The sequence below is a fragment of the Tyto alba genome, unplaced genomic scaffold (assembly GCF_018691265.1).
Source record: "Tyto alba isolate M040663 unplaced genomic scaffold, T.alba_DEE_v4.0 Super-Scaffold_38, whole genome shotgun sequence".
Taxonomy (NCBI): domain Eukaryota; kingdom Metazoa; phylum Chordata; class Aves; order Strigiformes; family Tytonidae; genus Tyto; species Tyto alba.
The window spans coordinates 5,270,529-5,342,617 of record NW_024881313.1 but is presented as its reverse complement, the minus strand read 5'-3'; the positions used below and the strand labels follow the sequence as shown (position 1 = coordinate 5,342,617).

The 72,089-nt window shown below is 42.9% G+C and overlaps 1 protein-coding gene across 1 annotated transcript; it reads left to right on the top strand.

The window, feature by feature from the left end:
* Window positions 1–13,663: 13,663 nt before the first annotated feature.
* SNX10 (sorting nexin 10) lies at window positions 13,664–51,698 on the top strand. The gene is given in 9 exon segments (XM_042802207.1): window positions 13,664–13,681; window positions 30,298–30,398; window positions 31,087–31,142; window positions 36,851–36,937; window positions 39,043–39,143; window positions 39,734–39,832; window positions 47,906–48,092; window positions 48,094–48,122; window positions 48,575–51,698. Coding segments are annotated over 7 exon segments (606 nt in total). The 5' UTR covers window positions 13,664–13,681; window positions 30,298–30,398; window positions 31,087–31,118; the 3' UTR covers window positions 48,654–51,698.
* Window positions 51,699–72,089: the final 20,391 nt, after the last annotated feature.

Here is a 72,089-nt window from a genome sequence, read left to right as displayed (position 1 = left end):
TGATTCAGGAGATGGCACTCGGGCCTGGGAGTCATGTAGTGTCCCGCACGCAGCCCTGTGAGCCCCAGCACGTGGGGTGGCTGTACCCACACTGGCTGAGCAAGCACCCACGAGGAGGAAACAACGGGGAGCCACGGGAGTTCTCTGAGCACACCTGGTTGTGCAAGGTGTGAGCAGAGTCTTGGTCTTGCGGGGAGCTGGCCTCCCTCGTGCCATCCAGCTGTTGGCTCTTCCGAGGGTTTCATGGCTAAAGGGGCTCCAGGCTGGTGTGTTTTAGCAGCAGATTGCTGCAGTCTGTTCCTCCCCTTTCAGAAAGGCACTGAAGCCTGGGAGGGTGATACTTTTTTTTTTTTTTTTTCCCCACATAACTGCAAAGAATTCCCAGCCAGTGTGATGTGCTGCTACGATAAACCTTTTGGCTGTCCCAGAGGATGCAGTGTAAACCTACCAGAATACCAAGGATTGGGGTCAAATTAACAATGTACTGGTTTTCGTTTTCAGTGTTCCACAGTGAACTTGCTGCTAACACTCTAGGTGCCCTTTTCAGAGCACTGTGCACAATCTTTCCAAAAACCACTAATACTGAAGGGTTCTTCAGGTGTATTGGCCCTCATCTTGGGTGACTTTGAAGAGTTGGAAGATGCCACCAGCCTGGCCACTGTGACATAACATGGACAGCACTGGAGAAGAGGGATCGTGAAAGCAGCTGTTTCTGTATGACTGTCTCCTTGTGATGCTTCATGTGGGGTGAGCTAGTCCCAAGAATGGAATGGCAAGCAGTAGCCAAAGAATTTCAGAGGTGAATGGCGGCTTCCCTTGAGATGGTTCCAGGCCCTGGCATCTCTTTCAGAAATCTAATTGTGCTCATTGCTTTCTAGTGACTAATCTATTTGCTACCAGTAGATCAGCAGTCAGAGCTGCCGTCATGAAGATTAGAGCCACCGTTAAGAGGATGCTGTGTTAATTTAGAGAGAAGCGAGTGGGCCTGGAGAATAAAGGTAGTAATGCAAGTCTTCAATATTAACTGCTTAAATATGGTTCAAGGTTTGAATAAAGAGACTGGTTTTCCCATGGCAGACATGCAAGATCCATGCAGAAGTTTGCAAATGTATTTTTAGGATGAACAACAACTAAATGATGACGTTTAAAAAGTTTAAACTTAAATTGAATAGATATGTAAGATAACATTAATTAGAATATTAAGATCCCTTAACAAATACTTTGAAAATGACCCTCTTAACCTGACAATAGTTCTGATGAAAAAGAAGGAGCTTCTCAAGCTGATTTTGGGACAGTCATGGTTACCTTCCTGTTCGTGATTTCATGGCTGCTTGCCACATTGGTGGTGGTGTGATGTCCTAAAGATCCAACTTACTATTTGCTTCCTTGGCTTCCAAACGGTTTTACTGAACATTTGGACAGGAGGCAGAAGCTGTTTAACTTCATCCAGGACAGCTGTGGAGTAGCAAGGAGGGAGCAGATGTGGACGACTGCAGACTAGCTCAGCGTAGCCATGTGCACAGTTTGCTTGCTCTGCAAATGTTCGAGAGCGATAGAAAAACTGCAGCAAATGCTGGTAAACATAGATTTGGGAAACTTTCTCACAAGTTGGAACTGTTGCCTCTGCAAAATGCAAATATTTCAAGTTGGTTAAAAGATTACAGATTGATAAATCACTATCTTTCCAAGAAAGTTGTTGTGCTAAAACAGGCCTTGAAGCAGCACCTGCTGAAACATTCCTGTTCCTTTTGCAATAGCACCAGTAAATGATGGACTAGACTCACAGAGCTGACCTGCTGATGGAAGGCTGAGAATGCAGCAGAGCAGCTGAAGAAGAACAATGCAAATAAATGAGAGCACTTCATCCGTATGGATAGAATGATTTGAGTGTATACTGGGGATGTTATGTGGAAAGAACAGACACGGAGCATTTTGCTTTTCTTTACACAATTGCAAGAAACCTACAACACTAACACCAACACAGGCTTGACTCTTACTCCCTCACTCTTTCCCATTATAAATATTAACTGTTTTCAAAATAAGAGATGCTGTATTTTGAAAAAGAGGCAATTTGATTTGACAGGCAGTGCTTTGCAACAGCAAAACTGAAGTTCAAAGCAATACTAACGCTTGAATTAGTAGAGGACCAAGTATGTACATAAAGCCATCAACGCTGGAGTAGACTTCAAAGACAGAGTTACAAACTTAAGAGACACTCTCTGTGAGTGGAGAACTGAAGTTCAAACAATTGAAGGCCTCCTGCTCTGCCTTATCATCCTCTGTATTACTTGCCATCTGAAGCTGCTCAATTACAGCTGCTACAAACCGCTCACTGCCTGTTTTGAATAAGCTCAAAAACAGAATCAGCTTTGTCTTTTTGTGTCTGACCCAGTCATAATCTCACTCTTAAGACAATTTAGCAGGCTCTCGCTTTAAAATTTGCATGCCTCTTTTCTGTACTTAGTGAGAAATTAATTCTGTTATTGCTGAGACTAGTCTGAGGGGAAGTCAGTATATCAAGGCCTGGATTCTTGCAGATATGAAAGACCACATGCTCTGAAAAGGCAGGTGAGAGCTACAGGTAAGGGAGAGTTGCTTATGTACTCCCTTGAAGTTTCAGTTCTGTTCCCCAGATATTTCACAACGTATCTGTAATCAGAGTATAATCAGTATAACTGCATCAGGAAGCCCAACGACCACACTCAATGCACAGGGGTAAAATGCTTCTTTTTTATTATTTTATTTTATTTAACTAATGCAAAAACTTCCTGAGAAAATAAATAAATTATTGCAAAACGACTTTTGGTTTCTTGCTTAACTGTGTTAGTGAAGTGAGGGAGTGCAGCACAGAAATACCTGAAATCACAGCAAGGTCCTGGTTGAGTCCCATGTCACTAACTGAGCTGAGAAAGGAGGCATTACAAACCTCCTAGGAAGACTGATATACCAACAGATCCTAAGGTTAGACCAATGAGTTCTGTAAAAATTTAACTAAGAAATTCTTACCACTCTTTCCACCACAGAAGTCACATTAGTATCCAACACTGGTGATTACAAGGTAATTAAAAAATTAACCCAGATGTTTTAGAATTTGGACTGAGAAAGAGGCAATCAAGACACAGGTGGAAACTAAAGAGACATTCAAGTGCCCAAAGGCGTGTCTAATTAAGTAATTAAGTAACATACACTTCAGATAGTCCTCAGCCTTAGCTTTTTTTTTTTTTTTTTTTTTTTTAATAAACCCCACATGAAGTCATTAAGGGCAGGCAAAGCGATGATCTGCACCATAGGACTTGTCTACACAGGAATGAGGTGTTCTGCAGTAGCTGTTCTACAACAGCTCACCAGGGGGACACTTCTTTGCATTTGTGTGGTTTAGCTTAATACACATGAGAAGTGAACTATTATAAAAGCAAACAGATGCATCCATCACAGAAAATAAGAGCATCTACTCGAGGAACTGGTACACTATTGGTGCTGGGGTTTGAAATGCACACTTCAGATTGTTTCATATTAACCACCTTATATAGCTCAATCCAAAGTGCACTGGATCAGTGTAATTAGTGTAAATGTACAAAAAGAAGGAAATGGAACAATAGACAGCATGGCTTCATGGTGAGGTAATAGTTAGCCAGAAGCTGCTTGTGGTGCTGAGCTATTGCTGCAAATCACACATGTAGGCTCACAAAGTCCAGGCTGCCAACTGCAAAGAAGCAACAATAGTCCCGCACCGCTCACGCTCTACAACATGGTTCTGTGGCCATAAATGGCCTTGCAGATGTTTATGAAACAGTCAAGAAGCTGTTTCAAATATACTAGTGCATATGATGTGATTTATATTGTAAGTTCAAATCTCACACAGATGTGACTGGTTATTCCATATAGATTTTCAAATGAGTCAGAAAAAAACAGCACCATTTCTTCACTGTAATGCCTTTAAGGCAATGGATACACTCTTCTAAAATGGACAGAACATGTGGGCAACAGGGAGGGAAAATCCTGTCTGATGCAGCTGTGTCAGGCAGTAGGAGGTATCTGATCCACTTACTATTGAAAGAACTAAGCAAGACCCCCTAAAATACGGTGTCAAGAGGGGATTCTGAACAATAGATGGTTTTGCCTGTCCATCTCCTGTTTAACAACAGTAGATTTCATCCATGTGTACTTGTAAAATTTATTTGCAGCAACGAGGTATTGATTTCATTAAAAGCGACAGCCATTGACTTGTTAAATGCTGTACTGGAGGTTGTCTAAGTATGGGAGTCACACCATCACATGAGAGTAGTACCATTCCAACTACACAGGGGTGTCTAAAATAATAAAGCCTTGTCAAAGTGTTCATTAAATCGGCATTAGGAAGGTATATAGATCAGTTTCTGCCTGTGCTAAGGAAGACGGTAAGTTATACTAATGTATGATAGCTTTAAAACAGCATAATATATTAATACTAGGAACCGTACTAGTATAGTTATTCTGGTAAAAGATTACCTCCCCTAAACGGCACCTACACCAGCACAACCTTCATGCAGCCAGGCCACAGGGCCAGAGGAGGAGGAGGAGGGGGTAAGGGCAGGAGAATCCCTGCAAGGGAGCAAGCTCCCGTTGTTCCCTGGCCTGGGAGGCCACCCACAGATGTGCTGGGAAAGCAAGGTGATAGCACTTGGCTTAAATCTTTCTTGTTTCCTGCCAAATGAGGTTGCATGATACGGTGTCCTGGTTTTGGCTGGGATAGAGATTATTTTCCTTCTTAGTAGCTAGAACAGTGCTGTGTTTTGGGTTCAGTATGGGATTCGGTATGAGAAGAATGTTGATAATACACTGATGTTTTGACTTGTTGCTAAGAAATCAAGGATTTTTCAACTTCTCATGTCCTGCCGGCGCACAGGTGCACAAGAAGCTGTGAGGGAGCCAGAGCAATGGACCCAAATTGGCCAATGGAAAATTCCATATCATGTAACGTCAGGCTCAGTATATAAATGAGGGCTGGCCAGGAAGCTGTGGCTCTCTCTCTCGTCTGGGATTATGGTTTCAGGATTCTGGCTTCTCTGGGATCGCTGGCCCGGAACGGTCTCGGCATTGGTCGGTGGGTGGCAAGCAATCGCATTCTGCATCACTCATTTGTATTATAACATTATTATTATTATTATTATTATTATTATTATTATTATTATTATTATTATTGTTGTTGTTATTGTTATTGTTATTGTTATTGTTATTGTTATTGTTATTGTTATTGTCATTGTTAATAATAATATAATAATAATAATAATAATTGATATTAATAATTGTTTTCATCTCAACCTATGAATCTGCTCACCTTTACCCCTCCAATTCTCTCCCCTATCCCCTGGGCCAGGGAGGGTGAGTGAGCGGCTGTGAGGTGTTTGGCTGCCAGATGGATTTAAACCACAACTTACAGCACACGACATGAACCAGAAGCAGAGTCAGTGAAACTCAGATGATGCATGGCAGCTTGTCCAGCTGCCACATCTTTGGCACAGACATGAGCCCTGGCCCTTTGGTGTTAAAGTACGAATGGGAAATATTAACTCAATGTGTAATTAGAACACATGCATGCTCTCCAGCTGTTAGGAAAAGGGGTCCCTTCCCCAGTAACGCAACCACTGTCAGCAATGCCAGACCCCTTAAATCTTGGTCTTTCCAAACCTGCTTCTCTTAATTATGTCTCTGCTGTTCTTGATCTTCTAATCATTGGTAGCCACCTTGCTGCAGCTTCTCTTAAAATATTGACCAGCAACACAACTCCTCCCATCCTTGCTCATCTCAGGTCAAAAGTGTCAATCCAAATGCCTTTCAAAACCACTAACTCCCCCCAGCCTCTTTATTGTCCCCACTGGTTTCCATCGCTGGCACTCTAGCTTCCTTCTGCTTGAGGGCAACAAAAAGTTCCGTTAGCAAGTCGTCCAGACACTGTCTAAAGTCAGCGGCAGAAGTCACCTCACTGGGTTAGACCCACCTGCCCCTTGGGATCGGGGTTCTGTCAGCAGAAGAGGCGAGTTCCCAAGGCTTCAAGAGTATGGTGAGAACTGTGGGGTAGTCTGTCAAAGGAAACAGATGATCATTTGGAAATACACATGTACAACCTGCTTAAAGCAGGGCTCCCTCTAAAGTTTATAAAGAATGGCTAATATTTTCATGGCACATGAGAATTTATCACAGGTTTCTTTGCATCAAAAGGAGAAGCAGAAGAGAAATACAGGAAAGGTATTTACTAACCAAGAGCATTTGGACTGAGAATATCACAAGCCTCTCGTGATTTCACTTCTTTTTATGAATGTATCAGGACAATGGTGGGGAGCAGGCTGTAGTCTACATAGACACTGCCTTTGTATGACAAGCACATTTTCTACACTAACCAAACGCCAGCTCACGGCCAAGCCACTGCAAGCCAAAAGGAAAAACTACCATTTTACAGACAGTCTGACAGAGACGGTCCCACTTAAGGTATAGAATTGCCCTTGGCTGCCTTTCCAGACACTGGAGGCATACATGTTTTCAGAGGACAAATTAAATCCTAGGTAATCTGAATTTTCAGAAGGAGATATTTGTATCTGCCTCAACTACAGAGAGCTGAAGGACAAGTAGGCAGAGAAAATAGGGCAGCCAGCTCCTTGGCCTTTGTGCCTTGCATCTCAGTACAAAGGGTCAGAAATAGGAAGGGGAACTGGGAGATATGCAGACAAACACTCATCTGGAATTCCCTTCCAGGACAACATAGTTCTGGTCTAATATTTTGCAAGAAACCAGCACACCTTCAGTAAGAAACTGTGGGTGGAAAAACAGTGTCTGAGGCTCTCCCAGTCAACTGCTGCTTTACATTATTATCATCTTCTCTGAAACAGTCATAAATATCAAGCCAAATGTGAGGCCTGTATATTTGTTACTGTAGCATTTGCGGTGGATGCTGATTTTAATTTGTCAGTCTGGTAGATCCATGCAAATAAACGTGGCAGCTCTATGTTACTTTATTAAACTTGACTTAGAGAAACAAAACTAAACAGAACAAAAACTGCCCAGGAATAAAAGGAGGAAACAACAAAGCCCATGTAAAAAGAAAAGTTAGAGGGGAGAAGGGAGAAGAAAGCCTGTATTCTTTTGCTTCTATCGAATGTGTAAAGGAGTCATCCCTTTAAAAGCATTTCTGTTTGTTTCATACTTTACTGCAGAATATCATGCAAGTCTTGCAGGTCAGCCAGACAACTCTCTGCAACACCAAGTGTGTGGCGATGGATCACTGCTCTTTCTGATGGTTTTTAGTTTTTAATAAGGCATTTGGCTTCTGCTTGAGTTGAAAAGGTGGCATAGGGACTCCGTTAATAGTTCTTTTCTTCTCAATTGATCATTTTCTTCTTCATGCTAGAAACATCAAGGCCTTCCTTTTTAGCTTGTTTTCAGATCAGATATAGTACAGAAAACTGGAATCGCTTATGGTGGAAAAAGAAAAAAAGATTCACAGTCCTTTTTCATACCACATGCAAATACAAATAATCCTCTCCCTCCCATGGTTTGACCCAATTTTCCCTGGGCAGACTTTGTTTTTCTAAGCCAGGCACCTTTGAGACTGCAAACTTAGCAGATACTACTGAATATGAGAGCATAGCACTTGCAAAATCAAGTTTAAAGCTACAACATTCACAGCACTAAAATGTCCAGTGTACTGACAACTTGCCTGTTCTAACCAAAACTCCTCCCTTAGCCATGCTCACATAGACAGACAAACCAAAGCCAAGAATTTAATTCCTCCAGCAATTTTATATATCAGAACATCTGTCCAAGCTGCTTGAGGGAACTCTCGCTCACAGGTAGGAGTATTTAAGTATGTTCAACTGCTTATTGTTATACATACTTGGAAAAGGCATAAAAACTGTTAGCAGGACACTGGCAAATATGTCGATTTCATGCTTTATTGGAAACAAGCTACAAAGAAATCACTACTTGCCAAACACAATGTAACAACATGGTTGAGGGACAATTGTTTTCCACCACAGAACACAAACAAGTAAGGGAAAATATTTGCAGTTCCTTCCTTTCTTCTTCTCCTCACTCTTTTCTTAATCCTTACATGAAAGCACAAAACATCTTTTAGAACTGTAACCAGTGACACAACTACTGTCATTATTTATTGGTGATTCCTAAGAGTAATGCATACGAATCCCACGGCAGCCTAATGCTGCATGATCTCCTCCCCTCTTTAGCTACCAAAAGGAAACTAGGAGAGTCTTAAAAACATATTTTTTTTTTTATTTTCTGTCCATAATACGCCATGTGTGTTTGTTCTTTAACTCTAGTTCTCTAGTTCAAAGAAGTGTACCTTGCAAGTTTAAGGATTTTCATTTGTATCTGAAATTTTTCATTTTTCTGGATGCAGAGCTTTATTCCAGTCTAATGAAACAGTAGAGAGGTTATAAACATGTGGTAACAGAACCAGCATTTTAATCACTCTGAGACTTGGGCTATGCCTATGTTAGCAAGCAGCAGGGTGCAACAGGAAAAGCTCTGCAGTGCAATCCAGCTTGTGCAGAGGACCTGACCTTCACCCTCTGGGTGCTCTGGAGGGTTTGTTCCAGGCTGGCTCCATCAGTGGTTGGAGCGTAGCTCTTGATTACACTACAGGTGAAACGTTTCTTCTGTGTCTTCTGGGGCTGCTCCACAAAATAACCAAAGGACAGGAAGGGAAGGCAACCAGGGATTTTCTTAAAAAAAATACATACATCATCTGAAACAAAATGATAACATAGATGAATACACAGTTAAGTTTGCCCTTCTGAGTAAATGGTCAGCCACAGCTATGGCAGATTTAATCTGAAATAAGTCAGACTGATGTCAAGATAGCAGAATAATTATTTATTTCAGTGGAAATTTTAAGAGAGTGCTTAAATAAGTGTCCTTTTTTTTTTTTTTTCTTTTTTGGCTGAAACATGGAGAAAACACCTTATACACACTCAGTAACCCCCTGAAGCACAATTAGCTTATCACACCATTGAGAGGCAAGTTCTTGACAGAGAGAAAGAAAGAAGTCCTTTCAGACCAGTAGGTCAGGCAATGCGAGTAGCAGGCCCCATCATCCATACCAGCACTACGGCTGCACCCTGAGAAAGGCTCACAAAAAAGTACGTTCTTGGACATCATGTTAGGACGCCATGCAGCTGGTGTGAAAAAAGATGGACAAAATTAGCATAGAATCATAGAAAGGTTTGGGTTGGAAGGGACCTTAAAGACCATCTAGTCCCACCCCCCTGCCCCGGGCAGGGCCCCCTTCCCCCAGCCCAGGGTGCTCCCAGCCCCGTCCAACCTGGCCTTGAACCCTTCCAGGGAGGGGGCACCCACAGCTGCTCTGGGCACCCTGGGCCAGCGCCTCACCCCCCGCACAGGGAAGAATTTCTTCCTAATACCTAGTCTAAATCTACTCTCCTTCAGTTTAAAACTGTTACCCCATATCCTATCATTACACCCCCTGATCCAGAGTCCCTCCCCACCTTCCCTGTCCCCCCTTTAAGCCCTGGGAGGCTGCTCGAAGGTCTCCCCAGAGCCTTCTCTTCTCCAGGCTGAACCCCCCAACTCTCTCAGCCTGGCCTCATTAAGGGAGGTACTCCAGCCCCCTGATCATCTTCGTGGCCCTGCTCTGGACTGTAAAGGACTGTGTCTAAAAGATGTTTATACCAATGAACGTCCCTCTCAACATTGCTGGACTGTATGGAAACCACCAATGGATGTCTACCTCAGCGCTGTTGGAGCACCCCACCTCCTACTAAGTTTCTAATGCTTTAGCAAACATAGTCACAGAAACTGCTACACCCCCATAAGCCCAGACATCCATGTAACACTACAAAGAACAATACATCCTTAAAGACAAAGGAAGCAGGACAAGCTTGGAGATAAGATAGAGAGACCCTGAGCTTGCATCAATCCTGTTAGACCAGTTTGAACCACTTAAGGATGCAAATCCAATTAAAGTCAAACATTCAGTCAGGAGGAAGACACTGAGCCTTCATCAGTTGACCACCGAAGGACACCCTATGACCACCACCACGTTTGATAGAGCATGTAAATGATTTCTTGGAAATCCCCAAACCTTTCTCGGAAAACCTATGCATATGGATAACCTTACCCTTGCACACGCTCCCAGACCCAGGGACAGAGAAAAGACCCTGAAATCCAAACACCCCCCCCCCCACACACACACAGACGGTATTGGGCATGTGCACCACCACTGAGTGATGGGTGAGGGCGAGCAAGACAGTTTTTAGAATATGCCAATCAATCCTCGGGAGGAGCGAGGACACCTCGATATAAGAGCCCGTGACGACCAGCACCCAATGGAATTCCCCCCCCCCCCCCCCCCGACGTGAACTCGATTCAGACAGATGGGACACCGCAGCTCCGTGGTGCTAGCTATTGCATCTTTACTGTCCTTTTTTTTTTTTTTTTTTCCCTCTTCCTTCTCTCTCTCTCTTTCTTTCATCTATGCAAATATTGATGTAACTAATAAGCTTCTTTTCTTTATGGCATTTGACCTCGTTTGATCTTAATCTCACTCTGGGAATAACAACGAATCTCCCCTGACCAGACTTTTCCTTCTTGTGCTGGGAGCCCCAGAGCTGGACACAGCACTGCAAGAAGGGTCTCACGAGAGTGGAGTAGAAGGGGAGAATCCCCTCCCTCGACCTGCTGGCCACAATTCTCTTGATGAGCATGAGATTTTCACAGAAAGTGCAGAGAAATTTCCTTTATGCAAATTATCAACTGGCAACAGAACTAAATGGGCAACATCAGTTTTCTAAAACTCCCCCTTACCTCTGATTTCTATCTCCCTCCTCAGGATTAATAATCTCCTTTGTCCAGTCCTTTGGTCTTTTTCACCTCCTTATTTTTCTTCTGCTTCCCCAGTCTTTCCCGTTGTTTTCCTAGGATGCTATATTTTATATTTTTTTATTTAATTGCTGCAATAATCCTGAATTTTGCTGTTGAGCTGATAGCTATTTCTCCTGCAGTAGGTCAGTGGTAGATGCTCTGAGCAGTAACCAGCAGGTCCCCTCAGATCTCTCACCAGACAGCATTATATAGCTCAAGGCAATCTGAGCGCCTGTTTTCCTGGCAAAATGAAGAAGAAAGAGTTGGGAGCATACAGCCCCCATCATCCATGGAGACGGAGTGGAGAGCAGGACATAAAATAGAAGACATCAATGAAGATGACTGAGATTAGGAAAATTTAGTCTATGCTAGTAAAAACTGGGTGCATTGATCAAACTGGGCTATGGAAAAAGAAAATCACCTTATTGAGGAAATTCATCAAAGAGGTCTTGGACAGATCTTCCACTTCAGAACCACGAAATGTGGATATTGTGATGACTGGCATCTGGTCCTTCTGATGCAAGCTTTCCTATAAAAATAGGAAGGAAGAAAAGTTCTGTAGGAGCATCATTCACATATTCATTCTGTTGCTCACCTCAAACAGTCATCTCAGTAAGGTTTGATGTCTTCCAATCTCTATTCTTTCCTGGAATATATTTGCACACAGTGTCCTTATGAAAGGTATGACATTGAAGTGGGACAGAACAAAAAATACCTGGAAAAGGAACTAGGGATTGAAATCCAATGAATAAGCAGTTTGGAAGTTTGAACAGACCTTCTCCAAAAGAAAAATTTCTTCCCCGTCATAATTGTGGTTTTGTTTTTCATTAAGAACCTTTGCCTGTACAGCCTCTGTTTGATAAATTTAACTATATCTAATTATGACTTTTTTGCTGGCAAAATTGTGTGGCTTAGAGGTAGCACTACTTCACATTTATGCAGAGATAATTAAGATTTATAAATATCATTGATAATAATCTTTATTATGCTAGATTATTTTAAAAAAATGTCTAATTTCCAAAACCAAATTTATACTAGCAATCCCAGAGAGAGCTATTTAATTGCCAGTGAGCCTCGTTGCTCCTTTTCACTCTGGTCTTTCCCTATGCTGGCCTTCCTTTGTGAATCAGTTCTCAGACAGGAGGGTTGCTCCGAGCCGCTGCTCAGCACAGCGTCTGACAGTAATAGCAAAAAAAGGTGATGTCCAGCCTTGGTGCTTTCACCATCCTACCACAAAAACTGCCTCTACAGGACAATGCCAGCAGCCGCTTGGAGCCCTGCCTACACTCACGCTGCCAGTGGTGCTGAACCACCACCACCAAAAGTGGCAAATATTTTTGGGAAAAGGCTGACATAGACACCTCACGTAACAGCCCTGTAATTCTCTGTACTCTGTTACTGTGAAACAGCAGTTGTTTGTGTTGATCTCTACCTGCCTCTGTAGTCTTTTGCTTAAGGGCTCTCATCAGAGAAAAGTTTTAGGGTATTCAAGGCAGATTGACAATAATTATTTTCTTTTAGAATTTTTATCCTAGAACTTGCTTCATATTTTCATACCTTATGGGAAAAATCAGCCTATAGCTTACATAAAAAGACTAAGAAAAGATTCAAGGCTTTTCAGTATTTATAAATGAAGTAAATATGTATAATAGTATTAAAATGATTTCTCCTTTTTAAAATAGAGGTTGCTCAGATTCTTTGCTGATTCTTTATCACTACATAGATAAGTAAAGATCATTCAAGCTCTTCAGAAGCAGAAACCCTTACTACTTCTTGTTGTAACAGAAAATTAACTCTATTCCTTCCACTCTCATTAGTGGATATTTCCTAAGGCGCTTTTATTTATTCCTCTTAAAACAATTTCAGTGCACAAGAACAGCCTCAGCAGCAAGAGATAAAGATCCTCAGAGATAAACTATTTCCCGGAGTTTGTTGAGCTCCATTTCAAAAGCCAGATTCCAGAATTTGGGAATCCGAGGTTCTACAGATGCGCCATAAAGTTGCCCTGCTGTTTCCAAGACGATCTCCAAGTGCTGGCACTCAATGTTAACCATGTGTTTCAAATCCCTCTTGGAACTTTAACATCTAGCAATGTGATTTAGGTAAAATACAAAAAAATACCCAAACAAACAAAACAAAAACAAACCAAAAACACCAGAACAAACCACTAAACACAAAACCAAACCAGTAAGGAAACACAATTATCAGTATTTTGGTTTCTTGAGAAATCAAGTAAAGCCAAGAATAAAAGCTGAAAAAACTTCAGGAGGGATTTTATTCACCCTTAAAAGAATAATTAATTAATCGGATTTAGCAATCTTAATTTCTCTCTCTTTTTTTTTTTTTTTAACTCCTTAACTAAAAGGCTCCTAAAAATAACTCTTTTTCAGGAAAGCCATTCGTTGCACCTCTGGGTGTCCAGAACACGCGGCTTGAATATCGACCAGCCGCCGGGACACCCACTCGGGACGCCGCGGAAATGCGCGGGTGAAGCCGGGGTGCTCCCCCCCCCGCCCCCCTTAGCTCGCTGCCGGTCCCTCTCCCCTTCCCCCCCGCAGTAGCACCCCCTTGTACCCCTCCTTTCTCCCTCCCCACCCCCCCCCAGCACCCCCCTGTATCCGCCCCCCACCCGCGGGCGGGTCCCGCGGGGAGGCAGCGCCCGGGGAGGGGCGGGGGGGCGGGGCGGGGGAGGGCAGTGGGCGGGGCGGTGACGGGTGCCCCCGCCCACCTCCGGTGACGCACCGCCCCCTCCCGGCCTATGGGCGGTCAGCGGGAGCGGCGGCGCCGGGACTGCGCGCGGCGGCGAGCGGTGAGTGGCGGGCGGTGTCAGCCCCTGCGGGCGCGCTCCGCGGGCAGCGGCCCGGCCGCGGGCGCGGAGCGGGGGCCGCGGCAGCGTGTCGTGTCCCGTCCCGTCCCCCCCACCCGGGACGGGGCCGCTCTGCCGTGGGGCGGTGTGGGTGCGGCTGCCGGCGCGGCGCGGCGCGGGCAGCGCCGGCCTCCTCCCGTCTCCCGGTGGCGGCGGGGCGCTGCCGGAGCCCGGTGAAACAGCCCGGGGTTTCGGCAGCCGCTCCGGGCAGCCAGCCCCGCCGCCGAGCTGCGGTAAGCGATTGGGTCCTCCCGGTCTTTTGCGGGGTATTTATTCCCCTGCTCTTTGGCACAGGGCTCCGCTGTGATTGGAAACGGCTCTGTGAGTGGCTGCTCTTAGCAATGATTAACACCAGGCAGTAAGAAACTGCGGCTTAAATAATTATTAAGCTTGTTTTGAGCCACTGCTTTTTGTTTTTTTTTTTTTTTTTTTAAAGCTAGTCCGCTGCCTTTGGCAGCTATGACCATTGCATGGAGGTGCAAAAGCCCTGTATGTTGATACATCATATTGCTGCGTAGATACATCATATTGCTGCGTAGATACATCATATTGCTGCGTAGATACATCATATTGCTGCGTAGATACATCATATTGCTGCGTAGATACATCATATTGCTGCGTAGATACCTTATGTTGTTATATATACACGTTATATATTCATATTACTGTGTATAATAATATATAAATATATAACGTGTATCATAATGTATGTAATGGCATGATTCTGTATTAAATACGTATTTGCTGTACCTTTTTCTTAGTGAGGAGACTGTCCTATTATTATTATTACTATTATTATTTTTAAATTAGGTGTGTTATTTAAAGTAAGCAGCCTGGGCATTTGTAGGTACCTGTGAGGAAAGCTGTTGAAAACACAGTACGCAATTAAAACTTACTGCTTGGTAAACCAAGGGCAGCTCCAGTGACCGAGTTGCTGGGTTTGCCTCGGGCCACGTACAGGAATTGGGCACAGAGGCCGCTCTCCCTCGGGTCGCCCGTGTTTGCTCATTGTCTCGCACCCACTCGCTGGGATCACCCCGTGGAGACCATCGGATCAGCGCGACAGGCTGGGTGCTCTCACAGCTCCTTTGAGGCTGTGGCAATTTTAGGTAAATATTGCCTAATTCGGCTAGCAGCGGTGAAAAGGTAGAGGCCGATGGAGGTGTGGAGCTGAGCCGCTGAGGGTCGGGGTCTGGCCCACCTGGGAGCGTTTGAAGCTCCCACCTTGCATGTGCCCACATCACCCATCGCCCGAGATCAACAGCAGCTTGAGTTTTTATCTCCCACTCTTCTTCTCGTGTTGACAGGAAATTGTGCAAGTGAGGAGTCTTCCTACTTATGCTGGGGAAAACTGAAACTAAAAGTAACGCGAGGCAGGGCTTTCCCGAATGACACAAAACTGGGCTTCCTTTAGAAAAATGGAAATACCAGTATTTTCTTTGTGTAGAAGATGAAAATAACACTTATGTCTTCTTCAGCCCAGGGCATTATTTATAATGCTTGACCTGAAGTCCAGAAGTCTCTTGTATATCATGTATATTTTATATTGAATCTAAGAAGTATTTACCTTTTAATTAACTTTAATGTAAAGAACTTGCATTGGTGTGCCATGCCAGTATTCATATACTTTTAAGGGCTTATAATATATGTGAGCTTTCTTATAGATTATTAAGATTTTAAATTTTATTTGCAAAAGAATTATAAGTTTTAGGGTTTTTTTGTTTGTTTGGTTGGTTGGGTTTTTTTTAAAAAAGGAGAAAAACATTCTGGAAGTATCACTACTAAGGTACTAAAACCGTAATCTCTTCAATGCCTTGGTGTAATTAGAAGGCAGTAGCAACTAGAAGCCCCATCCAGTTATATGTGCTCCCTGGTAGGAGCTGTGCAAATACAGGCAAAAAGGCAGTCTTTGGTCCCAGAGAACTTGTGAAATATAAAACAAGACGCTATTTGTGAACACAGAAATAGTTGTTTAAAATCAGGTACCCCCAAATACATAGTGGCAAATCCTTTATAAATTACAGTGGTGTTATGGTTCCTCTTTCATTTATGACTCTCTAGTTTAACTGTAGTTAATTTATCAGCTGAGCTGCTGGAATTAAGGACTTGTGTTTCTGTGCCATTGCAAAGCAGCAGTTGCTGGCTTGTAGGTGCTCCTTCTTAAAATTAGCTGTTTTCTTATAGAATCTGCTGCAATAGTTTTTATATTTGAATAAGAGAGTAATTTATTTGAATGATGTGGGTGTGGTGGGGTTTTTTGTTTGTTTGGTTTTGCCCCTTTTTTTTTTTTTTTTTTTTTTTTTTTTTTTTTTTTTGCTTCTTTTGAGATATGTTTATGGTACAATCAGTCAGGGCTAGCCCAGTAGAAAGCTGGAGTAGCATCACAGCACTGCATTGCTGTGTTTCATGAAAAACTGCCTGGATCCTATCTTGACAGAAGTCCAGTTTTCTGGTTTTCCCTCCTTCCCTGCTTTGCAGGCAGAGCTGGGTAAACATTGCCTTGACTCTCCAAAGCCTCTCCCTTACATCTTTCAGTACACTGAGGAGTTGTTTTTTTGGCTATGCTCCTCCGCGTTAACCCCTGAAGCGCCGCTATTCTGGAGGCAGGGCCTCTCACCAGCCCTGGCGTGCCTCTGCGCTTGCTGCATGCCCACGGTGCCGTGATGCTTGCAGCGTAGATGCCGTGTGTGGCTCGGACGTGAGCGGTGCCTTGCTGTGCTGCAGGCTCCCCGTGTCCTGGCGTTCCCCTTCCCCAGCACAGTGGCGTACTGAGCGAAAAAAACACTGGGGATGTTGGGCCAGACTGAGTAATTCTTAGGCAGAAGGGGAGGTGGCGCATTAAATCAAGCCAGGAGTTGGTAAACATGTTGTGATGTGGCTTCTCTGGGTGAACTGTCACAATCTCGCCAGGATTGGTGATGCCACTGATGTCAGGGAGTAGCCCTGAACAGATGAGCACCGGAGCATAATAAGGCGAAGTCTCTTTTCCCAGAAATTTTTTACAGAGCTCCCGCTGTTGCTGCGCACGCATCTCTCACAAAATAGCCTTTCCCACCCAGAGAAAGTTGTGGCGGTCATCATTTTGAAGCTTCCTGCATCCTGTTCCTCGTTAAGCATCCTTAGAACACGTCCCCTCGGGGCTTCCTTCCATCCCCTCGGGGCTTCCTTCCATCCCCTCGGGGCTTCCTTCCATCCCCTCGGGGCTTCCTTCCATCCCCTCGGGGCTTCCTTCCATCCCCTCGGGGCTGCTCCTCCCTGCAGCAGAGCAGCAGTTGCCTTTGGCCCCAGCGTGGTGTTCCCTTTCGCCTGCCCTTCTGCTGGTCCTCTCATCCCGTGGAGTGAAAGATGCTGACAAGAATATTGGTACAGAAGTTGGGCCCTTCTGACTGTAAAGGTCTGAATCAGTCTTGCAGTCGTATTTTAGTACTTTTCGTGATCACCCTCATTTCAGGCAACTGCCACCTTCTCTGCTTTTAGCATACAATTTTGTAATTTCTCCAATGAAGGAAGTAAGCGCTTTTCTGGCACGCTGATTTAAACCAAACCAAAGCACAACACAATAAACCCCACACTATAATAAATCCCAAAGTAAAAACGTTGTGAACATCTGCTCAGCAGTATGGACTGCGGGAGGTGTTCCTTGCTTCCTGGGAGTAGGTGAGTAGGATAGGACGGATGACAAATTTGGTGTATCATATCTCTGCAATGTATCACGTGGATCTTATTTACACGTATGTGGTATGTAGTACACATAAGCTTCTGGCTTTTGTAAGCAGAGAAGAGATATGGTTAGTTTAGGATATTGTGATCTTTTTCTTTCTTCTTGTTAAACATTTTGCATGTTTTTATTATCTCAAAAAACCCCCCAAGCCTCAGCAACTTTTTTGTTCTCCTGATACTAAAAATACTAAGAGATAAAAACAGCTGTGTCCTACAGGAATTTTCTGACTTCTTGGCAAGCTAACTCTTGGGATAGAGAAGCAAATCATTCTATAGTTGCTCATTGACTGCAGGGAACTAAATGCAGAAGCCTGGTGCAAAGTATTTTGGCTCTGGATCTTTTTGTTTACAGCATTCCTTGCTAAATCTCTGTGCAGTACAACTTGGGCATGGGCTGGTTGCCTGGATGTGGGTGAGCGGTGCCTTTCAAGGGGGCTGTCCAAAGGGATCAAGGATATCTGTACGAGTCTGGCATCATGACACATGACGTACAGTTGATCCACTTTCTTGGGCAGTAGCTGAAGAGTAAGTAGGACACCTTGTGAACATCCACAAAGACGCTGTATGTTCATGCTTAGTTAGCTGGATTATGCTTGTCCACGTTTCTGCAGGACAGGGGGATCAGCAAGAGATTTAACAAAACATAAACCAACAATATAATTGCAAATGGCCCTGTATTTCCCACGGTGATCCTCTTTCAACTTGGAGAACTTCAAAATTGTATTACTCTTCTTGAGATCTAATTAGTGATATGCCTTCACAGAATCCTTAAATTTAGCCCTTGGGGCTTCTGGTCCCAGAAACCAGTTTCCTTTTGGACTTTACTGGGCATGTTACATACATGCTGCCTCTCTGGTACTGCAGCATGAGTTGTTCCAAAATGTTTCCCAGTACCACAGAGGAATTTGTCGGTAGACGTGAACCCTGCAAAAACCTTTACAACTCAGTGTCAGCCTAGCCCAAAAGGAGGGACTTGATCAGTTCGAAAGGAGTTTCCCTTTGCTCCAGCATTTTTATGTGATTGATGTTATGGATTACCACAGAGTCCTTTAGTAGGGTGCATACTGATGATTTTCATTTGTTTAAGAACAAATAAGCCAACGATGATTTTGTTACGGATCTTTTCTCTGGTAACTCCTGTGCGTAAACAGAGAAGGCAATTTGCTTTCCATGCCTGCTTTTTGTGGTATGAAGAAATCGGTGTTTCTTGGTATTTAAAGGATTTGTGGCTTAAGAAAATTACTTCTTCCTCTCCCTTTCTTCACTACCAGAGTTGTCTAGGAGGATAAACTCACTTAAGGTATCCTGTGCCTCAAAGCAAAACGGATGTTTTGCTCCTGCAACAAAGCATGTATTTTACTACGGAGTTGACAGTGAGTAATATATATATATACACTCAACTTCTGTGTGTGTGCTGCCTACACATCCTTCAGGTTCAAGTTCCTGCTCCTCCTTTCCCTCAGGGAAGCCCTAACTGCTCACCTTACCTTGCTCCATGTGTACATCAACAGTCAGCGGGTTATAACTTTGTACCTTCTAATAGTCTCATTGGTTTAATTGCATAATGGTGATGTGTGGTTTTAAATTAGTCATGGCTTTGGTACCCATTCTAATGAGATTTTCAGCTGTCTTCCCAGAGGGGAAGGCTTTGTTTTCCCAAAAGCAGAGTGCCTCTTCCCAGAAGAAATGAATTTCTACTAAAGAGGCGTGAAAAGACAAGGTGGTAAGGGAAGTGTTGGGGAGTGGTTGCAGGGAGAAGGGAAATAGCTGTCAAAGTGCTAGCGAGCATTTTGATAATGCCAGAGCCGATGACGTGCTGGGCATTCACATGTATAAATAGTCACGTCGGTGAGCAGTGTCATTGCGGTCATGCTTGCTTTGAGAAGAGCTAAATGTAATGGCCTTGTCTCTCGTGGCATGGAGTAACACAGCCCAAAGATACCCTCACATGTCTTCTGACATGTGAAATAATGAGACCGGCGTTTAACGGCTGTGACACCAGTTGGTCCGCTCCCCGAGAATCTGTGACTGCATTCCATTCGTTACGTGTGTCTGGTTGTGATGGGACTATCTGGACTGGAATCGACAGGGTTGTTGGGCATACAGCAGGGCAAATCACTAATTTCAGATGAGATAAAGCCCCTTATCTCCCCCTCTCCGGGGGGATGAAGGTGGGGGTTGCTGTGAAGGTGGTGGGGAAGGCAGCCGGGTGGCTGGCCTAAACAGTTCCTCCACCTCACAGACCACGAAACCGTGTTTGGGCAGTAAGATCTGAGAATCAGAGAGGATTTATAGCCAAAATATCCCTTTGGGAATTTCACGAAGAATTGTTTGACACATGCAAGTAGTTGTGCAGAAACTAAGCCTTCCTAATCTGCTTGTCCACGAGGAAGCTTTGACTGCTATTTTGCTCTATCATTTTTGTTCTATTATATTTTTCTCTATTTGGAAGGAAGATCTGTTGGACCTGCTGGCCAGGAAAAGGATTTCCACTCTGGGTGTGTAGTCCAAGGCTTGATCTTAGAGTAGGGATGCAAGATCCTCTCCCATCTGAGGTCTTTTTGGCGAGCTTTTCAAAGCTGAATCATGGGGGGTTTAATGCAAACCCTGGTAAGTAGGTGTTAATAGTTCACCTCAGCTTGCAAAGAAAGTGTCTTGACTTTCTCAGGAAAACTCCCCTCCAGTACATGCACCAAACCTTGTAACTAATGCACAATAACTGTAAAGAGTATTTGGGGTACTGTGGACTATGTTGAAGAAACATAAAGGCAGTCTTCAGTCCGCAGGCAGATTTTTGCCTTCCTTTTTGCCATTACATATTTGAATTTAAATGCACGGTTTGAAAAATAATATTAAAGTGCTGTACCATAGCATATGTGCATAAGCGATGATTTTCTTTCAAAAATTATTCTTCCATATTCCCCAGAGCCACAGATCTCTTTGTCCAAGGCAAGTTTTGCACATTAAATATCTTTTATTAGAGTAACGTATCTGCTTGAAAAAAAAAAAAAGGTTTTGGTATATACAGCCTCTGAAATATTTTCAAGTATACTTCTAATCTTTCACACAAGGCACCATCTCTGCTCACAGCACTGTCTTGCCTATGCTCTTAGATTGTGACATCAACAAGCAGTAGCATGTTTCTGAACACTGCAGAATTATTTTGACTACCTGAGGATCACTAGAGCTTCCATCTTTCTAACTCTGGATGGTGATTGACTTGTTCAAGACATCTGAAAGATAAGTCTGTTGGCAGTGTGGAAAATGGTAATTGGGCTTGGTGTATATGATTACACCTTCACTGGATTTCTAGCAAATCTTAACTCTGAGGAGTGCTGTCTTTTCCCCATAAGATCAGTTAAACTAGATAAATTTCAAACCTTGGAGAGTCTTATTTTCTCTTTAATGCAGATGAAATTCTGGTTTTCATCAGTCAGTTAGGAGCCGTTTTTTACAGTTGCAGAAGTTGTGTTGGTTTTAGGCTAGGTGGCAACCATTCCCCTTCCCGTTTTCCTGCTAGATCATTAAAACAGACCCCGTCGAGGACAGCACTATCTTTATAGAGTGCTTTCCAAGTATGTAAAGCACTTCCCTGTATATAAAGTGCTGCAGGATTTGACACTATAAAGTGGAACGCGTTGTCAGCAACGGTTATTCAATCTCTGTTGGCCATAGCGACCCAGTTGCATCAGCTCTCCAGAAAAGTTCCTGGCAGTGACCAAGCTGGCCGGGTAACCGCAGCGAGGCGTTCCTCTGAGGGCTTCCAGCTGCGGAGGACGTGCAGTAACTGGTACCTTCTGCCCCCGCCGCGTCCGGGCCGTTCGTTTCACCGAGTTCCCTTGACTGCAGTTTTGTTCGGAGACGCGTGTCTAGCCCTGGACTGAAAAGCCATTGTCCCCACAGCATCCTTGTGTTTCTGCAAATTGGTGGAGCTGGAGAGGATTCCTTGGTGGTTGTCAGGTCCCAACAGCCGCGGGATAGACGCTGATTGCGTATTTGCCTGTAGGACCACAAAGTAGAATTTCAAATACATCCATACATAATATGTAGGTTTCAGCTGGTTTAGCTAAGGGTGTGATTATATAAATTGACACTTGGTCTGTTTTAAGACTGGAGTGTACTTTTTTGGGTCTGAAGTAAATATTCTTAAGTGAGCCTGGGATAAGACTTTCTTAAACAATACAAACTTAAATCAGTTTCTTCTTGGTCTGTCATCTTCCTATACAGTCTGAGCTAACCAGGTTTAAAAATAATTTAAATCTGTGCATTTTTCTCATTTAGGCAGCACCTGCTTCATGAGTGGGAAGTCCTTTTCCTGCTAAAGGTAGAAAAAGTCCTTCAGATAGTGGTCTACTTTAATTCATTATTGGAAAAATTTCGTGTGGGCTTGGGCACTGTGAAAGAAAGCCGTGGGCCACATTTCTCCTGCAGACATCAAGTTTTCTACCTTTGCTCCTCTTGCTGTTTGACCTCAAGCCAGTGTTTGTGGACCGGCCAGCGACTCCTTTGACTTGGCTGTGATGACTGCACAGCAGTCAAACCCCAAGCGTTGCTTTTCTTCCTCCCGTTTTTGTGTGTTTGTCATGTCTCCTGGTGTCCTTTCAACTTCTGAAAGGAGTATGGGGCTGAAAGGAACCAAAATCGCATCTTAACATTTAGTGGGCACAAAAGAAATGAGAAGCAGACCTGATTTTCTTATTGGTCAGTCTCATGAAAAGTTCCTCCTGCCAAATGCTGTTTGCTCCTCAGAATTGTCAGCTTTAGTGATGAGTAATGCTACTTAGAAGCTATTTACATCCAAAGTACTGTTTTCATGCCACTGCCACAGGCTATCTGGGAAAGAGAACAAAGCCTGTTGAACAAACAAGCTGCCTGGTTGAAATCACTGTTAATACATTCTTAAATGGTTAACGTAACTGTTGATAGATCCAGCTCATATGCTAGTGCAACACATGGGTGCAGCTACACAGACAGAACACCAGCGGGTTTCTGCCATCATGATGGGCCATGTGATGTGCCCTTCAGGGGAAGAGAGTCTGAAGAATGAGTTGCCACTGTGCGAGAGAGGGGATGGCTGATCCAACTGGACTGTTGCGATGATCCCTCAGGGGCTTGCTCAACTTAAAAGGCCCAAGAAACGCAACTGTTTGGACAGTTGATCAAAGTGCTTGGTGAGCGCACTGCATTGACTGCAATATTTCCAATCTTCCCCACTGTTTTGAGCTGCAGTTATAGAGGTTGCTTAGGATCGATCTGCCTCAGGACATCACTACTTAACTATTCATTTTATTTTTGACTGTGCCTCAGCTCGGTCTTCCCCACTCATCTCCCCAGACGCCCATCGTGAGACTGGGACTTCTAATTCCGTGATTACGGCCAAGACTATTGCTTTATTGCTTTTGCTTCAGTTTCCTCTCTGGGGACGAGACTCAGCACTAGCACTTCCTAGACAGGACCAGGTGGTGCATCACAAAAATAGCAGTTTTGGTAGAATAAGGAAATCCGCAGCAGGAAGAAAGCCAAGCTAAAACATATAGGGCTATGTAATGACAATTCAAGCAGCAGATAAAAATTGTATTATAAATCAAGAGTTCAACATGAGCAAAAAAAAAAAAGAAATTTCTGGCACATAAGATTCCAAACGTTTCAGGGGGTGAGTCAGGAAGGAAGAGGTCAGGTGATGTCAGTGTCTGCATCTAAGAGACTGAGAAAGAAATGTTGCAATAAGACTGCATGGCATTTGCCGACTTTTGCTCTGCTTGCTCAGCAGGAAAGATACAGCTGCCATCAGCCCTTCTTTCCCCATGATAAATAAAAATTAGTTATTGCAGAGAGATACATTGGGGAAGATAATATTTTTAGGGCAACTGAATTTGATTTAGTGCAGTGAAATATTTAATTCCTGTAAAAAAAACATTAAGTTTTGGAAGAGAGAAAGGACATTAATTCTCTGAACATAAACACTCCTTTGGAAGCAGCATTTAAGATTTTTCTTAGGATTTTAATCAGTGTTTTGAAACACTGATACTTTAATCTCTATTTCCAAATACCTTCTTTTTGGTTGGTAATCCAGTTTGTAAAAGCAACAGCTGTCTAATGTGTTGTTTGTAACTGGCATCATATAAAAATATCTAGGGGTCACTTATCTGTCTGTGGGTAATTTTATATTGCCAGTTCCCATTGGTGTAGCTAATAAGATGTGTGTATGGTTCGTGTGTGCACAACAGGTATATGTCCACTTGCCATTTCTGTAACTGAACAGAACTTTGACTTGGAAAGTACTCGGGTACTGTGTCAGCAAGTGATTTCAGCCTGGAAATTACCTACTACTTTCTCTTTGTTTTCAAAGGTAGTTTTACTGCCAGTGGTATGCCCTATTTCCATAAGTATTGATAAGAAGTCTGGTGCTTATCCAGTATTTTCCATGTTGAGTACGGGTGTAGTTGAGAGATGATTGAATTTGTCAGGTTGCCAAGGTTATTGCTGATTCTGAAATGGATTTCTCTTAGCTCAAAGGATCTCAGAAGTTCCCTGGAGCAAGCACGCTTACTGAGACTTTACCTTGGAGGTCACCAGTGCTTCCATTCAAACACTGCCTTATCTCTTCGTTGGCTTCTTGAAAAATGCCCTGGCAACAAACCCGGCAATTATTTACGCTACAAAACAATTTAGTGTAGTTTAAGCTACTTACTGCGCACTGTAATATTTGCAAAGAGCTAGCAGAGGCAGGCTCATGTGGCAGGCCAGCTTGACAGGCTGCCTGGAGAACTCAGGAACCAGAGCTCCAGGAGTATTTTGAGCAGTCCCCAGATTGCCTGCAGAAGCTGTCGCAAGCATCAGCCCTGAGTAATAACTATTTACCTTGACAAAGTCTGGCACATGCTGTTCTTTCAGTGTCTTGACCCACAATTACAGTTCTCTAGCCAGTGCCTAAAAGCCTAATCTGCCAGCGTTAGTCTTACTGGTATTTTCTAATGAGAAAAAATGAAAGTAATAGTTGCTGTGTGATCAGCAGCCCACTGAAACTGCAGAATATACGTGAAGTCCTTTGGTTGATCGTTAAGTCTGCAATTTGACACTGAAAAAAAAAAAATGTGAAGAAACATCTAATGCTGTCTCCCGTGAACAGATTTCTTAGTACTTCTTCCTTGTTGATGTTTAGGCTTTTAGAGGTTTCGGAGAGGCTTAGCATGTGAGTCACACTGCTGTCCAGCGATACGGTATTCAGTTGATGCAATTCAAGCGTGGTATAATACCAATGTAGTTGGAAATCTGCGACCCACACCTGACACTGCAATCCATGTCATGTATATATTTTAGGGGGGAGAGGGAAATTTGTACGTTTGATTAGCTCTTTGATTTTCATATTCCTCTGAAATGAATGAAAAATTATTTGCTTTTTTTTTTTAAATGGACTGAATTAATTGTCTTGATAAACCAGGTTTCAATAGCTAGGCAGATTGCAGCACAAGGGAATGGCTGGTTGGGGAAAAGCAATAACATAGTGTTTAAAGAGGAGCTGTCATACCTGGTGACCATAAAGAAGCATTTAGTAACCAAATGGAGTAAAATGCTGTAGGAAAAGAGTAGTTAACTAAGCATCTTCACAGCAGCGGCTGGTAATTGTAATTTCAAGTGCAGCTGGCAAGGCATGATTTTTGGCAGTGCATTTCTACGTCGCATTGTGGTTAGAGGGAAGGTCTGTGAATCCTGTTGGTGAGCTGGAAAGCTCTTGTTCTTTTCAAAACAGCTTAGATGGCCTCCTCATTTCTTACTCGGCAACAAAGCAATTCAGCTGCTGCTGTAATACAACACTGATGAAACGGGTACCTTGAGCCTGGAAAGTGAGATGGATTTGCTCAAGGGGTAATTTATTTTGTTGACTTCCATCATGGTTTAAACCCGGCCGGCAGCCAAACACCACACAGCTGCTTGCTCAGCCTCCCCAAGCCCTGGGGAATGGGAGAGAGCGTTGGAGGAGTAAGGAGACTTGTAGGTTGAGAGAAAAACAATTTAATAATTGAAATAAAATTAAAATAATAATGATAATATTAATAGTAATAATAGAAAACACAAACGAGTAATGCACAATGTGATTGCTCACCACCTGCTGACTGATGCCCAGCCTGTTCCTGGCTAGCGATAGGAGAGAAGAGAGAATCCTGAAACCGCAATCCTGGAAGCCAGAGTGAGCTTCCCAGTCAACCCTTATTGATATAACAAGCACCACACTACATGATATGGAATATTCCATTGGCCAGTTTGGGTCCATTCCTCTGTCTTTGCTCCCTCCCAGCTTCTTGTGCACCTGCACAGCAGTGGGTCAAGGGGAGTTGAAAAGTCCTTGATTTCTTAGCAAGAACTGAAAACATCAGTACATTATCAACATTCTTATATCAAATCCCATACTGAATCCAAATCATAGTACTATTCTGGCTACTAAGAAGGAAAAAAAAACCCCAAAACTCTGCCCCAGTTGAAACCAGGACAACTTCAGTAAGCGTTCTACAGACATCTGAGTGCTGTGCAGAGTTTAAATGAAAATGCTGATGTTTTTCATGTTCTTTTCACTTCTGACAAGCAGACCCTTATGATGATTTGCTGAGGGAAGGCAAGGCAGATAACCAGCAGGGTAGATGAAAGAAGGAAGGATGCTCTGTGACTTCCACAGTCGGGAGTTACGGTTCATGGACAGTGAGGGACAGAAGGGAACTCATGGCTCCTCTGATGAGCGGAGTTGGGTTGACCCCAGGTATTAAACTGGACCAGGTAAAGTAGAAGGCATCTGCTTAACGCTGAAGCTGAGTTACTCTGGGTTGACTGGAAGTCCCTGCTTGGGAAACATAATTTGAATAAGATTTTTCTTACGAACGAGAGCGGTAGTGCTGTGATGGCCGTGTACCCAATTCCTGTAAATGCCAGACTATGCTATGATGTGATATCACAGGATGGTATGTTTTATATGTATGAATGTGTACTACCTGTTTTCACATTATTTTCTTCAAAACTGGGGAATAAGCATTCAAAATTTTGCCTGTTTCTTACACTCTGAGGTTTTGGTATGAGTCACCATCTAAGTCACTACTGGACTAGATGGACCCTTCCATTGATATATACAGTATGGCTGATCTTACGATTTCAGTCAGTTTGTTCCATAAACAAGGCAACGTTGTTTTCTCCCACTTGTTATCCCTTCATCTGAAACCTATAATAATACTTCATCCATGCCTCTGACTAGCTGTGAGTTAGTACTAAGTGGGGATTCAGCTCCTCCATTTCCTACTCCTTTGCATCAGCAGTGGCACAGGCATCTCTCCGTGCAGATCCTTTGCTCCGTGCACGAGTTGCAGCAGATGCTGTTCCTCCAGCAGTGACTCTCCCTGACAGTGACTGACCTTTCAGAATTAGTCTAGAACCCGAGGCTTCTGCAAATACAATAAATGCTCTCCAAAATAAAATTGCATTATTCTATCCCAAATCTAAGTACTATTTATGTTTTAGCATGGGATTATTGAGTTTATTATAGTCTTTTTTGAAATATCCAGAGCCAGCATCTTTTATTACAGATCTATTCTTCATACCCTCCCCCTCCCACCATCACCCCCTGCGTGTATATTTTCCTTACAAATCCATATGGATGACTTGCGTTTCAGGAACATAGTGAGGTCAGGTGCACGCAGGCACGTTCTGTGATAGTGAACTCCATGTACAGATGCAGCTGAACTTTCTACAGGCTGAAGATTAAAATTCTTAGGACTTTTTTTTTTATTTTTTTTAACAAGTGTTAAGGTAACAAAAACGTAAAATGCAGGAAAGCTCTTGAAGCATTTAGTGATTTAATTGTGATTTGTCCTTCTCCTGGTCACACTGAAGCTGTGAATGAAAGCTTCATTTGACACTGATGATGGGAACAACATTGAAAGCACAGCCAAGGACTTGCTTTTGACTGGATAGGTCTTTCAGTCATCACCAAGGTCTTAAAATAAATCACTTTTCCCCATTAAAGCTTGAAAGTGGTCGTTTAGCTACACATTTAGGAATAACCAAAGGTGGGTTGATGGTTAATTCTCGAGCCAAAGATCAACATTTATTGCTTGAGGGGAAACACTGACCACATGGAACCTATGAGCACTCCCAGAACAGGCAAGAACGTTGCGTAGGACACTGCCCAGCAATGAGTGAAATTGTAAAATTTCAGTGCAACTAAACATAGCTACTGGTGAGGCGGCCAGGAGGGCATGGGTGTGTTTGTGCTGTTCTTTTAGCAAGTTGCCATGGGTTTTGTCTGTGGCACTGCTTGAGTTTTCATCTTTCAGTTTGGTAATGTAGGGAAGAAGTTACTTCCTCCCTTGAGAGCAATCCATTGACATGATAAAAAGGTATTTCCCTAGTAATATTAACTAATCTCTTTTAATTTAGATTTTAAAATAGATAATCAACTCTAAAATATGAAATAGAAGATAATGCTTAATAGTATTTCTCTATCACCCTTAAGAAGAGCACTGCAGTTTATTACCCCTAAGAAAAGCACTGTAGTACTTGGGTTGGGTTCCGCCCCCCTTGGTTTTTTTTGGCTACAGGAAGTATGGCCAGTCATCTTACGTAATCTTTTTGCTTTGGGTGGTTGGCAGTTGTGGAGCCATTCCCTGGTGGTTTTGTTGATTATGCAATTAAGAACTGTCAAAAATATGTACTGCAAGGAGCAGGTGTTATATTAAATATATGAAACAAATTTAAAAAAAAAAAAAAAAGTGTTCAGACTGATAATAGGTCAGAAGCAGAACAAAAACTTCCTCAAAGCAATGTGTGGGTTTTTGTTTTTTTTTTTTTTTTTTTCCCCGTTCACAGCAGAAAGCATTTTATCAGAACTACAGATCTACCACTGCCTTTTTTGATTCTTTTTCTCAGTACCAGTTTCTACATTTCTCAGTGGAAATTTTTTTTTTTTTAATGAGAAAAAAGACTAACAACCTTCTGTTTGTCTTCTGCGGGCTGCTTCTCTCCATCACTGGTATTTTGGGTAGGGTTTTTCTAAAGATAAAATGACATCTTCTTAAGCAGACAGTTGACCTGTTCTGCTTCACTAGCTTCTTCTACATGTGTTAAAGAAGTCCCCAAATATACGTCTTGCTATGAGACAGAATACTGCATTCAGTGTTTGCAAGTGACTGCAGTGACTGGGGTGATTTCAGGCTTGCTGAAGTCAGTGGGGAAAGGCAGCTTTGGTGGGCTTGCTTTTTTTTTTTTTTTTTTTTCAAATTACTAGATGAAAAAATTACGTATTTTAAATATTTTAGGAAGGCTTTTGGTGCTGAAATATTAATTTTAGTCATTAAATATTTAAAATCGTAATGACTATTTGGAGTTTAAACTGTTCTTTCTAACCTGCACCAGTTATGTGCTATAACTCGGTCATTAGAAAAACAGATGACAAAATGAAATGTGTTATTTCAGCCCTGTCATTCACGAACAGTGTCAGGAATGAGATATTTTGGGCTTGCATAATTTCTTAGCTAAGAGACAGGAGAGAAAGAGGCTGCAGAATCTGATAGAATAAAGATATATAACTGGGAAAAAAAAAAAAAACACAACTCATTTTTGTTTAAGAAACCCAACACTTTCAACCAGAGCAGAAAGAGGAGGGGAAAAACCCACCAAAACTATATAGGTTTTACAACTGCACCCAGTGGGAAGAGGTAGCAGGCAGAATCTTCTTCTAACACCCTGAGCTCTTCAGTGTTTTCTGTGGTGTGGGCCTGCGCTCTCCTGAAAGCTAAAAGTCGTTTATCTCCATTGAAAGGAAAGCTCCTAACATACTTCTGTATTAATAGCAGCTACAACTGATAAGCCAAATTCTTGCCCCGCCCTTGCAGAGCTGCTTGGCACTGCTGAGCCTGTGCAGCAAGAAGTCTCTGAGTGCTCTTCTCGTGCCTTCAGACCGGAGCGTATATACCCGTTAGTCATAAATACATTGAGTCAAAAAAGAAATTTATTGGGAGTGTATTTTTGGTATTCTGCGCTTTTGTCAGCGCCATCCTAGCTGCAGAAACCAAATGGTGGCTTTATCTTTGTGGAGACGGGAACCATACTGATGGCACCTTTTAGGATGTCTGAAGTCCTGTGTGTGGACATTTCTATTTGGAGACAGAATATCCTATTTTGGTATAACTGGCCCTATAGAAATTTGACAAAGATGTGTTTGTTCCAGAATAATTCCCAAGTCAATGAAATACACGTGTGCTTATCTTTGTGCTCAGGTTTATTAAAATAGGTGGAGTTGTGTAATTTGAAAGTCAGGCATGTTTGTCAGAGGCATTGGGCAGGGGTGGGGTGTCCAGGAGTCCTCAGCTGGGCTTGACCTGAATATATCGTTGTACAATAACAAGAGCAGCTCCAAGCTGTGCATAGCTAAACCTCAGCAAGCCACCTCCAAACCCAGCCATGTGTCTTCCCCTAGTCACGGGCGAACATTTTGCAGCTGGCTGACAACAGCTGCTGGGGGATTGCCTAAGCAAGCTGCAAATTCACCTTCCCCAGTGCAAGGTACCTGCCCAGAGGGATGTGCGGGAGGATTTTGCTCAGCTTCTCCGGCTCGAGTGAAACCCGTCCTGCCCGTGGGGCCAGTGTGGGGAGCCGGACTGGGGTGAAGGAGGGATCCTGCATGGGTCCTCTCAGTTTGGAAAGAGGAGGCTGGCTTTTAACAGCTAAGGAGGCAATAGGATGTTTTTGTAGCTGGGGGTGGGTGTAGGTGTTGGCTGTCAGTGGCTGGGTGGCATGTGGGAGAGGGGTAAGGGGAAAAGGCAAATCGCTAATCCTTTTCCCACTGCGGTTGTTTTTAGGCAAGTGGTGTGTGTGTAAGTAGCAAGTGAATAAAGCTGCTGAGCTCTTCCCGCGTGGGTACCTGTCCTGAGAAAACTGGCTGGCTTCCACAACTGCAGAGGTAGCTAAAAATTTATCTGGGTTTCCAGTGAAAGAGTAGATTTAAAACATAAGTCAATGACAAGCTTTTTTTGATTTGGTCTCATTATACACGTCCCTACACGGAGGTTTTAAAACCACGGACGCGGTGAAATTTATCCTGAGTTTTAGCTAGCCTGCAGGATCCAACCAGTTTGTCTCTCCGCATAACTCCGTTTCGGAGAAACGGTTGAGATTGTGTTGACGCAGATGTTTTAGCACCTGCTGGGCCTCGGCCGTGGTCACGCAGGGCTGTGCTTGGGTGCTGGGAGCAGGGCACGGGCAGCACCGCCCCGGCCGGGGCTGGGGGCTGGGGGCTGGGGGGGGGCTGGCTGCGTGGAGCTGTCGGGAGGTGGGTGCAAGGATGAGCCCCAGGGCAGCACCCGGAGCAGTGGAGAAAAGCACTGACTTCCAGAGATGGACAGGTGTCACTGAACCTTCACGTAACTACGACAAATATCCTCAGACGAGGACTAACGCAGTGCTTCTAAAATGGGATTTTTTTAAAAAAATTAATGAGTTCTTAGCTATAGTTAATGCAAACATGTTTTCTGGTCTACATAGCACTGAGCCTGGTTCTTTCCAGTGTCTGCTAATGTCTAGCCAAAGAGATAATGACCTTCAAATGAGTACTAAATGCCAATCTGATGTCTGTTTTGTTTTATTTCCAGGTTGATTTTTATTTTATTACAAACCAGTGAAGATGACACCGAAACATGAAAAACAAGTAAGTCATGCCTAAGCTTTAATAAAAAGGGATTCTAGTTTGGTGGTTATGGATTGAATTTCATTAAGGTTCGCAAGGACCAGGAAAGATTGCTTGTATTCTTCCTGCTTTTAATTGCAAGGCTGCAGAATATTCTGGAGCGATGCAGTGCCAGTTCCTTCTGTTAAAAGTTTGATAGAAGAATCAAATATTAATTGGATCTGAGAAGAGAGTAAGTGACTCTGTGCATGAGGGGCTCAGACACTAAGACAGGAGAGAAGGACTTGAATTTCAGTCTTCTCTCCATCAGTCTTCAGGTATTTTGTGGGACATAATGATTGGAGCTGGGTCTGAACTCTGATTACCAAATGCATGGACAACAAGAATCACACTTGCACATTCTCTTTTGCTCAGATCCAATGAACATTAGAAGTTTCAGACAAAATAGTTTGTTCAGCTGTTAGTCTCTTATCAGCCTTACAACTCAACACATATGGGAGTGAAGATGCCAAAACTCCCAGCATGAAAAGCCCCCATGTCCTTTGTGGTTGATTCTTTTACTAATAGGCAACCTGATGGGAAACTCTACTTTTCTCAGAAGCTTTGTGGAAAATGACTCTTCAGGGGTTATTGACTAATCAGATGTGTAACAGTGGCACTGTGGAGCATGAGGTTATCACTTGATACGGTCCTGAGCACAGACACTTGAATTCAAATGCAGCTGGAATGATTAATGCAAAAAACCATCCAATGTGAGATTATTTTTATTCCTTTTCCTTGTGGTAGATTTTTTTCCCTATATTAAAAATAGATGTTTCCATGTCAGACTCCCTATTTTCCTAATAGGAAAATGTTAAAAAGAGACTTCTCAGAAACAGTTTTTGTGGTCAAATTCTATATAATAGAGCTTCTGGTTTATCCTTGTGTCTGAGCAACCCATTGCATCATGCAATTTCTAACAGGAGAAAGGATGAATGGGGAAAGGAGAGGGAAAAGAAAGAAAAAGAGTTCTTGTGTTTGTTTCAGCTGCTTTCTGCTTTTACGGTGTATTCTTCCTTTTGAAGCAAATCCAAATGGGAACATTTCAGTTTGCAGTGCTTGTGTCTACATAGCATCAGTGCTGCCTTTTTCCTCAGCCGCCGGCACTCATGTTCTTTGCATAGGACTGTAACGATGAGGGAGTAGTTGTAAACCAGGCTTGGGGTCACTTTGGCCATTTTGTCATTTATGTGTGACCCTAACTACTTGGACTGCTTCAGGCCTTGAGGATGGGGTAGCAAAATGCCATCAGCGACATGCGTAAACTGGCTGTTTTAGCCAGGAATTAAAAGGCACATGTAGCCAAAGAAGCTGCTCTGCTGATTCCTGCTTGCTAAGTATTTATGACTACTTCGGGGGCAGATTTTAAGTTCTTCATGAGGATGTTTGGGCCAGCATGGCTGCTGGGATCCATATCAAAGCTATAGCAGTAGCAGTTTGGGTAGGAAATGTTTTGTGTATGAATTTAGCAGTTTCCAGGGAGAAGGAATAAATGGAGATGCCACTTCTTCCAGTAGCTTTCTGTTCAGTCTACGTTGTTCCCAGTGCAATAGGCCTCCATGACTAAGGTTGGACACTTTGAACTGTCAGCAGTAAGTTCCAGTTTTGAGACAATTATTGCAGTTAAGCAGTAGAGGATACATACTGTTCCTGAATGACAGATACACTTGTATTGTGCTCCTCAATATAAAACCAACCAACCAAACAAAAACCAAAATGGAAAATAATGTGGTGTAATAACTAGATCTGCAATTCTGGAAAAAACAAGCAGAACTGGGCAGGGAAAGAAGGCACCCTGAAAAGAATTGCAGCTGACAAAAGTAAAAAGTCCCTGAAACCTTGGGTCTCTTTGGGGTCTCCTCCTTGCCAGGTTGTACGGCTGGGCTGCAATGCAGTCTTGTGACAAAAGATGAAGTTAGTCTTCACGTGGGCTGTGGGAGGAAGAGGTTGGCCTCACCTCCCCTGGGTGAATAGTACATTACTTGAAGATAGACATGTCTACTGAGATTATCCTAGTTTTTATAGCAAGATGGGGAGGGAAGATAGTATATACAGAGGAGAAAGGTAATTATTACCCAAAACTGTTGTAATCTGGTAACTGTTTGTGATGAGTGAATGCAGGATGGACTGAACATACATCAGGATTCTGGTATTCTGCCACCTAACTCTGCTTGGACCGTAACATAGCCTATATGTGAATATTGGCCTTTACAAGTCTACTTTAATAGGGATAGGGAGGCATAAGCACCTTTTCTGGCAGTGTATCTGCATCTATTCTGGACGGTTAGGGCTGCTTTGATTAAATCAATATTGTTGTCCCAGAGGGGTCTTGTATCCTGGAGAAGGCTTAAAAGTCAAAAGAGAAGGAATAGTGTGCATGTGCAATGCCTCTGTTTCAGAGAGGCAAAAACTGTAATGGGAATTGGGATTAACATTTTCTGGATTCAAACTGCTTATAGAGGAAGTAACCGTATATCTTGAGAAAGGCTGTACATTTTTGGCTTTGTTTTCTAGTTGCTTAATGTTTATCTTTCTTCATTCTGAACTCAGTCCTGGTGTTCTTTGGTAAATAAAGGAAAAAAAAAAACCCAACCCACACCCCCAGTCTTCTGCTGAAATCCTGATGTTTCTAAGTGGAGCTGAGACTGTGTGGGGGCTGGAGTGCTCTGCTGTTCTGCAGATCATTTTTACTCTTGGTTCAGTGATACACTACTGCCTAGACACCTGTCTGCCACACCATATACAGCAGATCTCCTCTACAGGTAGAGTCTGGAGGGTGCTTGACTTCCTCTAGTATTGACATTTGGTAACTATTTAATCGGAAATTAAAAGTGTGTAGAGTTTTTTTGTGTAAATCACGTGGTCTGGAATGATTCGCAAGGTTTCCCGTAGCTAACCCACAGCATATCCCATAGTAACTTTTTAATTGTAATACTTTCGTGTAACAGAAGTTGAAAGAAGCATTTTACTTTGAAGATTATTTGGATTCTGTACAAAGGAGAGGGTCAGAGGAGGTTACTTGAGAAGGAAGTAATTTGGGGAACCTAGACAAAAGGAGGGGCAATGAGAAGCTGGTGTGGTGGTAGATGAGCGGAAGGGGAGCAGGGTTCGGTTGTGAGCCCGCAACCTGCGCTTGTGGCTCCTGGGCTGCAGCACTGAAGGGGAGAGGAGAGCAGTGTCTCATTTGAAGGTTCCTCGCATAATTCCTGTTCTTCCACTTGTAGGACTGAAGTGCTTGGGAAGGAAGAGAAAGTATGTTCTTTTCTATTTGAAGGACAAGTGGTTGCAGGTCTGGGGAGGAGTGGGGCACAGGGAAATAGGAGGCTGGGGAGGGCAAAACGTTGGGAGAACATCAGAGTGTGGATATGAAAAGATGTTACAGTGGGTCCAAAAGTATGCTGTGTCTGTATCTGTCTGCTAAATATGATAGACAGTGAGGCAGGTGAGGAGAAAAAAAAAAAAAGCAGCAAACAAAAAAAACCCCACCCAACAAAAAACAAACCCCCCAAAAAGAAAAATGGTTTTCTCTCCTTTGTTTGGCACATTGCTCAGATCTGCTCAGGAGGGGTAATAACTTCCTCATGTCTCCCACTAGTGTTTTTGTAAAAGTAAAGGCATGACCCTCAGCTGGTAGAAGTGATTACAGCTCTGGTTGTTTGTTTCTTTTGTGCCATGTTGGCATGGAGTTAAAAAGCTGCAGGGGAGAATCAGGCCTTCGATGCTCTTCAATGAGGAAAGAAGTGACAGAGGTGGCAGGAGCCCTTCAAGGGGGCTTTTTTTGGCAAGGTGCTCATGACATGCACCAAAAGGGTGTCCAGCAGTAATGCAGAAAACACCCCTGTGACCAGGAGCTGGGTTAAGTGAAATAAAACTGTGGGCTGTATCCAGCCATCAGGCCAGAGGCTCCCCATCCCTGAAACAGTACTGTCTGGAAATCAGTGTGGTAAATGATTTATTCCAGCCCATGACCACCTCCCTGCCATGTACAGACTGCAGTGGCTGTTCAGGGAAAAAAAAAAAAAACAAACCAAACATCTTTTCCATTCAAGGTTGTCAGTGTTCTCCTGTCAGTCCACTGAAGGTTGCTGCTGGTGGCACGCTGAAGTGGGGGGGGGGGGGGGGGGGGGGGAGGAAGACTGGGCTAAAGAGTGAAGGTTTCTTTTCTGACATCTGTGGTTCAAGCATGGAAAGACACATTTTGAGAGATTTCTAGTTCAAGATTTCTTGATTTATGCAAAGTCACACTAAAAAAGCACGTTATTTACCAGAGACTTTGTCATTCCTCCCACAGTCGATTCCTGTACCTGGAGATCTTGTGCAGTGACTTCCTCTCAGAGGGAATGTATCTACAGCTTAAAATGATATGGCTTTCTTTAACTGAGTCATCGTTTAAGTGGTTGGCTTAGCTCTTTGGGTGAATAGCTTATTTAAGCAACTGAAGTAGAGCAACCTACTTGTTGCCGGGGAAATAGCAGGTAGTTAGGCACATTTTCAACCTTTGTATTTTAAACAACCCTCTTCCATCCTCTATGAACATAGAGGTTTACCATTTTGGGGTGTGTGTGTGTGGGGTGTGTGTGTGTGTGGATTTGATGTTTGTTTTGTTTTGTTTTTTAAACACGATACAAGTTTTCACATGGTCATTAGCAAAGGATACTTGGAAGAGTGTAATTCTTCAGCCTCTTCTAGTTCCTGTTAGTGATACCCAGTTACATGACAGTAATGCCCACAGGCATCACACTCCTTCGGGATCCCTCTAAATTATTATATAAACGTAGGAATTAAAAGGAAATAGACTGTATATGACAACTTCTATGACAAATACTCTATATCACTGTCCCCCCAAAAATGAGGAATTGTGCTCTGCAGTGTGGCTGTTTTGCTTCCTTGGGCAGGCTGTTGGACAGACTGGGATATAGCAGTGCCCGGGTCCTGCGTCCTCGGGGGTACTCTGTGTATCAGGAAGTGTTATGAGGCTCGGTAGAGGAGGAGGATTCATCTCCTTCCACACGGCATCCAAGACACTAAGCTTGAGACCTTCAATTCCCTGTGTTGAATCTGTGTCTGGGGCAGTTAACAGTGGCACATCCTTTCCCCACTGGGCTGGAGCAAGTAATTTGGGGTGTAGAAAAAGGGCATTTTTTTAGCTCCATGTGGAGGTACCAAGCACTTACCTCCGATCCCTGAAGTCAATGGGTATAAATGCTTGTTTTTAAAAAACATAGGTACAATAGCAAAAGAAATTTAGGAGCAAATAAAATACTCTATGTATGTATTGGGCACATGAAGCAGGTTTGTTACACATTCTTTGTGAATGTTGACTAAAAGGGTGGGAAGAGCCTAGCTCTCTCTTACATGTGTGATTTTGAACATTAGCATCTTAGTTTGTAGCTACTGAGATCACTGTCTCCCATGCAAGAAACATATATGACTTTTCACAGGATTACTTAATCTGAAATACTCCTTTTCAGCTAGCATTTTGGCAGGGAATTTCCCGGACATGTGGTGTAGCTCAGATGATTCATTACTTCTTGCTTCTCCTTTTATAGGGTTGCAAAATTCAATAAAACAGCAGTTCAGCTTTTAATCTGAGCACAGTAGTTTGTGGAACAGCAGAGCAAGCAAGAGAGTCTTTCAGGCTCCTTTTGTCTTCTGAAATTAATTGCTTGATTTTTATTATGCACTTGCAGGAATTTGTAACTGTCTTGGTGCGAGACCCCAGGACACAAAAAGAAGACTCGTGGCATTCTTACATAGACTATGAGATATTTATTCATGTAAGTATAAAAAATACCTGTGCAGATTCTTTGGGCTGTTATTGCTGCTTCTGTCAGGTATTAATGGAATTTCTTTACACCACTTCTGGGAAGCTGGAGGATATTACTGTCCTTTTAACAACTGAGACGTAGTGGAACAGGTAAGGTGGGTTGGCCAGAGGCCGTGCAGAAGGTCTGTGGCAGAGCTGGGAGGTGAACCTGGTATTGTGTTCACACGTGCACTCCACAGTGTCTTGCAACAGAGACGATTCTTAGCTTTACTTATCAGCTAGAAGATTGTCATAGTCAGTGATGTTTTACCATTATAGAAGTTTGGTGTTCAGATATTCATGGGAAAACAATTTTCTTTGCAAGTAATTATCTGGTTATTTGTACTTTAAATTCTCCTGAGTTCTTTTTGCCAAGTTATTTGGTTGCTGCAGTGTGGTTGTTTTCAGTGTGCCTTGACATTCATATTATGCTAGTTTAGTGGTGCTTGGATATGTCAAGTAACTACATTTGGGTTTATGACTGTAGTCTACCATATGTCAATGGGAGTGCATTTAGAATTACAGTTCTCTTGTGTCTTAAATCTGTCCTATACGTAATTTTATCTTGTTGATTATTCTTCTTTGGTGGATGACTCACAGAAGGAGTTATCCCAAATCTAGATCCAGGCATTTTAATTGCAATGTAAAAAAATTTTTTGTGAAGTGTATCAAGTAGCAGGTGAATTTGAGAGCACTGAGTTACATGGTTAATGCTTGGCACAAGACCAAAAGCATTTCCTTCCTGTGTGGGAGTTAAGCACGCAGCATAATGAGAGCAAGCAGTCAAATGATAGCTTATTAAATGTCCATCGTGACAAGTACTTCTCTCCTGTGTGGCAATCAGAGCTGTGAAACTTTTACATTTTGCAATGTGGTTTATGTACTGGTTCCCAAGCAATTATATTTTTGACTTCTGATAAATAGAAATTCTGTAGATTCGGTGGGATGGGTGCTGTGCTGTATTACTTTTTCATCAGCACTTGTGCTTCTGAATATATATTACTTATATGTATTTTTATATATCTCTATATATATATAAAACACGTATTTCTATAATAGCCAGTATATTACTGGCTTTCTCAGCGACTGTTAAGTTGGGGTGATGTCGTTTAGAACCCAGTGTTATATGATTCAGCACTGTGTGTCTCTGAAGCTGATAAGCATCAGCTTCATCATAAGGATCAGCTCAGCTTCCTATCAGCACAGTGCCAGGGCTTTCAGAGACCGTATCTCTAGTTCAGCCCCACCATCCACACTTCGCAATGGATTAAAAATTTTGGGTCTGCCAGGCTTTTAGACCAGATGGGTTCCCCTTCTTCCCAGCTCCTAGAGCATTTGGCTTCTTAAACTGTAAGGTAACCCAGATACCCATCTATTCCAGAAAGCTGGCATCTTTGGCCCCTCTTCAGTCTGCATCATTTGGCTGTCTTGGAGCTGTGGCTCCTGGCAGGCGACTGAGGGTGGGTTGGACTGCAGGCAGATTCGTAACAGTCCTGACTGGTGTGCAGGGTTTCATCTAAGTATATGCTCCACAGGAAAATTTGGCAAAAGCATTTAATTTCCGTTCATTGTTTCTTTTTTGATGAATTGGCATTTTTCTAGTGGACTAATAGTGTTCTGTGGGACAATTTCCAAATGTTGCTACTTGCAGAGAGCAGTCACGCTAGTTTCTTTGATTTAAGTAGGATCGCACACTGGAAGAGCTCTATGTAGCTAACAGTTTGCAGGTTTACAACTAGAATAGCTAAACAGGACTTTTTTTTCCCTGCAGAGATTGACATTATCTGCTGAAACTTTTTTTCTGTGATCTTTTTTCCTATTACTGCAAGTTGTGCCATAATCCAGATCTCTTGCTTTTAAAAAGAAAAAAAGCGATGAAGAGTATTTCCCTGAGAAGCAGTAGAAACTGTCACCAGTCCTGTTCGGGATAAAGCACAGTCCTTCACCTAAACTGAATTAATGTCAAGCTTTCCATTGGTGTCTCAGGGATTAGCATCTCAGATGTGTCTTTAATACCATGCTTGCACTTTAGTTTAAGCTGATTTACAAAGTAAAATGTTTTTTATTTCCCAACAGACTAACAGTATGTGCTTTACAAGGAAAACATCCTGTGTTAGACGACGCTTTCGAGAATTTGTTTGGCTTCGGCAGAGGCTTCAGAGCAATGCAGTGCTTATGTGAGCAACTTGATATATGGCTATTTCATAATCTGTCAATTATGGAAGGGGACAATTGTTTCATTTTAACGCTGAGAATTACAAAAATTGGACCTGAAAAGTGCCCTGTGTGTCTTGCTAGCACAAGCTTATTCTGTACAAGGCATTTTCTCTGCTTTAAACCCGGCAGAACGTAGTTTGCACTGGCAGCCTTTGTTTGGTGAGCCCCCCTCTAATTTGTAACAGATTTGATCTGAGTTGCCTTTTGCAATGCACAGGTAGCAGAAATAGAAATCTGGCATAGGTGTACATACCTCCTCTCTGAGCTTTTAGGATGTGCTTAGGTTCTGCAAGGACCGTGTGAGACCCGGCCAGGCATGCATGCAGGCTTAACAACTGGACCAGAATAATCAGATGAATTTGTTTTTCCCTTTGAGCTATGGGAGAAGCCCTCCAGTTTCTCAGCCTTGTGTTCCCAAATTCAATTTCATGAGCTTCTGGAACATGACCTGTGATTTTTCACATGCTCAGGGTTGGGATCTGTTTAATGCATTTTCTCTCTGACGTTTCAGATCTAGTTTTAACTGTGTATTTGCTTCTTGTTTATAAAGACAGCTACCTGAACTGCCATCTAAAACTCCCTTTTTCAATATGAACAATCCTCATCACGTGGACCATCGCCGGCAGGGTCTGCAAGAATTCCTGGAAAAGTAAGTACAGCCTATGCTAGAGATGTCAGCGTTTTTAGGACGTCATCGGTTTTCTGGTTTAAAACAGCTGATCTCTGGTACTTGAGAGCCACCGTGTGGTCATCTGTACATGTTACACATTTGGTTTTATTTTTATTTGCACAGTCATATTTCATACACGTGACTTCAGCTCTGTTGGTTATAAAGCAACTTCAGCTGGGGCTTTTTCATTGTGTTTCACTACCTTGATTATAAATAATAGTTTCATATATATGTCACTTTGAAATTGTGTGCTAAGGTTGGGAGATGTCATTTCTAGCTTTCAAGAACGAGCTAGGTATTCTCATACAAAGAAACAGACTTCTCTCCCTCTTTATGTTCATGGAAAATTAATGTCTGTGTGGGCTAAACCCTTGGGAGCCTGGGAGAACTCTGTAGCAAGATCTCCTAACACAGGTATTTCCTATAATGCCAGTTACGTTGTTTGCCAGTCCCACTAACATAAACAAGCTGTTAGCATGTGTGACCATTTTCAGGACGGTTGCAATCTGTATAAAATCATTCATGACTTAGCTAGAGTCTGACCAGTAGTGTTACAAGGGAGTACCGTATGCATTTCATTACTGCACCCCTCAGTCCTGCTTCTGCAGTGGCAGAGACCCTGTTGGTGTAATTTTCTGCTTTCTCTGCCGTTCTCGTAGTACCCCAACACTGTCAGTGTGAGAGCAGGCTGGGGCAGGAATTGCACACACATTTGTAAGGCTTTCTTGAGCCACTGCTCAGGGTAAGGACATGGTAAAACACTGAGAGGAGAGACCATTCATCTTCTTTCAGTATCAATGTGAATCAGAACTGCATGAGCAAAGGAAAAAGACAAGTCATTTAAGTAGGCTTTAGACCTTGTGATCAGCGGGTGGAGGAATATTAGACCCACTATTTTTCCAGCCAGTGTATTTTAAGCCTCCCTAACAGACAACAAATCATTGGTCCTGAGGTATATTTATTAGGTTTAACAGCTGAAGGCACGGAGAGCTAACCACTGCAGGAATAATATTCTGCATACAGTTATATAGGGTCTGTGGCCAAAAGGATAGCAAACAAATACTGGTTGAAGGCATGTGAGACAGGGAAGGAAAGGGAAAGCAGAAAAGGACCGTTTTTTTTTCCTGCACCACAGGAAAGGAGGACAGTGAAGTAGAGTGACTGTGCTTCTGGAGGCGATAATATTAATGGTCAGGTGAAGGGTGTGGTAGTTCAGGTCCCTGGGTCTGAGCAGTTCTAGCTTAGCATTGCTGCCTCATGGAGTAGTGTGTTTCCAAAATCACTCGTATTTTAAAATTCCAGAGAGGCCAATCTGGTAACAAGGTACAGTATTTCAGCATCAAAAATATTTACAACTGCTGCCAGTGCTTCAGAAGGCAAACCAGAGAGTTAGATTCTCTTAAAACACATCCTCACTCTCCAATTTTGTGGATGTCTGTAGCTTAAATGAGTACTGACAGCAGAAAATGGCAGCATGTGGAACATTTTACCTTGCTGCTGTTAGTCCAGGAGTGGGAAAAGAGGCATCTCTGTTGCAAGGTAATGATTTAGATGCTTGAACTTGGATGCTGTTTAGGAAAGGTGTCAGCTTTCTCTCAGCCCTGGGGAGCAGCTGGAAGGAGTTTTCAGAGATAGAGTTCTGTTGTGATGAACTGGCTTGGCACCTGATGTGCTGTACCATTGCCCTCTGCTGGCTGCCACCTCTGGGCTGCTGCTCGCAGAAGGGATCTTTTTACTGGCTCAGCTAGGCTGCCATGATGCTTTTTTTTTTTTTTTTTTTTTTTTAATAATGAATCTGAAGCAAAGATTATGATTTCTTTCTCTGAAATTGATTTTGTGGATTTCATTAACAAGCGTACGTGTGTACTTGGCTTTAGTAAAGCTCTAGCTCTGGATGCTGCAAGTTCTGTAGCGTGTCAATGCTAGGGGGAAGCAGGACCTCCCTGGTATGTTCGGAAGGGGGTGAGAAAGGAGCCAGAAAGGAGTTGCATGGGGTGGCATAACCCAGAACTGCGAAGCTGAGTGCTCCGTTCTCCCCAGCAATGACAGCAGTCACCGTGCATGAGCTCACAGCCCTGCTGGTGTTTCTTTGTGGCAGTGGGATAAAATGGGATTCAAGCCCATGTGGTCCTGCAAAGGGAGAGGTTCGCAGGGAACATTTTTCACATGCCTGCATGGGATGCAAGGACCTGAGCACCTCTCGGCGCTTGGTGCCTTGGTGAGGTTATCAAGGTCCAAGGCGTCTCTGAAAGGGAGTTCAGATCTTCCACAGTCTCGGTTTGTGCCCTGTGCCTGTTGCTGTGTGAGCAGGTTGCTGTCGTTTCTTCCCGGGCAGGAGCCACGAGCCCGAGGGGTAAGGATCGAGCGGCTGGAGGGTCTCTGATACTCAGCTCCTGGCCCTGGGAGCGCCTCCGTATTGCCTGGATGTGAATGGTTATGGGATGCTCTTGTCCTCCTTCACGTGTGACTCCAGAACAAGCTAGCACAGGGCAAGGTGCATACTAAGAGCCTTCACGAAGCCTCTCAGTGCTGAGCCGCAGTAGCGTGAGAATTAGGCCAACAGCTGGAAACGAAAGCAAAGCACTGGAGTTTGGTGAAATCTGGAAACAGGTGTCCCATTTTGATTTGGCTTTCCTGCACAAATGCAGGGTAAGACCTGCTTGTCTTATAGGTTATTATCTCTGAGTGATAAAAAGCTGTAAAGCTCACTTCTCGTCTGGGCGTAACTTAATATTTCAAGAGGCCATTTGCCTTAGCGGAAGTCAGCTAGCCCCTTTTCAATTATGAAATGCTTCGTAAGAATAAGGAAAATTAGGTGTTTTTTCCTGGTAAGTGTCCTCATCCTTTGAGGAAGGCTGTAAATTCACAGGAAAAGCTTATTCTTAAATTAGAAGGCAAAATTAAAACACTGTCTTTTAATATTATGTTTTGTAAGATCCTCTTTGCTTTCATCCTTTTGTAGCTGCACAGGTTTAACTTTGGGATTTAAACTACCTTCACAGAAGATCATTTGGGTTTGCTTATTAGAAAAGTCATTAACAAAACCATTTTAAATGAATTGGGGTTCAATCACTGGCTTTTTTTTTTTTTTTTTTTTTTTTTTTTTTTTATTGAATACAGTTGAATCCCCCAAAATTATGTGGTTTAGGAAGAAGGATTAGTCTTCAATTACTTTTCAAATGTGCAGTTTAGGATGGGGCGGGAGACATACTGGGAGTTTCGAGAAAAGCAGCGCTTGGATCCCCAGGAGACGAAGGGCATCCGCAGCGTCGCTGCTCCGGACGGCTGGCCGTGCGTCGGGCTCACGGGGCGCTGGAGCGAGCCAGCCACCCCAAACTCGGCTGCCTAAGGCAGAGCCGTTCCCTGGGGGTGGCTGGGGCTGTGCCCTCCTCCTCCTCACACCTCCTTGCCTTCAGTCCCACAAGCCAGGAGCTGGCGGAGGGTCGGAGGACTCTCCCGGGGGTGTCCCTCCCCGCGGGGTGCTCTCTCGGGGGGTTGTGGAAAGCGGGAGGCTGGCTCCAAAAGGGACGGGTGCCAGGTTGCTGGGGCTCAGGTGGGAGCACCGGTGGCCGTGGGGCAGGCGGGCTCTCCTCGGGCGAGTACTGGCTTCCTCTTCTCCACGGAGCCTTGCTCATCTTTCCAATCTGGTGAGCAAAGTGAGTAACATGCCTAGCCAGGCGCACGTCACCTAATCCTTTCCTAAACGCATGCATAATCGGACGCCCAACAGTTGCTTCGCAGTTGCCTGCCATCAGTAATGCTTCCTCCCTTATAAAAAACGGAGGAGGAAACGCAGTCAGCTTTTTTAAAAGAGGAACCCGGGGCTTTGTTTGCTGAGGGGCTGGGCCCTCAATAGAGGGCACCACAGCCCAGGCTGTCATCCCCGGCCTCTCCGCTCCTGGGTTTTCTCTTCCCTGCGCGCTCATGGTATGATGTCAATGGGCAGAATAAATTTGTCGAAAACAAAATCAGAGTGTTAACCTTCCACACACATGCAAGTGTGCATCTGTCATTGTATTAGGTTACAGTAGATACAGGAAATCTTTAGTTAGGATTAAGTTGTACTGTTCAGCCATATGTTGTTCTCCTCCAGCAGAACAGTGTATAATATACCTAATAAAATCACGTTGAAGAAAACCAGATTTTGGACCTTGTCCAAATAAGACAAAACACATGTTTTGTCTTTTGTAAATGTTCTTGCTGTAGCACAGGGAAGGAGAAATACGCCTCGTATAGTATCCAGCATTTCCTCAAAAATGACATTATTTCTTCTGGTCGTGAAGTGACGATTGTCGGCCCTGCTTCTTTAAAGGTCTAGAGATGATGAGCATTTACTGAAAGCTTACAAACAGAGATTCACATGGCTGCGAATAAAAAATGATTTTATTATCTCTAATTCAAACGTAGAGCCTTATCCTGCAGCCCCCTTAATCACATAAGTAGTCATTATGTATGTGAGCAATCTGGCTGAAAGGAGTGAGATCTCTGACAAGTAATGGCTACTGATGGGATCAAGACTTGCAGGATTTAGCCTTTCGTTCTTACTCCAGGCGTGCATAGAAAGTCTGTTGTTCTCTTAAATATGCCCAGTCAGTTCACAGGAATTATCACCGTGAGCCATGGCTCTTCCATTAGCGCGACGGCAGCAAGAGCTGATTTACATCACTGTAACTGCAGCTTTGCACCGACACTGGCTGTAATAAAACTGTTGGAGAGGCACTGGGAGTGCTACTGGTTGTGTTTAAACTGCGCACGCGTTCAGCCTCTGCTAAGACATCCGAGTATCAATATTGTGACGCTCCACCTTTCCCCCTGCCTTTTTAATTTGGTAGGCGATGTTTTGTAATTTTGATTTTTAAAGTCCTTGGAGTCAAATCTGCTTTTTCTTAGATGTACAACCCTCTGCACAGTGAGTCCCCCGGACAGCAGAAGCCCTGCAGAGCAACTGATATACCAGCACTTAATATTGCTAGTAACATCTGGTGACAAATGTATGGTTATTTCCTTGAAGAAGGAGTATTTTGAACAGGAAAGCATAATGCTTACGGACAGCACAAATTTATTTTTCATTTTGATTGCTTGAAGGATGCAATTAAAAAGCCATCTAACCTGTTGGTTCAGATAGGGGGGTAGCAGAAGTTATTTTTTAATTAAAGGAAGAAATGCTTTCAGGGTATGACTGGGTGAAAGGTGTTCCTATATTTGCTTTCAAGATGGTTTTAAATGGTTTGCAAAATGCATTGAGTGTTTGGTTCCTTCCTGCATTGTGACTATATGTGTATATATATATGTATAATATCACATATATATATATAGGTATATATGTGATTAGCTTTATGAACATTCCATTTCTTCAGCTTGGTTTCTTTTCACTACTTTCGCCTCCAGATGGCACTATGAAGCAGAAAAGAAAATTACTGTGAAATAATGAGTCCAATGTAAAGTAAAATTGGAAATTGAATTATAGCTGCAGAAAAAGGACAGTAGCCTTGAGGTCCTGATCAGTCTGTACTCTTATCACTTTTGTTTGCTGTTCCATGTGTTAGGTTACTGCTGAGTTAATAACAGTGCTTTAGCAGTTCAAGGCTTAGCAGAATTGTACTGGACATGAAATAAAGCTAAAATGAATTTGTGTCCAATATCATTGACATTAGTGCTCATTACTTCTCTAGTGTAATGCCTCAAACCATCTAAAATCAATTTTAAAGATTACCCATTATTTTATAAAGAAAATAAAATACATTTCAAACAGCAACAGAGCTGTAAGTGTAGTGTAATCTCATGAACAGTTAGTTACTTGTGTTTTCGCTGGTTGGCAGGAAACTTTTGAAGGTACGGGAAAAGGAAAAATCTGTGAAATGAAACGCCATCCACAGAACTTAATGTCTTGGCTTTTTGCTGGGTTACTTGGTATTAGACACGCAAATGTTAAAATTGCAGAACTGTGCATCCCCTCATTGTGCTTGCAAGCCTGGGAAAAACAGTAACTCTACTCTACAGAAAACTCCGGCATCTTGTTGGGTTTTTTGGTGGGGTTTTTCTGTTCTTTTTTTTTTTTTTTTTTTTTTTTTGTTTTGATTTGGTTTGTTTAAGAGGAAGAAAAGAGGAAGGAGAATATTTACTCCCCCAACTGCATAAACTATAAACATGGATTTATTGTGTGGAATGGCACTTTTACTTTTTGTTGCAATGTTTGTCTTTATTTGGAATGTGTGTTTATCAAGAGTCTAGGCTGAAATCCTCTTTTAGTAGTGGCTGAATGATGGCTTTTCAAACTGTGTTCATGAAGCTGTTGCTGTCAATGTGTGTAGACCTGTAGATTCTGTGTTTTGAATAATTTTTACACAGCATTTGCCGGCTTCTTTTAGACTATGAGAAACTTTTCCTGTATATTAATACACTGCATGCATTGATTTTACAGACGTTTATTTTAAAGTAAAATTGTGAGAATTTAGATTGGATTAAAAAGGCTTTCTCTAGGTATGAAAGTGTGCTTATTTTAAACTTCAGCGAAATCTGGTTCTTCTAAGACTGAATTTCAAATGCACCTGGTAGATCATTAGGGTCACTGCAAACATTTCCTCATTGGAAGGTGTCAAAGTTTGAGTTATTTGATTGAGACTCTGTGTGTGTTTACCTAGGCAAATGAAATGTGCATGTACACAAATATCCTGCATTTTCAGTTAGATATCTCTTTTTACTTATTTTGATTTGACAGATTTTTATAGGCTTAGATGAAGCCAGAAATCCTTTAGTGTATTTATTAAATGTTATTGTAATGTTGGCCACTTTAGAGAACAGTTTTCAGAACGTATATGTGTTTTAAAACATTACAGTCTGAACACACCATCAATCTTATTCGAGAGAAGGAACTAATCAGTTATACATTTCATTTTAGTTGGAGTACCTATGGAATGCAATATTTCTTTCTGCTTTTACTAGTTTTTACATTAATGTCGTATCTTGTTTCCTACTGCATAGCAATGACTTTTTTGGTAACCTAAATGGGTAGAAATAGGTAAATACTGATTCTTAATAGTTTTGATTTGTTTAAAAATAGTTCAATATTTTTCTGTAGAACACTGTTTGGCATGGTCACAGGTTCTGATGACTCTATTACATGAGTAAAATTACATGTATATATAAAAAAAGTATCTTCTTAATCATTCTAGGATTTTTGTATTAAGGAGCAGCAAAGTTGCCCTTTTTTTTTTTTTTTTCTTTTCCAAAATAGCGATAATGATCCTCAATTCTCAGTCCCTGCTGAAGTATCTCTAAAACTTTCTGTTACTGAAATGTACTGTATTTTGTTTACCCTCATTTGATACAAGCAAATACTCTGTGCTAAATTTATTGAAGACTTTGTTAAAATACATACAAACCAAAGATTAAATTAGGCTTTTGAAAAGTATGGCTGGAACGAAATAGTATTTAAGATTCTGTAAAAACTGTTTGCAAGTCAATTTAAATCAGTGCTCAGTATTAGCATTTTCATTCTAGCTTAAATGTACTCATATTTGTGAAAGCGTAAATGATTTTGGCTAGCACTGGCTATGTTTACAGGTATTTCAAAGTCCTGACGCTGTGTATGTATGAAGTCTTCTGTCTCTGTACACACTTCTTTCCCCCGCCAAAGAAACTGGTGACTTGTCATTTTTAGAAAAGCTTAGCTATTAAAAAAAAAAAAAGTTCTTAAATGGAGACTAAATTTTCGTAAGAGTATATGCCTCCAACTGCCTAAAAATCATTAATTGATCCATGTGGTAATAACAGATGGTTAAATGCAAGAAATGTCCTTGAAGTTATTCTAATAGCAGATGTGCCTAACTATTAGCTTCATGTTTTTACTCACCTAAAATTCCAAATAATGTAATAAGAAAGTAACACACACCTAATCATTTTAATATGTTCATTACCTTCTGTTACTGATTTAGTATTCATCTGAAAACTTAAAAGCAGGACATCATTTAGAATTTGTTCTGGTAAAACACTTTAGAATGTATGTGTGCATGTGCATCTGTATAAAAACATTGAATTTTTTTCTTTTTTCAGGATCCTACAGGATGCATTATTGCTTTCAGACAGTAGGCTTCACCTCTTCTTACAGACTCAGCTAAGCCCGGAAGATATGGAGGCTTGTGTATCTGGACAGACCAAATACTCTGTTGCTGATGCGATTCATAAGTTTGCCTCTTTGAACAGACGTTTTCCTATAGAAGATGAAGAGAGAAAAAAAGGAAAAAAACGATGCGGACTCTGATACAGAGAGGTGATTTCTGTATTTCCTTACTTTGAGATTACATATACATACATACACATGCGCATGCTTCACTTTTTTTGTTGATGTAATACTAAGATAATGAAAAAATTAATTGACTGAGATTTTATTGAGCTGTGACAGCTCATCATAGAAGTCTTCACACACACCTCCACACTGAATTAATGAATGCAGTAGAAATTCAATTATCTGCATTCTGATTATGTGAATTTCATTTAGTCAGACTTGAATTATTCGCGTTTAAATTATCTTGCTAAAAAAATATCCAACTGCACTCCAAATGGCTAATTAAAAGTCCAAATTTCCTGTCTCTCTTTGTGACTGGAGATAATTAAAGTTCTCCTCTGTTACTCAGGCTTTGAGTGTGTTGTGAAAACCAATTTCCTCCTTTTATTTTTTTTTTTTTTTTTTTTCTTTTTTCCCCCCTCTCCCCTCTTCTGCAGTTCATCCTCTGGGCTCGGACCTAGTGATGACAGCATTTCATGTGGATGTAAAGCAAGCCCAGCTTCTGAAGAGTCATGAAAAATCATTCCTGTATTGCTCTCTTAAGGACAGTACAAAGTAGTTTCTGCTCTGTTTACTGGTTACGTATACCACGTAAACACGGCTGGCTGGTAACGCGTACCTAAAAGACACGTCAGTACAACCATATGTCCTTATAAAATTTTCAAAACAGACCTTGATATTATTTCTTTGTTGATTTATTATGTATGTTGATTCAGGTCTACATGCTACCTATTATGTTTAGGGTTTTGTGACTATTAAAATCTCGGTATTGGGTAAGTCATGCTCTGCTGACATACGTGGCAGCTAAAATATTTCCCTTGTTGAGTGCATGCCTTGGATCCGAAAAACAAAGATAACTTAATTCCTCAGCTTAAAAGTTGGTATATCATATGAAATATATTCAAAGCATCTTTTTGTAATTTGCATCAAGAGAAGTTTCATCTTTAGAAGTCATTTGACATTGGTGATGAAATTACATACCCCACAAGGTATTCACTTTTTAAAGTAGCCCAGCAACACCAGCAAAACAACATTTGTACAAACTATATGCTGCTGACAATTTGAGATGTATTTATATCTTCCTCCGGTCTTTCTGTAATGTTTATGGAAAGCTTGGTTTTATCATGTATAAGAACTGAAGGCCAAAATTCTTGGGCACGGTTGCTTAGGAGTTAGAAATATTAATAAAAATGACATCATTTCTAGGCTTGCTGGAGATTCTCAGTTCCCAGGGAATTACGGATACTTGTTCCCAGTGAAAATCCTGGATGAGGTCCATTGAAGCCAATGGCTGAATTTTGCATCAATCTCACTAGGGCCGGGATTTCACCCAGCGTGTTTAACTTTAGGCACTTTCATTTGAACATGCCAGGAGAGGTGTTTCAGTTTAGCAGTTTAAATGAGGAGTATCTCCCTCTCGAGATGGTGATAATCACACAGCTATAACGTGCTGTACAGGCGTGAACCTCTCCACTCTTTGGGAGTAACAGGAGCGGCTGATTTCATTGTGGCTGTAGTTAACACGTTGGAATATTGACTTTTTCACAAACAAAAGGCAGGCTTGAACACAACTCCGTAACTGCCACCACTTATTTTGATTAAACGTCAGTTTTGCTCTTTATTGTTAACAGCAGCTGTGTAGTGTCTTGTCCCAGATTCTGTCAAAGGAATATGTTTCACTGTGGTGTTGTATTTATATTTGACATTTAACTGCTATTAAAAAGAGCTAGGGGGTCTGATCGCCCTAGAAAAGCTCCCATTAACTTCAGTGCTGTAGTTACCAGCCTAGAAATGGAAAGGTATATATATATATTTTTGTTTTTTTAAGAATTCTGTGGGTACTTTCAAAGAAGGAGCATTTTAAACCTGTGAATTACAGAAACAATAGATTATTAAATGTCCAGCTCATAAGGTTAGCATAGGCATGTGTGGGCATGCTTTTTTAAAGCATCCAGCTGAGAATCTGTGTAATTTTAGAAACATGCTTTAGTAGCCCGAGGATAACACCTCTTAGGTAACTACTTTTAAGCCACTGTATTTTGTTGATGGTAGCATCTTTTATAAGATAAGTATCTGTGGTTCTTTTTGCTTGGTCTTACTGAATTGCACAAATGTATCTATTTACCTTCTCAGCTTGTGAGTAAATTGGCAGCCAATGCTATTTTAATGTAAAAGTGGTAACGTTTAATTAAAGCAACAAGTTATCACTAAAAGTAGCTTAAAAAATAGCTGTTATCTCAGGCAGAGATTTTGATTACTTGACTTTTTTTTTTTTTTTTTAAGATGGCACATTACAAGAAAAAATGTTTAGCAAATTTATTTGAAAGAGGGGGAACATAAAAAAACTGCTAAAAACTAGAATAATGTCTGAGAAAGATACTAATGTTTTTATTTAATGCAATGTCAGGGTACTGGGGTTTTATTTTAAAAGATTGAGCTAAACTGTTGAAGCACTTTATAATTCTGGCCTACTAACACATCCTCAGTATCCAAGGAAAGTTACAGAAATACAAGGTTTGGAGAACCTTTGTGGCTATTTTTTATTTTTTAATTCTAGGAAATTATCTGTATGCCAGTGAGTGTTCTCCAGATGATGGTGTTTCTGAAATAAGTATTTGTTTTCTAACAGTTCTATTGTTCTGCTATTGTTTTCATCAACCTGTGTAGAAATTCTAAGACTCCTGTAACAGAACTTTCTTCCAAGCTTTGACAGAAATTTGTTTAAATATTTCTCCTGAACGTTGTGTAGCTAGTATTACTAGAATTTTTCTTATTAAAGGGGAATGAAAAGTATTGTATGCTCTAGTATGTCTTTTTTTTTTTTTTGTATCAGCTGTGTGTAAGACATTTTATGTAATTTGAAACATTAAGTGTAACTTACAAATTTAAAGGTAAAAAAATATATTTTTAACGTATTGTGTGACTGTAATGATTTGGTGATTTTTTTTTTTTTTTTTTTTTTTCAGCACTGTCATATATTTTGATTAGTTGATCACTGGTATTTTGATTCTCATTTTAAAGCTTTGAATAATGATGATTTTTCCTGCTAGTTTTTTAAACAGGCTAATATCTAGTTTATAATATCATCTAATTACTATTCTAATTTAATTGCAATAATTTTGCACTCAAAAGCTTTGCTTTATCTTTTGCCTAGAACTTTATATTCTCATTTTTATTATTTTCTTAAAAGTTTTTAAGTAATTAAATAAAACAAGTTACTACTTTCTATCTTGTGTTTAAACCTGACAGTAAGGTTTTATTTCAGTGTAAATATCCTAATCACTTTATGACCTACCATGTGTAATTACTCTTAATCTATTTTTGTATTATGTGTGTGTGTGTGTATATATTTATACACGCTGTTGTGTTTGGTTTTGTTGTTACTGGTTTTGTAGAAAATGTAAAGTGAAAAAAGTCCAGTCATATGTGGTATCAGATTCTATAGCGTATAACTTCAGAATACTGTAAACTAGTATTAAGAAACCTGTTACAGTGTCATTGAACTATACTTTCAAGAAAGATGAGAAACATTGTCTTTTGGAATAAAAATTTTAATTTAAATAGCAATGTAGTTTTATAAGCATTGAGGAAATTTATACTCTTAAATGCCCCGCTGTCTAATGCTGCAAAATTTGGTGTCCACATCTTTTTTTTTTTTTTTTTTTTCTTTTTTTTTGCAATGTGATATATTTTTTCCCAGCGTGCTTTTTAAATTCTATAGGTACGCAGGGTTTGGGGCTCGCTCTGGTGTAAAATACAAGGTACAGATAAAGTCAGCGTGTTCAGGGTGGAGGAGAACAAAACGTGCGTGTTTCTGTGTAGCCTGTAATCACAGGACGAGGCGCAGGGTTAATGCCTCGGGACTTGACATTTCCCCACTAGCTGCCCCAGGGTTGCAAAAATGTAAATCATTATTTCCAGTAGCGGGTTGATTCTTTTCGGGAAAGGCCTCAATGCTTTAGAAAACACCCAATTACACTCGTCTTCCATGTTTTAAGAGTACGCTGCGCCGTGGTACATCGCTTCTCCGTCTTCTGGGATGTAACCGTCTCACAAAATATTTAAAGTGACGTTTTAAGAGAGAAATCAAACTTTAACCTCGGGGCTTGACCCGCGCCCTTTGTCACTTACGCGTCCCGTCCCTCCCCTCCCTGGCCCACGCCGGTGCCCGTGTGTGAAGTTGTCACGCAGGGGCGGGCGAGCGGCGGCTGCTCCCGCGGGCCGCCGCCCGGTGCAAGAAGCGGGCTGGAGGGGAGAAAATAAAAAAAAAAAAAAAAAAAAAATTAAAAAAAAAAGGGAAAAAACCCAACTAACCACCACCACCAAAAAACCCCAAACAACACAACAAAACCCGAAACAACCACCCGAAAACAAAAGGCGAAGCAGGCACCGTCCCGGCCCCGCGCTCCCCGGGAGGCGGGAGCGCCGCTCCCCGCCGCCGCGTCCCCCCCCCCCCGCCCCCCCGGTGCTGCCGCGGAGCGGGGCGACCGACCGCCTTACCTGGGGCCGCCGTGCTCTCCGCCCCGCTCCGCCCCCCCCCCCCCCTTCCCCCCCCCCCTCCTTTCCACGGGCAGGGGCCGCCGCCCGTCCCCCGTCCCCCCGGCTCACGGGTGGGATGGCGGCTGCGCGTGCCCGCGCTCGCCGGAGGGGGGCGGCTGTCAGAGCGCGAAGCCGCCCCGGCCTTGATCCGGTAACTCGTGGCAACCGCAGCCCATGGCAACGGCGGGAGGGGGGGGGGGGGGGTGGGGGGGTGGCCGCTCCCTCCCGCAGTGCCTCCCCCCCGCCGCCCCGCCCCGGGCCGCCAGGGGGCGCTGCGGGCCAGCGAGAAGCGCGCGAGCCGGGCGGGGCGCCACGCGGGGCGGGCGACGTCGCTGAGCGCGCGCGCCTCGGCTCCGCGGCGTTCCGCGGGGGTCGGTGTGTGTGTGTGTGTGTGTGTGTGTGTGTGTGTGTGTTTTTCAGTTGATTTCTCGGTTTTACGGCTTTCTTCCCGAGCCCTTCCCGGAGTCGCGCAGCGCCGCAACCAGGCAAAACAGGCGCCCACCGCGCGGGGGGTGGGGGTTCACCCGCGGGTGCGGAGGGGGGGGGGGGGGGGCGGGGGGGCCCTGCACCTGCCAACCCACGGGGGAGCCCCCGCCGCCCGCGCCCACCGCCCCCCACGGCACGGCAGCGCCCGGCTCTGCAATGTTAAAAAAATACATATATATCGTAATATATCTTTTTAATTTGGGGGTTTTTACTACAAAAGCAATTAGGGGCCAGCGCAAAGCCAAGGCGTGACATTTCCCAGCCTCCGTGGCAGGCAGGGCTGCACTTAAATGGAGGCCTTTCCGCGGAACAACAAGAGCCAAAAGGTCTTGTGTCACGCAGTTATGTAAGACACAATCTCGCCTGAAAATGTACAATGAATCGGGAAGGATTTATGTAATTAATTGACCAGTCTTAACCTGTTATCGTGATGTAAGGAATTTGGAACTCATTAATTTGGGCCCTGACAGATTTCATATTAGAGCTGGCAAATATGGATTGAGCCTCTTATTCTTGTAGCAGCTGGAATTTCCATGACAGTGAGGATTAGTGAAGAAGACCTATTGCTGGAGTCAAACTGCCTCTTTTGTAATCAGCAGCCCTGCTCTGCATTAAAGGGGTAATGGGAAAGAGGAAAAAAAAATAAATAAGGAAAAAAAAAAAAAAAAAAAAGGGAGAAATGTATTAGTGTATGGAGTGGAGCAGGGGAGGGAGGGGAAGGACGTATCCTGGGGAGCAGAGGCACCGGAGTGGAGCTTTCCCAGCCTTGTGGCAAGGAGAGCTCCAAGGAGGCAGCCCTGGCGTGGTGGAAAGGGAGGGTGCCCGAAGGACAGCCCCGCAGCATCAGCGTGGGGCTCGCTGCCTCTCGGCCAGACCCTCGGATGGAGCCACCCAGGAGCCACCCAGCACTTGGGGCGGCGGCGTTGGAGGTCCGGGAGCAGGCTCCGGGCTGCCAAAGGGCGGAGGGATTTGGGGGGGTAGGGGGTTTTGGCTTGTGATCTTGGGGAAGTGGGGACTGGGAGGTAGCTGTCCTCCAGCCTGGACCGTGACGCCCTCCCCAACGGGGAAAAGGATGCTCAGGGTGGGTAAGGACCAGGTCCGGGGAGGAGGAGAGGCCTCCATGCAGCCGTGGCGAGGGTGACTCCTCACACGATACGCCTCAAACTTCCCCTGTACAAAGACGAGAGTAAGATGCTGATCCACGACAACCTCTCAGTATGGTTTTTCATGGTGCCTGGCTGGGGAGGGCCCTGAACCCATTATCATTTCTAGGCATTGATGTAACAGTAATAACATCGAGTGCAGACTGCGTGGAAACAGACAAGGAGCTTTTATTTTCTCTCCTGGCAACCTGTTAATGACTGCCTTGGTAGTGAATACAGTTATTAGAGATTACTTTAAAAGGTTTCCATGAGGCATCATCATATTTCTCCCTGCAAAGTGTTTACCTACTCTTGTGACAAATGCCATGCAAAGATGGAGGGGTGCTTTTCCTTCTCTTATCGTTTCTCTGCTTTATACTTTTTGGTAGTTGAAGATTTCCCCTCCATGAGCCCTTAGCTCCACTGTTTGCTCCTGTGGGTCATTTCTGCATAATAACTGGGAGAAGGGAAAAGATGAAAATCGGGGGGGATTGACAGTGAAACCACAATTGTTTGCAAACACTGTAGTGGCAAATGCAAATTAAAAATAAAATGTGGCAAATAAGGTGGATGTGACTCGAATCTTCTGGTCAACCTTGTTTATGTGCGTATTGACCTCGTCTCGCGTCATTGTGCCAGGATGGTTATATGAATCCTGGTACCAAAACTTGAGCGTTCAACCCTAAGACTGGGAATCTCCACGGGGCTGAGCACATGGTGCTGCAGACCTGCCCTTATCAAATCAGAAAGTCTCTGGAGAGGGGCTGCCATGTCCTCTCGCAGGGCTAGCTCTAGCTCTGTGGTAGCCTTTGCATTGCTCTCGGTTGTCAGCTAGTAATTTGGATCGTAGCTTTAATCTCCTTGATTTAAAACAAACCAGAAATACCCGACCCAGACCAATAGATTACAATTTGATTGTGCTCCTTCAAAGAATACCTTTTGCCTTATTGTCTCCTGATAAATTAAAAAAAATCCTTACACATGTCAACTAGCTCAGATTTCCCCCAAAGGTAGGGAATAATTTATCTTTTATGATGGTACACAGAACAAACTCAACCATTGTTTCACCAAGTCCATCTTTGGGGGTTTTGGAGTTTGTTTTTTTGTTTTTTTTTTTTTTTTTTTTACATTTGGGAGCGGCAAACCGCTCAGGTACTACTGCAGCTATCGGTTTTGCTCAAATATTCCTCTTGTTAAAATGTTGATCAGGCACAGGTAGTTTCCATGTTAAATGTGCCAACATATGCCTGAGCTTAGAATTATTTCAAACAACAAAACAAAGCATTTAAAAGTTTAAATGGATATTATAAGTATTTGCACTTTCTCCGATTCCTTCCCATGCTTATATTTGAAGTATGCCTGAGTGGTAGAACTTCCTTGTGACACTCATGATTTTGGGTGCTCACAAATTTAAAGTTAGTATTTACCACTAATTGGGGTTGTTTTTTGCATGTTGGTAAGAAAACAGCCATCAGCTGAAATGAGCATTTTGCCAGATTCTGACACTATTTTTATTCTGTGATGGTTAATCAGAAACCAAAGCAAAAACATGAGATAGAAAACCAAACACAGAAAAAACCTACAGTTAAACCTTCCAAACAAAAATACCTTTGCTGCAGATATTTTGTAACTTATACGAACACAGAAGGCCTGTTTTAATTTATGTGCAAATACTAAATGCAAATTTCAGAGCAGAAGTGGTTAAGAAATACCAACCACTAATTCAATTGAAGTAGATGGAAAAAACTTTGTGCTCCTTACATTGAAGGTGAAAATTCTGTCTTGCGAATGGCACTCAGATTAAAAATCACATTCCTGTTTGAACCAATAGATGGCCTTTTTGGATGTGTTATTTTTTTCCTGAAAACAGAAAAATGTCTGCTTTGAAGTAGAGAACATTTTCAGACAGTAATTTTCGAACACAGTGAAAGTGCATTTTTGTTTCTGAAAGACAATCAGTAGTAGATGAAGTTCTGGATGTACTTCCTATTATTCTAGAACTTTTCAGTGTACTTATGTTTACGTTAAGTCCTGAGTTTTCAATGCATGATAATAATCAGTAATGGTGATGATAAAGTGAACTACGAAGTCTATTCTTTTTCATATGTTTGTGCCCTCAAAGTGCCATGTATTTCCAGTTTCTAAGACCTCTTGTAGGTTCTTATGTCGTGTTATTTACACAGGTAATTACAACGGTTTTAAAAGAACAGTATTTCCTTGTGCTTCAGAAAAGGAGCACTTGTGATTTTTCAGAAGTCACACCTCTGCGCCGAGTGTCAGGAATCTTGATTCTATTTTATTTCCTGTATAAGCCACAGATTCTTAAAAGGGTTTCTGCAAGGAAAAGGCAGCCAGCAGCCCTAGGTGGCCAAGCTCTTTTAAAAGCCTGGGTCAGGTGAGAGTATTAAACACTTGGAAACAGAGACCTTAAGTTCTTCAGAATATCCCTCACTTGGGCCTGGACCCCCTGAGATACTTTAACGGCTCGCTCCCTGACTTGTGTTTTTGTGGATACATAACTGTTTCTTGGGTTTTGACCGGTTTTGGACTTGGGCTTTTGTCTCTGTGAAGCCACTATGAGGCTGAGAGCTGAGCAGGTATCCCAGGAGGGAGGCACCACCCTATGCCTGTCTTGCTCCTGAGATCTTCTCCAGGGGTTTGCTGGTGGCCCCCGTCTGAGAGCAGATTCGGAGTCACAAGGATCACTGGTCTGACCCAGTTCTTCTCTTCCTTGAAGGCAGCGGCCATCGGGTGGTCACACACAACTTAGTTTGCACCCAGAACGCTCACCGTGAAATTGGGCTTTAAATTAGCTGGTGGGAATTACGAAGCCCTCATCATGGGACAGGAGTTGACCCACGAGGTCCAGTGTACCTGTGTTCCCTTTTGTGTCTGCACACCGTTTCTAATTCATACGTTCATTTGAAGGTCCCGTGCTTTGAATTGTGAACTTGGGGTACCTAAGGTGTGGGGAGAGTTATTCTCAAAAGCTAATGTTAGCCTAGGGAGGTTGGTTCTTAACTAGATTTCGTTGCTCTGACTTATCCCCTGAAGAAGCCCGTCACTCCCCTGACATGTGAGAATCTTGGGAGACCCAGTCCTATGACAGAAAAGTAACCCTATGAATGTCCACCCTAGGACAGTAGTACTTAGCCCCAAGAAATAACTTTGTTGGAAAGATAACATGTATATAGCAATAGGCTGGCTTTTTATTTATGGCAAAAATGCCTTGTCAGTGCTGTTTGTATGAATCGTCTCTTTTATTGCTATTTTCCACCCTATAAAAGACCTACAACTCTAGTTACTTCTAATGGTCTAAGACACTGGGAGGGGAGGTGGGATGTGATTATCTATCCATCAAAATGTTGCCAACTCAGTCACACAAAAAAGGAAGTCTTGAGGCAACTTTGGCTCCTGGGTGGTTTGAATATTGCTGGGAAGTCAAAGCTCCCCCTTGGCACCAGAGTCAGCACATCACTGGCTGGATATAGGAAGTTAATAATTTGTCTGTGTTTATGATAAAGCTTTCCTGTCTGGAGCCTCAGCGCCTTTTGCAGTGAGGGATTAATTCAGACTTACAATAAACAGGATCTACTGTTTTACAGCTGGGGAAACTGAGGAATGGTGAGGCAATGCACGGGGCGTTTGTTGCAGATAAAGGAGGAACAAGGATCCTCCCGTTGCTGGGCTCCATGGCTTTACCTGCTGAGGGGGACAAAGCGCTATGATCCTTGTGAAAATCTCACCCCAGCTATCAGCACAAAGTGTTCCTAAGAGGTAGCAGAGGGGCCCCAGTTTTTGATGTTTGATTTGAAACACCTGAAAGGGATTTGCGTTTTGCTTCCAAGCACTGTGCACTCTGGCACTTGGAAACCAAACTCTCTCCAGCATCTGTTGCATCTGAAAAATTTGGGCTAATTACCTTTCAGGTTGCAGCATTCAGAACAGAGATTCATGTCTTTTTTGGAAAAAGGGGGTTACTCATTCCTCTTGCTAATTAAAAAACAGGAGGTGAGAAGAGAAGGGCAATTAGGGTACCTTGTTTAGGTTGGTTAAATAAGCAGCACCGACAGGATTTTCTCTGAGGGACATTTGCAGAAGTGCTGTGGTCTTGTTGGTATCAGATGGTGTTACCATTGGAACTGGACTGAAGGAAGCAGGGCTGACGTTGACTGAAAACTATAGGAAAGATTGATTTTGGCTGGATCTTTCAGTCTGTACTCATCCATCCATGACAGTACTTATTAAAATAATTTGGGACTGCTAGCAATAGTAAAGATCGTTTGTGTGAATGAGCACCGCAACCCTGGGCTTTAAACTTCCTGTACCAAAGTTGAGTTACCTGTGCAGCTGATTCCAGCAGACCTCCTCACACCACTTGAATTTATTTTGCTGATGGGATGTGTGACCTGGCCTTCCATACTACCAGAAAAACAAGTCTCAAAAATTGACTTCAAATACAAGCGTTATAGCTAAATACAATTTTCTAGATTGCAACAACCCATTTAATTAATCCCAAACAGAATCTTTTAAGGTTCATATATTACTTTCTGACCAGGTCTTTTTCTCGGGGCGGTGATGGAAACACTTCACCAGAAGGGTCTGTGATCTTATCCTTGATTCTGCATTGTTTGTACAAAGCGATGATGATTTCTGAACAGGAGTTGAAGACTGTGCCAAGGACAGAGCATTGTGCCGTGCCCGGAGCTTTACTGGCTCTTTCCTCCTGCCTCGTTTCTTGCTAATCACAGTGGCTTCCTACAGTGCATTTATCAGCCCAGGCCACTGCCTGTAAATAAGAGAGTTCTTGTCCTTTCCAAAAGCCAGAAGTACAATGTTATCTTTCCGCTTTCCCACAGAAGAGAGCCATGAGGAAATTCCTTGGTTTAGTTTGTCCCTCCTTGTTCCTGGATGATGTTGGAGCCATTGTGAAAAGATGAGGCTTATGTTTCCTTCTAAAGATGGCAAACTCATTGATGCATTGGATTGATGAGCTGGATGTGCGCTGATGTGTTGCATCCTGTAAGAAGCAGAGTGCTCTGGGCTACTTCAGGGCTTGGAAGTCCACGAAGTATTTTTCTGGTCTGGGAACTGAGTACTTGGGATTTTCTGAGTGAAACACAAGGAAGTATAGACCTGAATGTTAAATTTAGCGAAAAATTATTTAGGGAGTCCGTTCATGGCAGCAGTGGTGATGTGCTTGCACTTATTCATGACCATCGCCATCAGCACCCCCTGAAATTTCTTTGAAGGCAGTGCCTAATTCCCGCGGGGGAGTAACTGGGGAATGAGACCTCAAAGATTTGGCTTTATAAAGTGCAATGCAGGGAGGACAAGGAGGGCTCCTGGCTCAAGCTCTCCTGCCACAACCAAGGAGGACCACTTTGGCTGTGGGTGGTGTCAGGGATGTTGCCTGCTCTTGCTCATCCCTTGTTTTTACCACTCTGGTGTGGTTTTGCCCTGCCCACTTTTCCCCCTAGGAAATGGTGCTTTGGGGACCTGCTGAGAGATGCCTGCCGGATTCTGCCACCTGGGTGCATGGTGCTTTGAAGCTCCCCTGACAGATCTGAGGAGTTCAAGTTCCCCTCTCGGTTAGGCAGATATTAATACTATGCACATGTGGAAGCTCTACAGACAAATGAAGGATTTTACTTTTCGCAAGTCACAGATTAACAACCAAACCACCCTCACTTACAGGAGTCATCCACCGGGGTCAGAAGAACCATTTGTGTTAGCAAGAGAGGCAAGACCTCCCGCGATGCGCCAAAATGATCCTGAGATGAAATTGCTCTGCTTTTCCTGGGAGGACCTGCGGCATCTCGCAGGGTCAGCTGCATAAATTGTATGTTCTTCAGGGCAAGGACCTTGCCCTCCGATTTGTCTGGGAAGCACGCATTCAGTGCTCTGTACCACAAATAATAAATAACCACTTTGGCTGCTGGCTGGGCTTGGGATTACGAGTCGATTCTCCCTCCTGATTCATTTCTTGTTCCAAGATGCCAGCGGTGCAGTTTTACCGGAATATGTCAGTCGCTGGTGTTAGTCCCCTGCTCTTCCCTTGCTCATGGTAAGGCAACTGTCATCTCCTGTCTACAGCACACTTTACAGCACCGAGGAAGAATATTAATCAGACTTCCAAAGGGCTCGCTGACACTTTTTGTGGAAAGGTTTCCTACGAAGGTTGAGCAGCAAAACTCCCAGGAGACAGACGGAGAAAACCCTCCCACTGCGAAGAGCTGGTGTCATCCCATTTCATTGTCTCTGTGTCACTGTAACACCCCTGTGACTCTGACATGCTGCTCCATGCAGCTCTAGCTTGTGCTGCTCAATGTAATTTTCGTGGTTGAACATCTTTATTTCAGATTTGTAGCTAGGTATTAACTAGTTTCCCTGTGTCTAACTGTTAGCTGTTTGCAGTTTAAGGAACAGTCTCCTTCCTGGTAAGGTCAGCTAGACTTTTACTTTCGCTGTTTGTTTTTCTGTCACACCACATTAATAAAAAAACCTCTTTATGTGCCATATTTCCATCCAGGTTAAGGGCTCTGAATCACAGCAGTGCATCTGACAAGGAAACCAGAAATGCACCTTGGCAGTGAGCAACAAACACATTTAGCCCAGCAGCCAAGAAAAGAAGAAGGTAGACGCGGAGAATCCCAATCCTAGGCGATGAGGCCCGCAGTTTACTAGATGTGTTTCTCCTGGGCTTGCTGGACGAGTCAGTGTTACTACGAAATTACTCGAGTGATCTTTGAAAAGCGGTGGGCATCCCTGTTGTGGTTTCTTAGCCACGTCTCACTTGCTGCCATTGCACCTAAGCCCACACAGGGTGGTCCCAGAGTCCGGCCACCCCTGCCCTGCTCCGGCGGGGCTGCCCGTGATCCCACCGCCCCTTGCCAGGGGAGACCCTTCCTCCCGGCGAGCGGCTCTGGCGGGGCGCAGCCCGTGTCGGGGTGTGCCTGGTGTCAGCCGCCGGCAGGCTGGCTGCCTCTTCCAGGACTGCTCCTGAGGACACCCCTTAAGTGCAATCTGGGCATCCTCAGTAAATCTGTGGACGCAAACACTGCTGCTTTCTATACGAAGAGGTAAAAAGTGCAAGGGAAGAAGGCTTTTAAAGCAAAAAACCCCATAATGCTGATTGTCAAAGAGCTCTTCCATTAGCTGTTGGGCAACCTCTAGTCAATCCAGCAGCTGGCTTTGCAGATCTTGACCTTTGTTATTTTTATCTTCTTGGGGTTCAGGGAGACAACTCTTAAGTGGAATGAGGAGTCTGCGAGCTGGCTCTGTATTTGTAAGCAGATACTCATCAAGCAACTGCAGGGTTGACCAACAGATTGGCATAGATTTTATTGCTCACTCATGTATTTTATATACATTTATACCTATACATATTTATATAGTTGATTAAGTGTAATACTTTAGAAAGTTTGACTAATCTATTAACTGCACCATCCAGACATAACTTTTAATATGGAGCAGTGATATTGCTTGGTGTACTCAAATCCCTAACTACCCCGTAAGGCATACTGAGTTTTTGTTTAATTTTGTTTTCAGATTGAAACCAAGAAGCTGATGTACATGAGTTGGCCTGTTCTGAATCTTTGTCATCTTAGACAGCCCTGCTTATTGCCAGATCATTTCACCGAGATCTATTTCAAATCAACTCATAAATTATTAATAGTACATGTGTAGGTCAGGGAGACACTAACCCTGACAATCACACCCGAATATTCTCTCTTTAGCATCAGAAATAAGAAAGGAGATGCGAATAATCAATATTCAACAACCAAGGTACATCTCATACAGATATGGTATATGCACTTAGAAAAAAAAACCCAGATCTTTGCAAAACCTGTCAGGCTGGCATTAATCTTGCATGATGAATAATGTGGCAATCTATGAATTTTTAACACCTTTAAAATGATAAAATTGTGGGATGTGATATCCGAGAGTAAATTTGTTCAAATTGGAGAATATTTTTGATCAAATGGAGATATTGAATAATGTGTATAAAAATATTTAAACATCAATTTAAGTTGCACAGCAGGCATGACAGTTCGTATGGGTTTGTGACTGGGAGCAGCTTTCCGTCACAAATAATTCGCCTGAAGATTTAATTATAACTCAAAGCTTATGCAGCAGCTCTTTTGAGAAGAGACCTAACTCTGGAGGCCCCGAGCAGCTCCCGGGGCTGGCGGGCAGCTCTCGCCCCCCGGCCACACGACCTGGCAGGCTCCTGGGCCAGGGAGGGTTTCCTTGCCTGGTTCCTCCTGTGCAACACTCTCTGTAGAAATCCCCACTGAAACTGGAGCAGGATAATTGCAGAGAGGATGTAACACAGCAGCAGAAAGGGGCAGGAGCAGAATTCCACCTTTTATTCACAGCAGGGCTGAACCCCAGAGGTGTTGCCCATGCTGGGCTCTTGGCTACCCCCCAGCACTGCCAGCGCTCACCAGTGAGCAGGATCAGGCCCTCGCTCAGCTGACAGTGCTAGGTGGGAGGGGGCGAGTTTGGGTTTTACGTTTGAAAAAAACCGAACTACTAATATATAGGAAATACTGGAATGGATGCCATCCTACCTGAAGTCAGGATGAATTTGTTGTTGTCATTCATGGGGACAGGATCAGACTTTACATTTGAAGTCACCTCCCTCTGAGATCGCCTGGCAAACACTGAACCAAAATGTTTCATTTAGAAACTGTCAAAAAGGAATTACTAACCTTTTATACTTATTAAAATTGCTATATGCATTCCTGTAAAGGGACTAGAGAGCAGCTGGACATTTTAATTTTCACTCTATGCAAAATAAAAATGACACTCAAGAACTTTACCAATTTTTAAAATCCTTCTAATGAAAGCATTTTATTCCGTTTTTATTGAACAGAAAATAAAATGTGTTTGTTTCCCCAGATTTGAGGAGAATTAACATGTATCTGATTGTTAATATTTGATCCTTCTTTAATTATTTATGGTATCAAGGAATGAATCTGTCAAGTAAATAATGAAATGCGTACATGCAGCATATGTAATTAGGTTAGGTGCATAAATCCAAAGTGTTCACTTTATAGTTGTCAGTGCAAAATTTATTAATAATGAGAAATGCTAAGTGAAGAAAATCCCTAACAGTCTACTCATTAGTGTAGGTTAGAGCAGTTGCTGAAAAGGAAAGTTATCATTCCTCTCTTACTGTATTTCATCATTTAAGAATGTTAGTAAATCACTATACATTTTCCTCATCTCTGCTTTAAATCTGTAATAAGAGCAGTCTTTAAGTTGTTCTGCAAAGGTTCACTTTATCAGCACACTGCAAACAGACAGCTATCAAAGTAGAGGTTTTCCATAGCTTTGTGTAGTTTAAAGCCCGTGTTACACCCTGGTCTTGCTTTCTTTAGGACGCCGGAGTTCCTACAGATTTAAAAGAGAAGAACTGCACTGTATTTCTCTCCTGGTATTTTAGGACTGAAGGTGATGAATGAATGCTTATGCACAAGAGCAAACGTGACTATGTGACTGTACGTTTGCCGGGTAAGACACAGACAGGACGAAATGGTGGGTGATACAGTGTGAGTTTGGTTGTGTTGTGTGCCAGCTCCTGCGCTAGCGTAGGTCTCATCGCCACAGTCTTCACACAATGTGTGTTTTCCCATGGCATACAGGTATCAGAAAAGCTCAGCGCTTAGAGGTCCAAGCTTGTAGCTGGATGTAACAACCATGATACTATCTGTTTGGAGTGGTGCACTGAGTATTTCTTGGGCCATGGGTGATTTGGCCCACAAAGTCACAAACCTTAATCTATTGCCAGAGGTGGGTGACCCGGGTGAGGAGCTGTGTGGCTGTGCCTGACCTAGGAGCATACGAGCCAAACTAATTGGCTTTAACAGCAGGGCTATGGCCTGTGTCACTCTTACCACCCCTTTGCCTTAGCTTGCTGTCAAGTTGTTTCTGATTTTCGCAGATTAAGGAAAAAATGGTTCTAGTTAATAAAAAACAAACCAAAATTAATCTGTGAGTTTATGCCTCTTGGGGTCTGAGAAGAATGTGTGAGAGAGATGAAACACCTGTTTGAGACAGAGAACTGTTATTGTGGGACCACAAAGAATATTTCTTGATCCCAAAAGGTATTTTTCAGAGCTCCCACTCTGAAAGAAGATTTGATTGCTAAATGTATATTTAAAACAATATTTCAATATCATTTTGAAGCTTATCATTAGCACAAGCACTTCACGGACTAATTCTCTATATCCAAGGATAGGCACTCACCCCAGCTCACTTTAGCTGTCGAAAATTAGATATCTAGTCTGAATTAGTCATCTGGGCTCCCTCCACAGTCGTTGAGATTCATCCCAGCCTGAAACTGGTGCTTGCGGCTAAGCCTAAGATACAGGAGGTGAATCACCCTCTGGAGACACCCACTCTTCTTCTTGAGCTGCAGAAAGCTCAGGCTGGAGGCCTAACTTTAGGCTGCTAAACGAGATGAGCTGAATGCCATGGTATGCATCTGCGCTGGATCTGACTTCAGCTGGGGAGCTTAGAGGGAAGGTCGTCACGCAATGGCCCCAAGGAAGCTAAAGCTCTTGGAGACTGACCACGCGACCGCAGCAAAGTGCTTATGCTGGCTGTGCCTTATTTTTTCAAAGCACTGAAATAAGGAGGACTGGATTTGCTGCTGATCAGCAGAAGCTGACCCGAGTCTGGGCTGTCACTGAAAGCCCCCAACCTGAAGCTGCGTATCTATCCCTCGCTTCTGCTGGCCTCAGCATCCACGCAGCTCAGCGGGCAGCTGCTTTGAGAGCTGATTTGGCTGAGCTCTAGTCTTTGGGGGGTGTTGCAGGGTAACTTTTCATTTTTAGAGATCTAGCTGACCATGCAGCCCCACAGTCAGTAGTGCTGGCACAAGGGAGAAGATGGGAAGGCAGGGTTTGACGGCGTTGTGAGGTGGGAGGGTTGCTGCAGTTGGTAGCGGTGCAAAATTAAACGGATTGTGAAATCGAACCCTGAGCAAAAGGATGCTGACAGCCATTCATTAAATTTTGCATCACACTGTTAGATTTTAATCACAGCGGTTTGGATCAGAATCACAAATCCTCTTATCTGCCGTAAGAGCTTCTTTCAAGCTTAACGTTTTTATGCCCCATATAGGATGCAACAATATTCATCTCTGCTAGTCAAGCTTAGAAATGCATTAAACTGCCCAACCAGAAAATCGGGAACAGGCATTTAGTGATGCAAAATGGTCATTCTGCAACCTAATGCCTAAGGGACAGATCAGTCATCACAGACTCCCACTTCTGCCTGAAAAGACCAATTAGGTGACTCTGCCTATTCAACTATCAATACAGGATTGCTCCCAACAGGATATTCCCCTGTGCTTTACCCACTCTAATTTTAAATTACTCAAGTGCCAAGACTTCTATCACTTCCCTGGGGTGACCATTACACAATTGAAGGCCTCACTGTGAGGAAATGTTTCCTGATATTCTGTCAGAATTTTCCTATGCTTAGACTCATCCCATTTTACCACGTTACATGCTCTTGAGCAGCTCTACCTTCTTTCATAGCCACATTGTTGCAAAATATAATGAGAGCTAGCACACACAACCACCCCCCCCTTTTTTTTTTTTTTTTTTTTTTTGTATAATCTTCCCTGCTAGGCATTAAACACATAAAGGAAAAGTCAGTTATTTCAACCACTGGTAATATTATTGGTGTTGTTCCAGTGCTGAAGTGCCCTGATTATTCAGCATCAAACAAAGCTTCTCCAAGAGGAACTGTTTTCTGCGCACATCCTTTGAGGAAGGATGATAAAGGCTGAACAAAGGGAAGTCTAGGGGAAAAAAAAAACAAAACAACAAACCCAGCTTGAGGTGTTACGTACTACTGTGGAAAGAGGAATTCATTGCTCACACATGAGAGCGCCCTAATAACAACTAATTAGGATGAAACTCCTCACAAGAAAAGCTTAAGGCTTACTTTGTACTTCTAGGTTTTGGTATGCTGGAGCCCAGTGGGTTGTGGCTGGTTCAGGCAAGAGGCAGCAGCCTTGTGCTACAGCCCAAGTGGCTCTCGGGCACTCTCAGGTGCCCTTGCTCCAGGGAATAAGGCTTGGGTGCATCTTGCATAGCAGGGAGAGACTTGTCTCCAAGCATTTCAGGCAAACGAATGGAGGGCCTCCTCCTCACCAGTCTTTTTATGCTCAATAAAGGGGCAATAATATTATGTTGCTGCTCCTCTCATCTGAATCAACACCACCCTGTGTTTTGGGTCAGGTATGTTCAGGATAAGCTTTCCCAAGGTCGATGCTGGACCTTTAAGCCTGCTTTAGGCAGGATTTCTTTTTGAATTTTTCCCCCACACATTGAGTGTCGTATAGTCAAACCCTTCATCTGTTTTATCAGACAAGCAGAACTGGGAGTCTGATATCTTTTAAAAAAAGATACAGTTCTCTGATTAACTGAAGAGTAATAGCATGAAATTCTAGTCTCCAATAAGTAACATATTGATGCTTATGTCTAATTTAATCAGCATCAGGGGGGACGGGGGTGCCCATTCCTTCACCATCAGTTATGCAGCAGTTCAAGGTGATAAATCCTATCTGCGGAATGATATTCCGTCGACATTTCTATAATATTAATTAGATCACCGTGTCAGGCTGTAGGAAATTTGCTTAACATTCATTAGAAATTTCTTATAGATAGATAGGCATCCCTCCCTCCTTCTCTCCCCCCGCTTTCTTTCTCCTATGATTGACAGATGAGGTCAGGCCGGAGACAGCCCCCCCTCTCCCTCCCCGTGTCTGAAGAGCCAGGTCACCGGACTCCATAATACACGGGGAGTGGGAGGGGAGGATTATGCCTCGAAGAGATATCCTATTAAATTGGACAAAAGCTCGTCTGCCTCCGGGCTCCATTGCCAGATCTCCTTGGCCTGCCGCCGGCACGCAGAAAGCAGGCGAGTGTACGACGCAAAAGCCATTTGCATTACCCTGCAGTCATTTTTATATGTGGAGGTAATGAAGTTGTCAGCGGAGCCCCGAGTGTGGCAGAGCCTGATATTCAAATAGACCTGCCAGCTCTCCCCCCTCCTCCTCGCCGCCGCCCGTCCCCCCCCATCCCCACAGCTGATCGACCGACTCCCTGGATTACTGCTTCGCTGGCTCCCCGGCTCCGACCGTGCTGGCGCTCTTGCCCCCGTCAAGCGCTTTTGTTTCCAAGTCAGGGAAGAGGCAGCTGCGGCTGCCTGCACGCCGCCGGCCCACGCCCCCCCACGCTGCCCACACGCGCGGGGGTGTCCACGGTGAGCGGCGAAGTGCCCCCGGACGGTCACACCGCGGGCCCTGCCCACGGCGAGGCTGTAGCAGCTACTCCCGCCAAATTAGCTGGGGGAGCACCCCAAGGCACCGTTTTAATCCCGGGATGAACACCCGGGGCGTTTGGTTGCGGGCAAACAGAAGAGCAAGAAGGCTTCAAATCTAGGGAGGTTTTCTAAGTCAGCGTGGAGGTGAAGATGGCACCCTCCCGTTTGGCATGCCTACCGCGCCTGTTTGCTGAGGGACGGCAGAGCGCCGTGCAAACCGTGCGTGCGGCTGGGAGGGAGGCAGCACCAAGTGGTGCTCAGCCCTCATGTTCACCAGTGTCGAGGGGGTGTTGGCACAGGGCGTTGCAGACATAGCTTGTCCTTGTAAAAGAAAACACAGAATCATAAATAACAGGGCAGTCAGAACTCGCCTTTGGTAGTTTTTAAGTCCATTTTTTGGGGGAAAAAAAAAAAAAAAAAAAAATTCCCTCTGGCAAAGCTGCCTGGTAAGCAAAAGTTCTGAATCAACCCCATTAGCCTTGGAAACTAGCTTTTACTAAATATGGGGCTAGGCTGTCAGCTGGTGTTAATTGGCATAAACCCACTGAAGTCAATGGAATGACAGTGATTTATACCAGGATGAAGACTTGGGGGATGGACACTTAAAAGGAGGGCTGCCTTTTCCCTGCTTCCAGTAAGTGGACCCACTTGTGGTTACAACCCCACAGGATAGCTTTTAGGCTTGATGGGCAGATGTCACTTGGTAGCTAGGCATTTGCAGGTTGTCAAATGTGCATTGAGAAGCTGAAGGCCACTTAAAAATTTCATCACCCTGGTAAATACTTAGCTGCCTCAATAGTCTCATTTTTTGACCAGCAACTCGTTCATTATTTGCAGAAAAGGATACTTTCTGTGCTCTTATGAAAATGATCAATGATGCTTTAGCACAGAAGGCCCATGGGATTAATTTATTTTGTAAGCAGCATGTTAAAAAGACTGGTTCAAGCATTTTTAAAAAACTTACAGGAGGGTCAAAACCACACAGGCTTCAGCAGCAGCTTTTTTTGGCCTTTGTTCTCACAATGAGATTTTGAAACATTCCCTAGAACCCCAGCATTTTCATGGCATGGTACATCACTGCGCCACTGGAGTTCATATGCCTTCAGGAGCTCCTTTTTGAGCAAACTGAAATTTATTTGAGAAAGTGAACTTTATGTTTACACTACGACAGTTAGTCTACAAGTATTTCCAGTACACAGGGCTATTCTAAATGCACCAACCTGCAGATTAAAGGCTCCCTGAGTATAAATTGGCACGATGCACTGTAAATGATTCACAAATGGAGGAGTCCCTAAGTGTGCATTGACTCGCTACACCATAACGTCTCCTACAGAGATTTTACAGCATTGTATGCCAATGATCCATGGATTAAGGACTCCCTAAGTGCACATTGACACGATAGACTGGAGCTGTTTTGGTCTATCGTGTCAATGATCCGGGGATAATGATAGTGTCTTGTGCAGATCCACTGAGACCAGGGTTGTTGTGGTTCCTAGTCGAAGAGCCAAAATTGTCCCACTTAAGTCATATTGACCTTTTTGGGTGCTACAGGAGCATGGACAATGTTCTCATCCTTCATACCAATGGAGGAATGTCTTCAGCGATGCAGTTCTGTAGTCTAGGTGCTTCTGTTTGTGTATGTACATGCATATACAGGTTCGTATAAAAAACTGGACAAGTGCACTTTTATACATTTTATATGCATGTATCTTTCTTCATACAGAGCAGGATTCTCACAGTAAAATTTTGTCACTGTCATTGACATTACCAAGGCTCAAACTGAGGAAGAGTCATTTTAGATACAGATTGACTTCTTATGCAAAATAGCAAAGCTCTCCTAGTACAGAGCAGGATGGGAAGGGAAAATGAAGACTCCAACTGTAATAATGCCTATTTATTCTGTGACTTGCATCTCAAAAAAAACCCCTCTCCAACAGTTGTAAACCTCCCCTTGAACAGATGGGGAAACTGGGGTGTAACGAGTTTAAATTATTTGGTAAACTTGTGACCACAGTGCAGCTGGGACCAAACCACAGTGTTTTCTAATATGTCTCAATCCCAACAGCAATGGTTTAACAGGTTGAATATAAGACTGTCTTTCTTCCATATCCGTGAAGACTATGCAAGAGCAGAAGAGTGGAATGCCTCCACAGACAGGTAAGAAGGGAGTGTTAGGAAGTGTTTATCCTCCAAAAATTGTCTGTTGTTTGGAGCATCCTGGGTCACCACTGTTCACCTTCAGCTCCTCAAGATTTAGAACTGCTAGAGTAGAGGAAAAGTTAAGATGACAAAAATCAGGTTGCAATGCAACTCCAGGAGAGGTAGAATCAAAGAGAAAATGTGATAGACTGAAGATAAAAAAAGGTTGTCTCGGGTTCATGATTATCTATCTACTCCACATGGCTGGTTCTACCTGATCCCATCCAAACAGCAGAACCCCCAGCCACGCAGATGAAATGAGTTTGATGTCTAAGCCACACTTTGTGTTGAGAATTTCCCTTTTGAACCTGCTAAAGCAGATATTTCAAAGGAGATTTCTGAGTTAGCTTTGCATTTTAAATCTTGGAGCTGTTTCTTCTCCAGAAGAAGGAATGACACAGATGACTGATAGAAAAAGGCCAGGACAAACACTGTGCAAGTGATGGGAGCATGAGGAGAAAATGGAAAAGGAGAAAGTTTGGAAAAGGGCTGCTGCCACAGATCCAGTGTGTGCTGTTTCTGTAGAAAGAAACATGGGCACAATTTCAGTGTACAGGTGGAGTAGCTTTAGAAAATTGTAAGAAAGACACTTTTTATGTCCCAGTGGAACATTATTTCTGGTTTACACAACCTCTCTGCATTTTCCTATGAGTTTTGGCAAGAGTTAAACTGATTTCTATAGTGGGATGAAATTGGAGGGGGTATAGTACAAAATTAAATGGGATGAAGTTGACACAGGACGGGATTATAAACATCAACAAATACATCTAGGATTAGAGTAGCCAGGTTGATGCACTGCTTACACAGACTGTCATGAGGGTGTTTTATGGAAGAAAAAAGGAGAACTAAGCACAACTGATGTTTTTCCTGAGTAATAAGATGTGAAAGATCTTCAAACAAACATTCACTGTATATCCATCCATCTAAACCCATAACTTTTGGATTAAACCATTTAATGTCTCAGGGGGCCTGGCCACAGCTCCACCTGAAGTCACTAGAAGATGCTAGGCTCTGCAGTATATTTCTAAAATTGAGCCCAAGACAACTACTGCCAAAGACAATTATCTGTAAGTGTGCAAACCCACCTTTTTTCAGGTAGTGGTCATTCATACTTCTTTCTCTGCTTTTCCCATAAAAGGAGGACCTATGGAAAGTTTCACTGGAACAGCAATTACTAAGTGCAGAGCGCTTGTTCCTGTTAGTGCACCCAGAGCGAGCCGGATAATTTTTAGAATTTGTAGGTAGATTTGTCTTCAGAGTTGGAAAATATGTTGGAGAGCAACTTTTTTGAAGGTTCCAGGAGATGACCGAAAAAGAAAATATAAAATTTTAAATATATGATTAAAATTGGAGTCCCATCAACCTCCACAGAACTCTCTCAGAAGAAACTCATAATACTGTGAATACATTTAACTGAGAAGGAGAGAAAGTCTTTGACAGTGATTATGAGTTAAATGAAAACATTATGCATTGACAACTGGATCCTTTGGTGAAAGGCTGCTTAAAGTTGCAATATATTGGCTTCTCAGGTCCACTGATGTTCATTATAAAATTTTCCATTATAATATATTGTTTTCTGAAATGTTTAAATACCTTGACTGCTGACAGTCAAGAGAAAAGGTGCATATTAAGAATATTAAGAGTATTTCCATATTCTGCATAATTTTACCTTCATGGATAAGCAAAGTCTGACCTAATTTTATCCTCAGGGGTAAAATACACGTTACTGAGACCCAAAGAAAACTGAGAAAGGTCCAGAGATCATCACCAATGTTTGAGAACTTAAATCTAAAATAGCTTTTTCTGTTTATATTCCTGGAATGACAAAATTAATGAAGTTTGCCATTTTACTGGAAGATATAACTTTATTTATAGCACACATAACACTACTTTAATTGTATTCAAAAGGATCAGGAATGTCTGATCAATTGCTGTATTTCTTAATGCATGAGGTAAGAGTTTCCCCTTCCCGGGCTTTTAGTAGCTGATTTTCAGGAGTGAGATACTCCCCATTCCTAGAAGCTCGTTCTCCATGAAGGTCTGACAATTTTTGATGACAAGTGTGGAGATTTTGAGAAACAGGAATTACGGCAAATATTCAGGACGCCAACAATTCATTTCTAGAAATACAAAACATGAAAAATTGTAATCAGTTGTTCAACCAACTTCTCTCTCTGCCACAGAAAGTCAACTGATAGATGGTATTTAGTGCTAAGGTAGTCACAGACCCATTGGC